Source organism: Pseudorasbora parva, chromosome 19 (assembly GCF_024679245.1).
Source record: "Pseudorasbora parva isolate DD20220531a chromosome 19, ASM2467924v1, whole genome shotgun sequence".
Classification (NCBI taxonomy): domain Eukaryota; kingdom Metazoa; phylum Chordata; class Actinopteri; order Cypriniformes; family Gobionidae; genus Pseudorasbora; species Pseudorasbora parva.
The window spans coordinates 38,213,939-38,286,027 of record NC_090190.1 but is presented as its reverse complement, the minus strand read 5'-3'; the positions used below and the strand labels follow the sequence as shown (position 1 = coordinate 38,286,027).

The window sequence follows — 72,089 nt, the reverse complement described above, 5'->3', positions numbered from 1 at the left end:
AGTTAATGGGAACCAAAACTCAACATTCTTTAAATATCTTAAGCAGAATAAGGAAATGCAAACAGGTTTGGATTGAAATGAGGATGGGTAAATTATGACAGAATTTGTATTTATGGTTGGGCTTACTTAATATATAGCCTAGGCCTAATAGTTATCACACAATACCAGTAAACAGAAGCAAGTCTCCTCTCAGCTACTGGAGCCGCTGCCGCTTCCACGCTAAAAGAAAAAGGAGATTTGAGCTATTAATAACTTGGAGGGAGTTCAGAGCAGGACGACATGTGCCTGTCTCACTGTTAGAAACAATGAGCCGCTTGTACAGAGACCTGATATCCTCTTCCTCAAATCACATGGATGCACTTGTGCTATCTATCTATCTATCTATCTATCTATCTATCTATCTATCTATCTATCTATCTATCTATCTATCTATCTATCTATCTATCTATCTATCTATCTATCTATCTATCTATCTATCTATCTATCTATCTATCTATCTATCTATCTATCTATCTATATATCTATCTATCTATCTATCTATCTATCTGTCTGTCTGTCTGTCTGTCTGTCTGTCTGTCTGTCTATCTATCTATCTATCCATCTATCGCACATTCACTACTTTTTAACTTTATTTTCATGTTCTTATTTTTGCCCCATTTCCCCTTATTTCACTTTCTTCTGCATTTATATCTTTTGATTTGTTCGTACTTTCTTTCAATTTTTCCTTTGTAAACTTTTGTCAGTTTTTTTTATTCATTCTTACACATTTTCTTTCAATCTATCACTCACTTTTTTATTTCACTTCTGCTTTCTCACATTCTTTACTTCTTAAATTAGCAAAAAAATCTATTTAGAAAGTAGCAAGAAATAGCTGCCAATGATCCTCAAGCGAAAGACTGTCAGAAAAAAAAGTGCTTTATCCCTTTCAGATCAGCATCATTCATTTCTCAATTTGACTATCGACATCATTTATCATTCTGGTATCGGCACTGAAACCATGTCAGTTTTCATATGCAAACTCTGTTACTCTTTAAATGGTCAGTCAGCCCTGATAACTCAATCTGCAGTCCAGTGTTTAACTGTCCGATGGGCCCTGCAGAGTGGCCTTATGTAATGTGGATATGATGTTATGTGCTGTAATGGTTTTAAGTGGTGGAAGGCGGGGGAAGCCCATTCTCTCATCACTGCACTGACTTCTTTGTTTACACACCACCATATGATGTTACATAACTGAGGATGTTGCCACGGCAACTGCCTGACTCCCACGCCCAGCCCCTCCTTCTCGCCTGCAAACGTCCCTCCACCCCACACCACGTTCAAACAAAAGGCCTGAGACTCAGCTGGCCCGAGAATTTTGAGTAAATTTTGAGTAAAACTCTGGATATAGATTGGTCGTCCATAGTTCTTGAATGTGTTTTTCCCAAACCTCACAGTTACTGGATCAGATTTACTGTAGTATGCTCATGCACACCATAGTACTGCAAGATTACCACATGCTACCATGGCATACCAGAGACCCTGGTTCGAATCCCGCTCAGAGTGGACAGAGTAGGACCGGTTACATTTGGTGCCGTGACCTGGATAGGAGTTGTGTGTGTAAACCTTACTCCCCTGGCTTCAAGAAGCACGTTAGCGACTGACGTGAGCTGCTGCAGTCTTTAGGGTCCTTATTTGTGCGTGCACGCCTCTGAGTCCCGCTCTGAGTGGATTGAGTAGGACCGGTTACAATTGGTGCCGTGACCCGGATGGGATTTAGGTTTGGGGGGTGAGTGAACTGTAGGCCAGTAAGAGTTGTGCATGTAAACCTCACTCCCCTGGCTTCAAGAGACGCGCTAGCGACTGACACAAAAGGCTGCGGTCTTTTGCTACTCTTTAGTGCCGGAGACCCCAGTTCGAGTCACGCTCAAAGTACAGTAGGACCGGTTACATATGGTGCCGTGACCCAGATGGGAGTGACATTTAGGGGGTGGATGTAATGTAGGCCAGTAAGAGCTGTGTGTGTAAACCACTTCCCTGGTTTCAAGAGACACGCCAGCGATTGCCGCAAATAACTGCGCTATTTAGTGGCCTTGTTAGAGTAGGACCAGTAACATCTGACAAATAAATCTTTGATTTCAGAATTATTATTGTATTATGTACTGTTAAAACACATGGTAATACCACACTGTAAAAAAATGTGCGTAAAAGAAGGGCACAATGTACTGTAAAAATATGAAGGAATTGTCCATATTGTTTTTTTACAGGTGTTTTACCTGTATTTTGATTTTCAAATTCCTTCATCCTTCCTTCGGGAAAAAAATCCTTCATATTTATACAGTACATTGTGCCCTATTTTTACAAACTTTTTTACAGTGTAGTTTGTGTTTTGAGGGTCAACGGTAATTTCCGTAAAATTACTGTATAATGTACTAGCATAAAATTACCAGTACTTTTTCCATTTTTTAAGTGTAAAAAAAACAATACTGTAGTATACTTTATTAGTAAGCAATATAAATAAGTACTGTTGTCTTTGCTGTTTCTCATGTTATAGAAAAGAAAGGCCTCAAATATTGGCAACCAAGACCATAATATTGCCATTATATTCCTACTGTTAAAATCTGCTTACATTTCAGTAGCGTGAAATTTATTCATGGTAAAACATGCCTGTGGGATCAACAAACGACACTGTATTTGGGAAAACCTTGGAATATCCCAAACAGTCCTAATGAGAAAAGTATGGCCGCTCTCTGTATACACAAGCGTGATATCAATAGCAACATTGTGAATCTTTTTACGAGCTCGTGGCTGTGTGATCCTCGTTTTATTACTGCACCAAGGTCATTTACTCTCCGGTTCTCTTTACTTTTCTGTCTTGTCCTCTCTGGGGTCCTTCCTCATCTGTCTTCACTCTGTGATCTGACCTAAAGCAACAGTGCTAAGTGCTTTTTCAGACAGCCGTATTTCCTCCGTACTTCATTCATCTGGCATTTGACCTCTGTTTCCAGCCATCTGCTAGACGTTGCATTACGTGTGATTTCACTCCGGACGGCAGTGCAGGTGTTCATAATGCCTGCTTCTTTCCATATGGACTCAATCAATTAAGTTCCATTTAATCTGCCTCTCTTGATTTATTTCTTTACTTTTTTTTTTTTAGAACGGTCTTGATTCCTCTTCACCTTTACGGAAATCGTTCCCAAGGTTCTGATGTCTTTTGAGCAGACTTGTTTTATAGAGTGTTTGCAGACGTAGCCCACAGGTGGCTCTGCCGATATGATTCAGGCATTGACGCATGGCCTGTTGGCGAGAGATGTTTGCGGTTCATAAGCATTCAGATTGGATATGGTGCGTATATAGGCTATATATCTGTCTGTGATGAGAGAGTCTTCTGACAAATATTTTTTTAAATGATTTAAAAACTGGCCCTATCCCATGAAAATACAATGTCCGGCAAAAAAAAAGAAAAAAAGAAAAAAGGTGCTGTTTTGTTTTAAATAGGCAAATGCTTAAGAGTCTATGATTGTATCATTATTGCAGTTATTGTATGTGTCTAGCATGGTATAATTTTGGCAACCGTTCTTCTAACCCTAATTGATGGACTGTGTAACTTTTCATTTCTTAAACAACCACGTAGGAAGACACATAATGGCCATATTCCAAGACGACAGTGTTTAGGTTCAGAGGCTCAAATAGTAAAATAAAAGTTGTGAAGGAGCATGAAGAATCATTTTCACATATGAAATGGCAGTGAAAGTCCAGACCTTAAAGTCATTGAAAGTCTTTGGGATGTGCTAAAGGATATGTTGCAGTGTGCTGGACTCTTGCATTGGCAATATAAGATCTGGACCAAAAAGTTGTGTTATGATGGTATTTCCATCAAGAGGTACATCAATTTGTGCTCAAGATTTGGTCTTCCTACGTGGATGTGCAAGAAAATTAAATTCTACACACTCCATCGATTAGGGTTAGAAGAACTGTTGCCAAACATATATAGCATGAAACATAATCCCAGCAATAATGATGATTTGCCTGCTTAAATCGAAACAGTGCATTTATTTTATTTTTATTTTTGACCAGGGAGTATACAGTATGTGGATGTGACATCATTTGTGCAAAATTAAAGTTTTTCTCAATTAATTTGGCACAAAATTTTGAAACCGTAAGTGCAATTGTCAGTTTTATATTTAACACTACTGCATGCCTGTAAAATGTAGTAAAAATAATGAAATAAAAAGTATCTTTTGTTCTATTTTTTTTTGTTCACATCAGCTATGTTTCTATCCAAAGTTGCGAATTTAACTTATACATAAAATTGGAATATTCCATAAAACATTTGCAAATAAAGCAGCGTTTCCACCCCATCCCACCGTTGCTCAAGAGAACAAAACCGTCACGTTCTGGGAAATTGGTGCAAAATATCTGTAATAAAAATAGAAGTTGCTGCGATTGGGGAAGAAACTGTCGCTTTTTTTTCTTCCTATATCATAAATTACTTCTCAGACGTCTCGGAGAGTGCAGATGAAATGCAAAAAAGCGGATGACAGACTTGGGCTCAGGCATTTCAAAATGATCAAACCAACATATGAGATGCTGTGAGATGTGATTGGTCTGCTAGTTAGTCCAGTTATCCAATCACATCCTATGTCGAGGCAAAGTCACTTTCTAATATTCATAATACAAAGTCTGTTTCTGTTGCACATTGAGGGATGTGTATGCGTCTCAATTGGGCATTTGATTTTTATGTAAATTGTTGACATTTCCATCCAGCATTTTTTTATCAGTATCTCAAAATATGCATAAAAATGAGCAAATCGAAACAGCTATCAGCAGAAATCTTTTTTCAAGTCATTTTGTTCAATTAAGCATTATATAATTCAAATGCCACATGTTCAGTTTCCCAACACATCTAGTACTTAGGCAAACGTTGATCATCACTTTTGGAATAAAAAATGAATTATAAACTAAAGCAGCCGAGGCCACACTTTAAGAAATGGTTCATTAATAGCTCAGCTGGGTCTTCAGGCTATGCAGTGTGTTAGTTCACCTCACCTCCAAATCCGAGTCCTTCTTTCTTTTGTCAATTTAATCATGTTTGTTCGCTGGAAAGATTAGTAACGTTACACCTCTCCTTTCTTCAAGTTTGAGTTGTTAGTTCCATCATCAGTGTCTGATCTGGGCCGTGACAGCCCAATAAGCAATGCATGCAGTCCCGTAAACAGAAATGATTAGTTCAGCTCTCGAGTTTTCTGGTTCGGGTCATTCGATCTCACAGCCCCATAGACTGAGTGCAGAAGAGCCTTTACAGAACCAACGGCGTGTAGCGCATGCACGTCAACACAAAATCAACAAATCGCTCTCTCTCGTTGTTCCCAAATAATATTTAAGATTAGTTCAACTCATCAATATTTAAGATTAGTACGACTCATACATGAACGACACGCTGAAAGAAGTAGAAGCAAATGAGTATACTAACACAATCATTATTTTTGAGAGAAACAGTAAAGGTGAATGCATATATGAACAAGCTCTCCGTTAAGGATTAGAACAAATTCAACACAAGCGCTCTTTGGTGACGTGCATGATTATGTTAGGTATCTGTGCATCATCGTATAAAGCGATTTGATTGGTCCGAACAGTTTCTGTTCGGGTATAATTACGCCACAATGGATCAAGTCCAGACCAAATTTTTCCGACCTCAAATGTTGTGGTTTTGGCTGAGTTCGGCTGAGATCCAGGCTAGGTCTGGGAAGACTGAGGCGTGATAAACGAGCATTATTCTAATATATGCAATTGGATAGTCCTTCAACCAATCAGACCACAAGAGGCTTGATCAACAGGCCCATCGTTTCTCTATTCGTCATCGTGTTAAACCCACCAACAGCACACCAGGTCAATAAGCCAGTCTGCGATTGGTTCCCACAAAAGTGTAATAGAAGCAGTAGAAACAAAACATTTAATTCATGCTTCAAAACCTAGTTATTGTGTCAGTAAATTAACCAATGATATCAAAATAAAAAGTGTTTCTGTCATTGTGTATGGTAAAAAAGTTTCACCATGAAAGTATGTTATATACAAATTTCATGTCTTTCTACTTTTTTGTTGAAGCTTTTCTGATACAGATTTTATCAGTAGGTAAAACTTTACTGGGAATACTTTAGTACACAAAAGAAAAATGTTCACTTATGCAGAAATGTACATGTAAACTAAAAATTCACAATTGTGTGTTCATTTTTACACACATTATTAAGTCTTCCTGTACCACCACAGACCACACATAACTTCCTATTGCTCTTGAATTTTCAGTTTACATGTAACAAAACTCTATACCAAACCGATAGTGTGAGCAAAAGCAAATGCGAGATAAAAAAAAGTTGCTGATGCAACCACGCCATTTTAACTTGTTTCTACAACGAGTTGAGCTCGTCTCTCAAGTGTCGTGTTTCACACTCAGTTCTCCGCATCGCAAGTACCAAACTGAGCTACTGAGCAAGTTTATTGTATCAGACAATCCATAAATATAGAGCTGGTTATGTGATGAAAAATGTAAATGCATACAATACAACGGTCACATTGTTTTGAGGTTAAGGGACACAGCGACAAGTCTTTATTAATTGCTAATCTGCCCCTGTAATCATAGTTTATGTGAAGAGGGATAATAGTTGTTCAAGAGTTTAAGTGGTTTAAACACAAAAATCAAAATAGACTAAATGCATCACTGTAAAAATACTTAGCATCTGCATTCCTCTATGGCTACCAATGGAAATGTCCCATTCAGCATGGCAGACTGAAAAACCTTTAGCCTAAATGTCCTGGAAAAAAAACAGGATTTGTTTAAGCGGAAAAACTCATTAAAGCGTTCTGAGGAGAATAAAAATCCTTCTTTTCCATCTGTAAGTGACTGGAATGTCATTAGAAGAAAACTTAAAACAGGAAAGCATTGAAATGGGTTTTATTTTTAGCCAATGCGGAATTAAAGTGCTTCTTTATGGCTTCAAATCACTGCCATGACTTTTTTTAATATTTCCATTTTTATGACAAGTCAGACGCAACATTTAAACAACAGTGAGGCAACATTAAGGGGTCAAAATTTCCAGAAGAACCAGCAGGCAGATTGTCGAAGTGACGTCTCAACAGAAGATGCCAAATAAAGACCTTTACAGATAACTCTGTGGAGAGTGAGGAAAATATCAGCCTGAGGTTTTCCATTCACTCCCAAATGAATATAAATCAAATCACTCCACCTTTCAGTTTGATTCCGGTTTGTGGTTTGCAAAATTCCAGCCACAGTCAAATGAATTGTTCCAAAACCAGTAGAACTAGACAGCATCTGAGGCCTGCTACCGAGTCGTCCCGCAGCTTGAAAACAGTTGTTTACAGTAATGCACTTTTAAAAAGTTATGGACTCCTGCATGCTGAAGATTTTAATTCAACTCATATGTAACTCGACCCAACTCGACCCGCTCCGAGTGGGTTTGAACCGGCGTTTTCGGCATGGGAGGCGGGCGTGCTAATAACAAAGAAGCTCAATAAAATCTGTCTGCTAAGCCACAGAGCCACAGTTTCACCTGCACAAAAATTTTTTAGTTATGATTTCTTTTGACTAAATCATAGTAAATCATGCTAGAATGTGGTAAATCATGGCAAACTATGGTAAATCAACGTGATCTCATGAAAATACGTACTACACGTACATTTACTAACGTTTTCACACACAATAAAACGTACAATACTGACTTATTAACAGCACTAAAACGTACAATACTGACTTATTAACAGCACTAAAACGTACAATACTGACTTATTAACAGCACTAAAACGTACAATACTGACTTATTAACAGCACTAAAACGTACAATACTGACTTATTAACAGCACTAAAATGTACAATATTGACGTATTGACAGCACTAAAATGTAAATTATCTACGTATCCAAGTGTGTACGTGTAAGTTACCAGGCTCCCATAAATCGTGGCATTAATATTGTTTATTTTATATCCAATAGTCACATCAATACATGTTTTCAGTCACATTTATTAAATGCATTTTACTAAGTTAATCAACCTAATATAACATAACAGAAATATAAAATAACATTTTGCTCTCGTGACATCACTACAAACTCATTTCGGGTGACTAGATAATGTTAAAAGAAGACTGAATTTTAAAACCGTCAGATGAATAACATTCTTGCCAACCATTTTGTAGTATTCAGCTTGTTGTTTGCTGTGAGACATAAAAAGGCATTTTTTTCCTATTCAGCAACTGGCGATCACAAAATACATCAATTTACAAAACACAACACTTTATTCGTTCGCTGTAATCCAAATCGTTAGAATCCATATGTTTGCGAGAAAAAAATCCAAATTGAGCCCGGTGATCTTCATCTCCTCTCAGTAGCGCGACGGTAAACATCAAATCTCGCGCTCGTTAAGAATTCAAATTTAAAAAACGCGCCCTCATGAAGCGTTACGACATGATTTACGGCAGTGGCATCGAACGCTCATTGGCTCTCGCCTGCTTCGTCACAGATTTTGACATGTCGTGTTTCAGGAAATTTGTATTTGAAATGGGAAACGCTCAACTTCACGGAGAGAAGCCGGATTAATATTTTCATTGATTAATAGCTAACATTCTGCTCTGTACCTCATACAAAACTATTAACGTCATATACCACCAGAGAGGACTGCGACTGCAATACATCTTCATTTGAACTACTTTTGGTACCGCTTTTGACATTTTTGCAATAAATAAATTATTGTGATTACACTGGTCTGTCTGTTATGCTTTGATTTATAACAGTACGTTGTTTTAATAAATGCTAATGGGTAGGTTTAGGGCTGAGTGTAGGATTAGCCGTTCAAAATATTTTTTTTAATGCTATATTGTTATCAAAATCGTCATTTTCCAACGTTTTACCTTTTATTTTCTTTATATTCTGTATTAAATTGGTAGGTTTAGGTTTGGGGTAGTGTTAAGGGATCGTACATTAATCAATAAAATGGTCAAAGGGAAATTATATGATATCTTTATGAAATAACAAAAAAAAAATGTTTTTACCAGTATAAAGTTTTGTATTCGTAACAAAAAAAGATTTCATGATGGATTCGTAAATATTTTACGTTTTTTAGCAGTAAAAATGTAATAATACTACGTTTAAATGTTGCAAATACGTCTATATTTTACATTTTAGCACTTCTCCAAACGTACTAAGACGTTTAGTCTCTTTGAAAGTAACGTATTAATACCTACGTATTAACGATGAGACCAGGCTGGGTAAATCATGCTATTACATGGTCGTGAATGTGGTAAATAATGGAAAACTATGGTAAATCATGGTAATCTATGGTAATTCATGCTAGAATCATAAATCATACTAGAACGTGTTAATCATGGTAAATCATGCTAGAATGTGGTAAATCATGAATGTGGTAAATCATGGTAAACTACACTATGGTAAATCATGCTAGAATCATGGTAAATCGTTGTAAACAATGGTAAATCCTTGTAAGGTATGGTAAATCATGAAATTGTTCCCTTCCAGTTTCGTAACATGCATCTTGACGACATAAAACTCCCAAAATGTGCATGTGCGGGCAAAACGGCTGTGGGGTAAAACTAGCCTAGAAATCTAGACACACCCAAACGGCAGCAAATCTAATTTGCCGCGAGTGTAGTCTAACTCTCAATAGACTTCTGAGCTGGAAAAACCAAACTCTGGTCAGGCCAATCACATCATGAGTCGGTGGGTGGGCTTAACGTAATGACAGCAGAGTCGCGTGCTACTTGTAAACAAAGAAGCTGGTGAACTGCGTCTTTCGAATTGGCTTTGGCCGCGACTCTGGAAAGACTTGGACTCCTTTCTTTGAGAAAAGAACAGAACGGCACTTAGGTCATTGTTAACTTAAGAAGGGTAGATATATTCTAGGTTTTGCCAATCAGATACGGTGAAAATTTAATCTATCAACTAGCTTGGCTTCACGTTGCTCTGGTTGGTTGTAGCGCTATCCAGTTGCTAGAGGGAGTTTGAAAGACAACCGTTTATCCCGCCCTTTGGATTGAGCTGTCAGTGGTGAGTTCCCAGACCAAACATCTTGATGTGGGTCTGGCTTGTCAGGCTAAGGTAAAACTGTAGTTGGAGTAAAACTGTGGCTCTGAAATCAGACACTTCTCAAGAAGCTAAAGACCAGAGCCTCTAACATCAGTTGCTAGCACACCTCTCAAGGCCAGGAGAGGAAGGTTTACACGCACGTCTCTTAACCCCAAAGTATACTTTGGCCTTCCGCGTCCGCGCACCATCAGTGCTGTACGCAGTCATCGAAAAAGAGAGCGGAAAGAGTGATTCAAAAACAACACGCTTGAAACAGTAGGAGGAAAACGTTTGTGCAATGTTTGTGCGTTGTTGTTTCTTCTAAACCAATGGTTGATCCACAACTTTGGCCTATGTTCGTTACACATATATTTACCAAAATTATGTAAAATTCTAATGTTTATTCCAGGGAAATGAAGATTTCCACTGTAACTGTAAATTGTCATTGTTGTTTGTTTTTACAAACTGAAGGAGGAGTTGAAATGAATGTCTCAGGCAACACGCCAGACCCACTGTCTTTAAACTTAATCCAAGTCTCTCAAGCAAAACTTCCTGAATATTGCTTCAGTTCAAGGAACACGCGACGCACTCGGTTTAGATATTACTAATTAATAAAATTAGTAATAGCTAAACCGATTGCTTCATGGGTTCCTTGAACTGAAGCAAAATTAAGGAAGTTTTGCTTGCTCTTAAATCATCAGAACGGATCTGGAACGGTGCCGAATCCCTGCCAGCAAGAAGAAAAGAACATTATTACCCATCCTGGATTTAGAGGGTGAATCCCGTTGCTCCGGGGAGACTTCTGCTGGATCATACATCAGCTGATTTATGGTCCACACACCACATCTAATAATCCTCCTCTAGCTCCACAGCTCAAGGGACCAGAGCGCCGCCACATACCTGCAGAAAGGGCATCATCTCTGGGTAACTGTCTGTGAAACGCCCCCGCTGGAAGCTCAGTGCCAATCGATGAAGGTGCTTTACCGCTGAGCAAGAAAGTCCTGGAGACTTGAGCGCCTATGGGAGAGAAAGGAAAGGAAATTTCAAAAGTACATGTGACACAATATATTCATGCCTCTACGATTTGTCCTTTACATGCCCTCATCCAGAAATCTTCACTCTAAAAATAAATACCAATATGGTGGAGACTTCAGGGTTTATTCTAAAAAAACGTAACATGGACAGGCCAAGTTAGGAACTGTTTTGCTACAAGAAATATTATACAAATAAATGGTGTGGGAAATAAAGGGATCGTTATAGTAAGGAAAGATATTTGGACATTTTTAGATTTAAACCACTGGCTCCCTTATTAGTAGTTCCAAGTCTTCAAAAGACATTCCTAAATAATACTGTAAATACTTTATAAAGTCAATATTGTGTAAAATATATTTACACTGATTCTTGACATAAGGGACAAAACATGTTTTAGATGTTAAAAAATATACTTTTATAGACAAAGGTCTCAGATAATGAACCATGTAAGGGAATATTTTCAAAATATTTTTTTCTATAAATGTATATTTATGAGGTGGCTCGGGCATCTATTTCGGATGCCCCCTGGACGCCTTCCCAGGGAGGTGTTCCGGGCACATCCCACCGGGAGGAGGCCCCGGGGAAGACCCAGGACACGCTGGAGGGATTATGTCTCCAGGCTGGCCTGGGAACGCCTCGGGGTGCCCCCGGAGGAGCTGGAGGAAGTGGCCAGAGAGAAGGAAGTCTGGGCGTCTCTGCTTAGACTGTTGCCCCCGCGACCCGGCCCCGGATAAGCGGAAGATGATGGATGGATGGATGGATGGATGTATATTTATTCACTTTATAACTTAATTTGTGTTAACTCTGTCAGACACATTAAAAAGTATGCCAATTTAATTTAAACTATCCAAAAACAATATAAAGTCTTCAGTTATTTAATATTGGTGTTCAGTAAAGGAGACATAAGTCATAAAAAACATTTTAACTCAGTTTCTAATTTCTTAAATTATCCTCCCTCCTTTAAATATAATACATATAACACCAATGTTCATAAGTAAACCATTAATTAAGTTGACAAATACTGACGGAGTTGACAAAGGTTGAGCTGAGGTAAAATATACAGTATATGTAAATAGAGTCATGAAACAGCATTATGCAGAATTCCCCATATGCAAAAAAACACATATTAAATCACATTATACAAACTTTTTGAGAGCTATCAGTCATAAAACCTGACAGAGTTGACGTCTGATGGAATTGAAAAAATATTTTTTTCCAGCTTACCCACGTAGTGTACAGTGGAGCAATTTGTTTTTTTCCTCAGTTGTAGCTGCCTTAATAAACATATCCAAATGGCAAGATTTATCCCACAACTATTTACAGAAACTATTACACTACGATGACAGGGTTGACATGTTAAGGCAGTGACCACAGAGACTTCAATATTGCTTGTTTAAAATATATACAACTTCCAGGACTTTGTGTCCAACTGTGAGACCCACAATAAGCAGGAAATAGTAAGCGCTCCTCAGAGTTAAAGCTGCCAATGACACTGCCTGAGTTATTCAGAATTATAAAAAATCCGGACGGAGTTGACGCAAAATGAGGACACAACTTTTATAGCTAATTTTTAATTTATTGCCATTTTAGATTACATGCGTTTCCAAGTATAGCGTGTGCTTTTAAAATAATAATAAAGAAATTATTTAAAAGTGTAAGCAATGAATGTGTATTCAAATTACTTAGACGTAACTTTTGAAGTATTTTTATTGTGTTGATATTCTTACTTTTTAACATAAATAGGGATTTTGTGTTTAATTGGGACATGTTTTGTCCCTTATCTCAAGAATCAGTGTTATATATTTGTGATTTGTGATCTTTTTATAATTCTGTGAAAGAACATTAGGCTACATCTTGATGACACTTTCACCTTATTGTGATAAGAAATAGAAACCGATGTCACCAGACAGTCATACAATTGAAACTATAAAAACAGAAACCACCTCAGACTGTCGTAAACTTGAAACTGATTAGGTGGTTACGTTTTTAACTTGTATGCAGGGCAGGACTTAGGGTGGTGGGGGCCCCTGGATTTGAGTCACTTTCGGGCCCTATCTAAACATTACTTTAAATAGGACAAAATGATATACAAGCTATGTATTAGAGCAACACAATCCTGGATAAACTGAGAATAAAAATAGAGATCACGATTCTGAACAAACAACTAAACAAAATAACACAATTTATGTTAATTGCTGATGTCTATAAAATGTTTAAATAATCTGAATTATTTATTTAAAAAATCTTAGGTTTGAATGAATGATTCAATTCCTCAATCAAATACAATTGTTTCATAGATGAATCAGCATCTTTGAACGAATCTCCTGAATGAACGATTCAATGACAAATGTTTTTAAAAAATAATGTGTCGCCATCTGGTGGCAAAAAACAATATAATCGATCCAATCGTTATTTGAAGTGCAAAGCTAATTTCAAAAGGTGACTGGTACAGTATACAGTGTTACATGTAAAAAATAAAATAAAACACGTGATAATTTATTTATATGACCACTGATTGAAGCGTGTTGATTATTTTGAAGTCAAGATCACTAAAGACAAAATTGATAATAAGTGTATGTGGATTAGTTTCGCACTCGGGTCTTTCCTCGAGGCTTAATACTGCATGTTCTTTGCACTGGCCACTAGACGAGGCGAGTGTCTCTTGAAATGATGGGAGTTTACCTGCACAGTTCTCGTTAGCTCGCCTCCGTTACACTGACAGATATGTTTCAGAACCAGCCGCTATTAAAACAATCTGTCAATCTTTCATTCTTTAATTTCTTTTAAGCGAGCCACTCTGTTTGTCCGCCATTACATCACTGTCTAATGCAGACAGGTTTTTTCAACGGGAGTAAACAAGGCACTACGTACCTCAAGATGACTGATATTTAATTTAGCTAATTAAATTAAAATTTTAATTGCAGGGTAGGGCCAGGTAACAATACCAGACCAATCAACAAACTTTAAATTAAAAATTAAATGACTGACATATTATTGGAAAAAAAATCAAATGTAAAAGGGTGGGGCACCCTTCTGGGCGGGGCCCATGGGCTTGAGCCCAGTCAAGCCCAATGGTAAGTCTGGCCTTGCTTGTATGTTATGTAAACTTGTATGTTATTTTTCTGTGGAACACAAAACAAAAGAATCTCCATTAATCTCTTCTTCATACATCAACAGTTCATATAGTTACATCATGACTCACCAACAATAACAAATAACATCCCAGAGAACAATGATGTTTGCAACATTACAAGTTTTCAAGATGCACTTATGCTATTTTTGTGTGAGAAACAGACTCATAAGTCGTTGTTCCCTCTTTTCTCTGAGATATAATTCACATTTGAACTATTGTTGTTCAGAAAAGCTGTGTGAATACTGCCTGTGTTTAGAATTGAAACAACATGGGGTAAGATGATTTTTTTTTAGGTCAACTAACGTTACTTGTTCAGTACTTGCTTGTCCACTTACGTTTCGCTCGTCTCCAGTCTGTGCTCTGGCGCCTCCTGTGGGCTGTAGGCAGAAAACGCTTGTGTTTATTCCACGAACCTGAAGGGTCTTCTTGTATAACGAGTCACATGAGATTACAGCCCTGATTTAGATGGTTGCATCATTTACATTATTGGTTTCTAAGGTCTGTATTTAAAGCAAACAGCACAATATCTGGTTAATAACTTGAGCTATTCTTCCCTTTCATCCAAAGGAGACCTATTTGCTCATTCTCTTACACAATCCAATATTTATGCAAGCAGGCTTTGTATGTTGTTTTATACTTCCATTCTATATTACATTTTAAAAATGTTATGCAACTGTTTTTAATATTAAAGGGTCTATATGTAGAATTCTGAAGTCCTTGTTTTTAGCGACATCGGTGGGCGTTAAGTGAACTGCAGCCAACAACTTGCTGCTCATGCTTGCACGAGTGCACACATAACATAACTAGAGAGAGACTATGGCCATGTCCAATGTAATACACTATATTTTTCTCTCCGTTTCGGCCTCTGGTCCACACTGAGACAGCACTTTAAGTCAACAAAACAGTTTTTTGAAAACACTCTCCAAAGCGATTACATTTAAAAAATGCTGCATATTGTATCAATAGACATTAATGTTTATACTGCTATTGTGCCTGTTATGTGCTATGTATAAAATATGTACATAGTCATATCACAGTCCTGCAAAAATGGCACAAAATGTACTCGAAGTTGCTGTTCTGTGGCAAAACACGACAGCAGTTTCAGTGTGGACAGGAAACTTTTGGAAAACGCTTGATGACACTAGTATGGACGAAGAGCGTTTCGAAATGGCATTTTCAAATGTATTCGGATTAATGTAAATAGCCTAAGGCCCCTAATCCACTAACTAAAAGTAAGTAGCAAATGTATTATTATTAATTTTATCATGAGATTTTGCCTCACCTCTGACCGTTGCTGTATCCTTTCTAGCAACAACTCTTCTTCTAAATTTTTTGTGTAGGCTATTTCTGTGGCAGAATTAGTGCCACATACTGGCTTGTATACTACATAATTTAGAGTCACTTCCAGTGGTTTCGTGTGTATGCAGATATTTCTTGAGACGAGGGGTAAAAAAATTGCATAGGGAAAGCTCCGGCTTTGTGTGGATGTGGCCTAAATGCCAGCGTTGAGAAAGCAGCAGTTAAAGGTGCAGTGTGTGAATTTTAGCGACAACTAGTGGGGAGGTTGTGAATTGCAACCGCCCAATGATCACACGTGGTGATAGAAAAAGTAATAAAAACATAATAGTTTATTATATAAGGTCGTTATACACCACTGAAAACATAGTTATGTATATTATATTGCATTTCTGTTAATAGATCCTTCTAAATATACTACACATTGAACCTTTAAGAAAGCATCCGATCATAGATGGGGAAATGTTTGCCCCAGCTCTGCAATCACTGACATTGACAGATGAGGAAATTACAATTGTTATGGTGGATTATATAAAGTATATTTGATACTAGAGTATATAGATCTGGCTGTGAGTTTCAATTAATCCATTTTCTTGGCATAACACATTGACATTAACATACAGAATGGCTCTTTCGTTGTTATCTTGAACATTATTAATTTAATGTGTCATAGAAATGAAGAGAGGCTCTCAGGAGCGTAACTGGGACATCCTTTGGATTTTCCAGTGCAAAAACGTCCAGAGTCCTTCACAAGAAAAATCAGTGTACAGGCTTTCTAGACAAACTACGGAGTAAGGGGGCGTCTCTTTTTTTATGTTAGTTACCAATTGTTCACACATTGACAATAAAAATGAATACATGATAATTCTTACAGGCCATTTAAACTTATTTTACAGTGCAGTGGTTCTCAGCTGGTAGCCCCCACTCCAAAATGGGGTCTGTTCCAAAAAATACAATGCAAAATGCAAATAATGAAATGCAAGAAGGTTACATGGCAATGGAAGAGATTTTCCTGAAGAGAATTCTTTGTCATGTCAGACCATGCATCCAATCCAACAAAACAAAGTTTTTAACTTGATTTACTTCAGCGTTGATGAATTAAACATGGCGATGGCTGCCGCCCACTCTTGGCGTTAGGTAATACCAGTGGCGCGTGGAGACCGTATGCTCTTGAGAGCATGTGTGTATGTGTGTGTATTTTTACCCAGACTATGGAGTTTATGCGATGACTCACACTCTTTTACTTTGCTTTTACCCCACTCGATACCGCCTGGAAGAAATGTTGGTTTAGGCATCTAGTGAATCGGAATGATTCCTTTTTTATGTTGTCATTGCGTTTCTTTTATTCTAACTTGCTTATGATGTTATTTAAAACACTTCTTTGCCCCTATTCTTGTTCTTCTTCTTCTTTCGGCTGTTCCCTTCAGGGGTCGCCACAGCGAATCATCTGCCTTCATCTAGTCCTATCCTCTGTATCCTCTTCTCTCAGACCGACTACCTTCATGTCCTCCTTCACTGCATCCATCTTTGCCCCTCGACTGCTACAAACGCAAAATTTTTAGAGTTGAAAAAGTTTTATATTCAAGGGTGATTTTTTTAAAATTGTTGTAGGATTTACTTTGAAACGATTTTCACTCAGAAATCGTTAATCGTTTGAGTCCTGATCCTTAAAGTTCAGATTCAAACAGTCTCAAAAACATATGGACTGTGAATGTAAATGCTTATTCCTATACATAAGCAGTTTTCTATTGCACAGAAGGTTCTTTGTAGAGCAAAAAGGTTCTTTAGAGTTTGAAATGGTTAGAAAAAATGGTTCTTTAAAGAACTTTTCACAAATTGGTTCTTCTATGGCATCACTGTGAAACCCTGTTTTTGCTTCTTCCTTGCTGGCACCTTTATTTTTTAGGGTGTATGGAAGCCTGTTTCCGCCATGGAATAAAACAATTTAAAAGATAATAATCTTGCCTACCTCTACTTAGAGGTACACAAATGTAGGCCTACCGTAAAGGGTAAAAAGGTACGAATTTATACTCTTTTTTTTAAAGTGTGTATAAAACAGTGAAATCACTCCAGAACTGTGTCCTGTCTTGCCTGCACTGAGTCTTCACTCCTATTGGTTGTTGCTTGCGAAATTCGATGCTCATTTGCATAAAGGTTCCATTTCTGAACTTTTGTTGCGTCGCGCTTGACACCCCTACATACTGTCGCCAACAGTCAGTGTTGGCAGAAGACGAAGTCGGTGTTGTGAGATCACAAGTCACGAATACTGTTTTTTTACTTTTATTCTGTGGCCGAACCAAGCTTCCATATCTGAGTGAATTTCACAGAGTGCAACGCAAAATGAATTGCATTCTCAACACTGCCTCAAGGGGGCGCTATGTTGAGTGTAAATCCCCAAAAAATGTCTTCTATGTTCCATTTTTCTCTTACAGATCACCTGCTGTCAGTTTAAGAAAATATCGAGCAAGTTAGCTCAAGCTTAGTTGATCCATCCATCTTATGTAATCGTGGTTATCCGGACCATTCTTCCTTAAGGAAAAAAAAATTCTAATCAGGGCTTTCCAAGGGCTCATGATGGAAAGGTCAGTGGAACTGCCTGGAATGTGTTGGATATAAACAGCACCTCCGTTGCAGAGCGAATGGTGGCAGGGAGACGGCAAACCTGCGGAGAAACATTGCTGACGGCTCATTAGAACAGCCTGAATGCCCCATCAAAATGTCAGGGCCGGGTCAGACCGGAAGGAGAGATCCATGAGCTGATGTCTGGGGAGGTCTGATAGAGCTGCAGCCATTGTGAAGGTTTGGGGACCTGCACCTCACACACCGCTTCTGAGGATTCACACACGCTTGGCATTTCACACGCTCACAGAGAACCAAAAAGGTTACATAACTGATGGAGAGAATCTGGGAAAAGTCAGAGCTGGTGCTGTTTTAAGAATTGATGAGGACGTGGAGATCATGTGCTCACAAAGACTCTTTTAAGAGAAGATTTATTTATTTTTCTCAAAGAGGATCTTGTAGGAAATCTCCTGCCAAATGGCAATAATAATATTATATTATCTAACAACTCTTATTTTTATGGAAGCCAATTTCCGCTTAGAAAAAAAATCATGCTCTGGTAAATTGTTATGGCAAAAAAAGTAAAAATTATGACAAACTAAGTCATATTTATGGGATGAAAAAACGAAATGACATGCAACAGTTATCTCAAAATGAGATGACAAAAGTCAATTCTGATTTAAAAATTATAACAAACTATAGTCATAAGTCACAAATATGACATACTAAGTCAAAATTGTAAGGTTAAAGTTGAAATGATAACATTAAGTCATAATTAAGATATGAGATACATATAAGATACATAATTATGAGATAAAAAGACAAAACTGACAAATTCCTAAATATGACACACTAAGTCAGAATTATGACATAGGCCTACATAATTATGAGATGGTCAAAATGATGACAACAGTCAAAATTCAGATTTAAAAGTCATAATTATAAAGCCTTAAAGAATGACCATAACATACTAAATCATAACAGGTCATAATTGTGACAAATTAAGTCATAATAATAAATATGACAAACTACATCATAATTGTGAGGTTAAAAAGTTAAAATTATGGAAAAAATGCAGAAAGTTAAAATGCTAAAATATTGTCATAATTATGAGATAAAAAGATGAAATAATGAAAAATTAAGTCAGAATTGTGTCTCTAAGTCAATTATGAGATTAAAAAAATGTGATAAAATGTCCAAATTATTAATTGCTTGTCATAATTGTGACCTTTTTAAGTCATTTCAACTTTTTCAACTTTTTATATATTTACATTGCTTATTAAATGTTCTTATTAAAACATCAAATAATCAGATCAAACTGACTCTATTTAACCTAAGCTGCAAAGCATGCTGAGTAACCAATATCACACTCTAATATTTTATTAAAGCTCAAATACATTATTAATTTCTTTTTGACAGTCTGAATAAAAATATTTAGCCTACATTTATGCATCTGACAAATTTACTTATGTACTTAACGGATAATGCAATCCCAGAAGTCAGTGACCATCAGTCACTTTTGATTCTCAGATTCTGGAGAAGAGCGACAGTGATGCCAAAGAAAATTTGGCTTACCCTGCACACATCCTCTTAATATTTCTCCAACATTTTCCTTTTTATTAAACAATACCGTCTCAGTAACTGCGAGGGATCCAAACTAAATGACTCTGGTAGTGATGTCTTCCTTCCACATATAACAACTTGACCCGAGTGCCTTAGATCAGCGTATTCTTGGCAGAAAACAAGCGGACGCTTCCCTGTGGCTTAAGAGCGAGAGCCGCGGCCACAGTCGCCCCCTTGTGGTAATTTCTGGACGATACGGAATGTTTGTATTTTACACACACACACACACACACACGTTGGTCTATGTGGTTTACAGGGACTCTCCATAGGCGTAATGGTTTTTATACTGTACAAACCGTATTTTCTATCCCCTTACACTGCCCCTGCCCCTAAACCTACCCATCACAGGAAACATTCTGCATTTTTACTTTCTCAAAAAAACATCATTTAGTATGTTTTTAAGGCCATTTGAATTATGAGGACATTTGATATGTCCTCATAAACCACATTTATAGTGTAATACCAGTGTAATACCCATGTAGTTATACAAATTTGTGTCCTCATAAACCACATAAACAGGCTCACACACACACACACACACACACACACACACACACACACACACACACATACACACACACACACACACACAAACACATTTGAACAAGCCACAGGGTTATTATCGTTAATTAGAACTAAAACTAAACAGAAAAAATTAGAACATTTGAGTTACTTAAAAAACAAAATATTAAAAATACTGTAAAAATACATTTAGTAGGCTAGTTTAACTTCATGCAATAAAACATTTGAAAATTACATATACATACATACATACATATATATATATATATATATATATATATATATATATATATATATATATATATATATATATATATATATATATATATATATATATATATATACACACACACACACACACACTTAGTCTCATATAAAATGATAAAATTGCAAAAAGTTTGATTACAAATTTGAAATTAAGACATTTAGTCATCGATAAAAAAATAAGATGAAGCTATAATTATAACATTAACATATGCGGTAAAAAGATAAAATTATAACTCTTAATTTTTCATACTTTCTTTTTTGATTTTAATGACTTTTTAAAATGATTAATTGACAAAAAAATGGATTCAAGTTTAAATGATTGACATTATTGACATGATGACATACTAAGTCAAATAAAAATTATGAGTTTAAATTATAACAGCTAATAATTCATTCAAATATTAAATTATGTCAAATTAATTATGTAAATTATGAGATTAAAAAGTTGAAACTGGGATAAAATGTAAAAATTATGAATTTTTAGTCAATTTCAACTTCTTATCTCATAAATATGAAAATAAAACTACTTAAAGTCTAAAATATAAAAGCTAATTCTAAATATGAATAAAAAGTATAATAGTATCTTAATTTTACTAACATAACGTAAATATTTTTTAATGTAAAAATATTTCACAGAAGAAAAAAAAATTGTTAGGTTAGAAATGAAAAAATATTTGGATATTCGTTTAGAATTTTTTAAGTCTAATAAATCCTTAATGTCGAGGACCGGCCTTGAATCTCCCAGAACAAAGGACATATGCAGGTAAAATTAAAAGGGGGTGATTTTTATTTTAGCATTGTCTCAGTGCCACGTGTCTCGGAGGTCTGTGACTGGCGCCGGGACAGCAGGTGACAGCTGACCTGTCATCGCACGCGACCGCCCGCTGTTGTCCCGACGAGCGCTCACTCCCCTGAGGAGCTGAACAAAGGAGAGGCACCTTGTTCGGCGCCTGCCGAGGGGCGAGGATGCTCCATTGTTTGCGTTTGGCTGCAGAGGCCGGCGAGAGCGCGCTATGAAACAATGGAGCAGAAGACCGAGTCCATTTTTGAGGCCCTGCTAAAAATAGTGTGATACACTGATCATCGTAAATCCCCAGTTCATTGTGAGCTTTGGTGGGGCAGAATCACACACTTCTGAGGACCTGGAGCCTCAGCGTCACGTGGCTCAAAGCTTCCAGGCAGGAGTTTATCATTGAAGATGGTTTATTATAGGTTGAGGGGTCATGTCTGCTTGCAGACGTTGTTTCCTCATTTTTTCCATTCCAAGTTGAAGAATGCAGGAAGTTCTGTAGTCTGAATGCCTTCTAGACACGAGAGCACGTCTTACCCATGATACAGGCCCATTTGAGTGCTCATAAATCAGATTCACAGGATAAAACTACTTTATTTGGAAATCCACCGCATAATTTACAGTCAAACACATTTTAGGCTCTTCAGATATGAAACCTTCTAAAGCACATAAAGTTAAAAGTAGCAGTCAAACTATTACAGTGGGGCAAAAAAAGTATTTAGTCAGCCACCAACTGTTTTCTGTATGTTTTCTGTAAGTCGCCACAAGGTTTTTACACACTGTTGCCGGTAATTTGGCCCATTCCTCCATGCAAATCTCGTCTAGAGCAGTGATGTTTTGGGGCTGCCGCTGGGCAACACAGATTTTCAACTCCCTCCAAAGATTTTGTATGGGGTAGATCTGGAGACTCCAGGACCTTGAAATGCTTCTTACGAAGCCACTCCTTTGTTTTCCAGGCGGTGTGTTTGGGATCATTGTCATGCTGAAAGACCCAGCCATGTTTCATCTTCAATGCCCTTGCTGATGGAAGGAGGTTTTTACACAAAATCTCATGATACATGCCCCCATTCATTCTTTCCTTTACACGGATCTGGTGTCCTGGTCCCTTTGCAGAAAAACAGCCCCAAAGCATGTTTCCACCCCTATGCTTCACAGTAGGTATGGTGCAACTCTGCAATCTTTCCTCCAAACATGACAAGTTGAGTTGTTACCAAAAAGTTATATTTTCGTTTCATTTGACCATATGGCATTCTCCCAATCCTCTTCTGGATCATCCAAATGCTCTCTAGCAAACTTCAGACAGGCCCGGACATGTACTGGCTTAAGCAGGGGGAAACATCTGGCACTGCAGGATTTGAGTCCCTGGTGGCGTAGTGTGTTACTGATGGTAGCCTTTGTTACTTTGGTCCCAGCTCTGCAGGTCATTCACTAGGTCCACCTGTGTGGTTCTGGGATTTTTGCTCACTGATCTTGTGATCATTTTGACCCCACGAGGTGAGTTCTTGCATGGAGCCCCAGATCGAGGGAGATTATCAGTGGTTTTATACCTCTTCCATTTTCTAATAATTGCTCCCACAGTTGATATCTTCACACCAAACTGCTTACCTATTGCAGATTCAGTCTTCCCAGCTTAGTGCAGGTCTACAATTTTTGTTGCTGGTGTCCTTTGACAGCTCTTTGGTCTTGGCCATAGTGGAGTTTGGAGTCTGACTGTTTGAGGTTGTGGACAGGTGTCTTTTATACTGAGTTATACTAAGTTCAAACAGGTGCCATTAATACAGGTAATGAGTGGAGGACAGAGGAGCCTATTAAAGAAGAAGTTACAGGTCTGCTTTTTTGTATACTTATTTTCCAAATCTTTAAAAATCAGACAATGTGATTTTCTGGATTTTGTTTTCTTTTTTCATTCTGTCTCTCATAAAGTGTACCTCTGATGAAAATTACAGGCCTCTCTCATCTTTTTAATTGGGAGAACTTGAACAATTGGTGGATGACTAAATACTTTTTGCCCCACTGTAAATACACAAATATATTATATATATATATATATTGGTCTTTTATTAAAATTACTTAAATGTAGAATGAAATATGTAAAAATTATGACATTCATTTTATGACAAAAATATAAATTATGAAATTATATATACACTGATCAGGCATATCATTGCATTGGTCCCCCTTTAGCTGCCAAAACACCCCTAACCCGTCGAGACACGGACTCCGCTAGACCCCTGGTGTGCAGTGGTATCTGGCACCAAGATGTAATCAGCAGATCGTTTAAGTCCTGTAAGTTGCAAGGTGAGGCCTCCATGGATCGGACTTTTTAGTTCAGCACATCCCACAGATGCTCGATTGGATTGAGATCTGGGGAATTTGGAGGCCAAGTCAACAACTCAAACTCGTTGTGCTCCTCAAAATATTCCTGAAGCATTTTTGCTTTGTGGCAGGAGCATTATCCTGCTGAAAGAGGCCACAGCCACCAGGGAATACCATTTCCATGAAAGGGTGAACATGGTCTGAAACAATGCTTAGGTAGGTGGTACATGTCAAAGTAACATCCACATGAATGCCAGAACCCAAGGTTTCCCAGCAGAACAGCTGGCTTGTCTTTTTCCCATAGTGCATCCTGGTGCCATGTGTCCTCCAGGTAAGTGACACACACACACCCGGCCATCCATGTAGTGTAAAAGAACTGGACCATGGAGCAATTGAAAAAGGTGAACTGGTCAGATGAATCAAGTCAGACCAGTCCACCTTCCGTGGTCCAGTTCTGATGCTCATGGCACTGTTGACGCTTTCGGTGGTTGACAGGGGTCAGCATGGGGCACCCTGACTGGTCTGCGGCTATGCAGCCACATACAAAACTAACTGCGATGCACTGTGTATTCTGACACCTTTCTATCAGAACCAGTCTTAAATTCTTGAGCAAGTTGAGCTCCAGTAGCTTGTCTGTTTGATCGGACCACACGGGCCAGCCTCCGCTCCCCACGTGCATCAATGGGCTTTGGCCGCCCATGACCCTGTCACCGGCTCACCACTGTTCCTTCCTTGGAGCACTTTTGATAGATCTGACCACTGCAGACCGGGAACAGCCCACAAGAGCTGCAGTTTTAGAGATGCTTAGACGCAATTTGGCCCTTGTCAAATTCGCTCAAATCCTTACGCTTGCCCAATTTTCCTGCTTCTAACACATCAACTTTGAGGATAAAATATTCACTTGCTTCTTAATATATCCCACCCACTAACAGGTGCCGTGATGAAGAGATAATCAGTGTTATTCACTTCACCTGTCATTGGTTATAATCTTATACCTGATCGGTGTATATATGTACATTGTGCATCGCAAATATCATGGGCTGTCTTGAAGAAATCGATTGTTTATTATCTAGTTCCATATCTCGAATATGTAGCTGTTGTCTTTTAAAAAGTTAAATGCTATTAACACTCACAGTTGAAAAACTGGTTGATCTGGTTGAAACTGGAAGAAGTGAAATGTCCTCAGTGCCCTTTAAACCATCACTCTGTGTGTGCCGAACCAGAACTGACTGGTTCAGCACGGAGAAGCGCTTCAGAGAAAGTCACTTCTTGTTTTTGTTTTGATATGAAATCATTCACTGTACTGTTGCTCCTCGATAATGAATCTGTTTTTCTGACCCACTGTTCAATTCTTTAAATTCCAGTAGGGTTGAAGGAAACTTATTTTCTTGAGTGGATCACGTTACAGCAGTTTCCTGCTGTGTTCCCAACATTTCCAGGTCAAACACATTCACAATAAAGTCACCACTGTTTCGGCCGAGGAGACGGGAATCTGACCACAAACTACAGGAACAAAACAAGATATCGATGACAAACTGCTTTCCATCGCCACTGAATATTATGTGACAAATGAACTTACAGTCCACTCCATTTGACCTCAAAAACACATAAACGCACATAAACACATTCATAGGAAGAAACATTACAAAAGAGGTCTCGGTTGTTTCCCTTAGACAACAATGCCGATCAAATAGATCTGATACGGTATTATTTTAGGATTTATACACGTGTATAATATTTATTACTTTTAATTAGCTTTGTACATTTGTTTACATTTCTATTGAGCTTTAATTTATATTTAGGTTTTAGCAATGTTATACTTCAACTTATTTCTGTTCGTTTTTCATATGATATGTATTTTATTTCAATTAATAGTTTTATTTGTAGTTAACAATAACACTTTTTTGAGAACAATAAATATGGAATATGGCATTTTTATCAGATTTTCAAAGCTAAATAATAAGAGATATGAACATGCACATTAATATTACAGCTATATGCTCTATATGTATGAGTTTCTTTCCTCTCTTGAACACAAAAGAAGATATTTTGAAGAATGTTGGTAATCAAAAACTTGTCGAAACCCATTGACTTCCATAGTTTTTATTTTTATCTTTTATTTTACTACTTTACTTTTCTACATTTTAGTCAATGGCTATCATCAACTTTCAATACCCACATTCTTCAAAATATCTTCTTTAATGTTAAGCAGAAGAAAGAAAGTTTGGAACCACGTGAGTGATAGCATTTTTATTTGATATGCAGATGAACCAATTCAATTAAAGGTCACCATGAAATAAAAATCGATAGTTCTTTTTTATTATTATTATTAAATATTTCACTATTTATTATTAGTATCATTATCAAAATAAATTCCCCTACCTCTTGCAGTGACAGGTCTTCTCTGTTGTTGACGTGTTTACTGGTGCAAGGGCGGGGCAACCTGTCACTCACAAGAGATCAACCAATAGCAAACCACAACCATTCAATCATCCAATCAAATCCCCAAGAACAATCTCAAGTCCCACCCTACATTTGTTCTTGTTTGAGAAGCTTCACTCGGATATGTCACAATTAAAAAACAAAACAAGAGAGACTATTGCAACATCCGTTTCATGCATTTAAAGAAAGACGTCTGAACAATGAAATATCCCTCTGGGCATAAAAGATGATTCCAGGCCACATGCACAGCTCTTATGAAACACTTCCTGTGTCAGTACCTAGGCATGTTGCATACAGTAGAAACATTACCGTACACTCGACTCCCTCCATTCTTCATTTGAAGTGTTGAAAGACTCTTTAAACAGGGGCCGACTGGAGCACAGCAGAGCTGGACAGCACAATGCACACAATATCCTGGAATAAAATAACAAAATAACACAATAACAAAGCGATAATCAGCAGGAGACTTTGACTCCCAGACTAGCTGATTAAATTCCTCTGCTGTGACTCTATTGTACCATCTTGTTGAACTTCCGCAGCTGTGCTGTTAAAGTAATGAGCATTGTGCTCACTTTAAAAGGTCCACGGTGGTCTAAGCATCCAAATGGGGTAGAGGCTTCAACACAGGATGCTTTGCCAGGGGACGGATACTCCAGTGGATACTCGTTTTTTGGGGCTTTGATGTGGTTGCCCAGCCAAAATAGGGAGTGGTGTGGCTGACAGATGACACAATGGTTGGCTATTAAACTAATCCATGTTTGAGTTTTGGAAAATGTCTGGGAATAGTTAAGCCTTATTGATCAGTGGCTCTGTTCCAGAACATGTGAGCCATATTTTATGGCATCACAAAGCTATTTGAAAATGTTTGCAGCACAATTATGCTATGTTTTGTTTACTGCTAACTTTAACAGAACATTGTGAAACTAACATGTGTTAAAATATAAGAAAAAAGGAAAATAGTTAATAGCTTAGACAACTTAAGAAAAATAGGTTAGTTGGCTATAAATCCAATTTTTAATAACACATAACCATTACAACAGAGAGACAATAATCAAAAGCAAGAAAGAGAAAATTAATTTAATTTTATATATATTTTATATATATTTTATATAATATATAATGACCCATAATGTAATGATAAAAATTAAACTTTCATATATTTTAGATTCATTGCACACCAACTGAAATATGTCAGGTCTTTTATTGTTTTAATACTGATGATTTTGGCATACAGCTCATGAAAACCTACAGTCTCAAAAAATTAGCATATCACGAAAAGGTTCTCTAAACGAGCTATTAACCTAATCATCTGAATCAACTAATTAACTCTAAACACCTGCAAAAGATTCCTGAGGCTTTTAAAAACTCCCAGCCTGGTTCCTCAAATTACTCAAAACCGCAATCATGGGTAAGACTGCCGACCTGACTGCTGTCCAGAAGGCCATCATTGACACCCTCAAGCGAGAGGGTAAGACACAGAAAGAAATTTCTGAATGAATAGGCTGTTCCCAGAGTGCTGTATCAAGGCACCTCAGTGGGAAGTCTGTGGGAAGGAAAAAGTGTGGCAAAAAACGCTGTACAACGAGAAGAGGTGACCGGACCCTGAGGAAGATTGTGGAGAAGGACCGATTCCAGACCTTGGGGGACCTGCGGAAGCAGTGGACTGAGTCTGGAGTAGAAACATCCAGAGCCACCGTGCACAGGCGTGTGCAGGAAATGGGCTACAGGTGCCGCATTCCCCAGGTCAAGCCACTTAGAGCTACAGAGAAGCAGCACTGGACTGTTGCTCAGTGGTCCAAAGTACTTTTTTCGGATGAAAGCAAATTTTGCATGTCATTCGGAAATCAAGGTGCCAGAGTCTGGAGGAAGACTGGGGAGAAGGAAATGCCAAAATGCCTGAAGTCCAGTGTCAAGTACCCACAGTCAGTGATGGTCTGGGGTGCCATGTCAGCTGCTGGTGTTGGTCCACTGTGTTTTATCAAGGGCAGGGTCAATGCAGCTAGCTATCAGGAGATTTTGGAGACTTCATGCTTCCATCTGCTGAAAAGTTTTATGGAGATGAAGATTTGGTTTTTCAGCACGACCTGGCACCTGCTCACAGTGCCAAAACCACTGGTAAATGGTTTACTGACCATGGTATTACTGTGCTCAATTGACCTGCCAACTCTCCTGACCTGAACCCCATAGAGAATCTGTGGGATATTACGAAGAGAAAGTTGAGAGACGCAAGACCCAACACTCTGATGAGCTTAAGGCCGCTATCGAAGCATCCTGGGCCTCCATAACACCTCAGCAGTGCCACAGGCTGATCGCCTCCATGCCACGCCGCATTGAAGCAGTCATTTCTGCAAAAGGATTCCCGACTAAGTATTGAGTGCATAACTGAACATAATTATTTGAAGGTTGACTTTTTTTGTATTAAAAACAATTTTCTTTTATTGGTCGGATGAAATATGCAAATATTTTGAGATATGAATTTTGGGTTTTAATGAGCTGTATGCCAAAATCATCAGTATTAAAACAATAAAAGACCTGAAATATTTCAGTTGGTGTGTAATGAATCTAAAATATATGAAAGTTTAATTTGTATCATTACATTATGGAAAATAATGAACTTTATCACAATATGCTAATTTTTTGAGAAGGACCTGTATATAAAAACACACTCTCCGGCCACTTCATACACTTCTGTTCAACTGCTCCTTAATGCAAAAACTAATCAGCCAATCACATGATGGCAGCAACTGACATGGTCAAGATTAAATTCAAATTGAGCATCAGAATGGGGAAGAAAGTGACCTTGAACATGGCATGGTCGTTGGTGCCAGACCAGCTGGTCTGAGTATTTCAGAAACTGCTGATCTCCTGAGATGGTTCGCACACAACCATCTCTAGGGTTTACAGAGATCTGGGCAGAAAAAGAGAAAATATCCGGTGAGTGGCAGTTCTCTGGGTGAAAAAAACCTTGTTGATGCCAGAGGTCAGAGGAGAACGGCCAGAGTGATTCAGCTGATAGAAAGGCAACAGCAACTCAAATAAGAACATGCTCCAACCGAGGTCTGCAGAAGAGCATCTCTGAACGCACTACACATCCAACCTTGAAGCAGACTGACTAGCAGAAGACACACTGGTGCCACTTCTGTCAGCTGAGAACAGCTAACTGATGCTACAATTCACACGGGATCACCAAAACTGGACAAACGAAGTTTGGAAAAATGTTACCTGGTCTGATGATTCTGGATTTCTGCTGTGATTTAATGTCAGAATTTGACGTGAACAGCATGAAAGCATGGACCCAGTCCAGCTGGTGTAATAAGACATTTTCTTGCCACACTTTGGTAGCCTGACAAGCCAGACCCACATCAAGATGTTTGGTCTGGAAACTCACCATTGACAGCTCAATCTGAGGGGCGGGATAAACGGTTGTCTTTCAAACTCCCTCTGCACACGATAGGATAGCGCTACAACCAACCAGAGCAACGAAGGTGAAACAGAGCTCGCTGACTGATTAAACATTCGCCGTATCCGGTCGGCTAAACTCTGAACACATCTTCCCTTTTTAAGAATGACTTCAGTGCCGTTCTTTGTTCTTTTCACAGAGAAAAGCTTAACTCAAGTTTTCCAGAATCGCAGTCAGAGCTGATTCGAAAGACCGCCGCCGTTCGCCAGTTTCTGTGTTTACCAGAAGCACGCAAACGCAACTCGGCCGTCGTCATTATGGCCCCGCCCACCAACTCTATACACGATGTGATTGGCCCGTCCAGATTGAGAGGAATACAGCTCAGAAGGGTATTGAGAGTGCCTAGACGACACTTGCGGGCAGATTAAATTTGCTGCCGCTAGGGTGCGTCTAGATTTCTAGGCTAACACTTTGGGCCTTTTCGTACAAATTGATCATCGTTTAAACGCCACAGCCAACCTGCATATTGTATGTCCACCCCTTTAGTGTACCCATCTTCTAACGGCTACTTCCAGCAGGATAGCATGTCACAAAGCTCAAATCATCTCAAGCTGGTTTCCTGAACATGACAGTGAGTTCACTAAACTCAAATGTCTCCACAGTCACCAGTTCTCTGTCCAAAAGAGCAGCTTTGGGATGTGGAGGAATGGGAAATTCACATCATGGATGTGGAGAAAAATCTCAGGCAACGGTGTGATGTTATCATGGAGCAAGATTTCTGAGGAATGTTTCCAGCACCTTGTTGAATCTGTGCCACAAAGAATTAAGGCAGTTCTGAAGACAACCTAGTACTATCGACCCTGTTGAAAAAAAACATCATATGCTGATTAGGTAGGTTGTTTTGAAGCATTGTCTAGCTACTGACCAGTTTAAACCGTGTTTAAAGTGTATGTATATATATTATATATATTAAAGGAACACTCCACTTTTTTTAGAAATAGGGCTATCTTCTTTCCTACATTTAGATATGTGGGCAAATGCATTTTTGACTTTTGACTCAAAAAGTGCATGCATTGTTTTAGTTTGGCAGGGTCGCCTCTAGCTTAGCTTAGCTTAGCATAATGAATGGAATCATGTTGCCAGCTAGCATGCCCCGAGTAAAAGTGATAAAAAAATATATATTAAAAAAAACACCACCTAATTACTTCTTGCCTGCTTATTCACAACAAGTAAAAATAGCGATGCAGATTAAGACTATTGATTTGGGACTATATTATGGGGAAGCACAGGCGAAGCACTGTATACTGGCACAGAGATTATATTGACTGAAGTTTGGGGATTTCATGTGTTGCGTGATATCTCTGCACTCAAGTAGCAGTGCTAGTCCCAAGTCAATATCTGCCTAGGAAATCACCTAGTCTTAATCTGCATCGCTATTTGTATTCGTTGTGAATACACAGGCCACAAGAAATAATTAGGTGCGGTTTTGTTTTTTTAATCACTTTTACACACACACACACACACACACACACACACACACACACACACACACATATAAAATATGTAAAGCAACTCTGCATGTATCCTTATAGCAAACAAGACAAATATCAAAACGCTTTGCAAGCACAGGGAAAACATCCATAGAATGGAAACTTGTCAGAAGTGTTAATAAATATGCCAATATTCATTTTATTTTACTTTAGCTTAATATTGCAACATTACCTTATTAAATCCAAAGGTTGCACTTCACTTTGTATAAAGTCACTTTGAATAAAAGCCTCTTGCAAATACAAATGTAAATGTAAATGTAAATGGAGCGGCCTTAAAAGCTAGTTTGCTAGTTTTGGAACATAGCCAGAGTCAGGCCGTGTGGCACAACCTCACGTCCTATATCCTCTGGCGGCCGTCATACATCCGTCTCCATGCCCGTTTTAAAGGATTTCTACCAAATTTAGTGCTCGGATTTAAACAGTAGCTCTGAAAATAGTATCGTGGCGCCCTCCAGGAGGGCGGCTCCTCGTCCGCTGGTGGTAAGGGTGTGCTGGGTCTGCACGTCCACGCCAGGGTGCCTCGTGGTGGGCGCGCTGTAGCAGGACGGCTGAGGGAGATGAAAGGCCTCTACACTAAATGACACATGCAGCAATGAACGCATTATATTTATGCAACCAATGACTTATAAAAAGTAAACGAGGCAGTCTGACCTCTATTGTGATTTCTGAGTTGTTATACAATTGACATTGTACTATTCACCATGAATTCAGCAAAAAGGAGCCAAAAAGATAAAACAGCCAAGACTATATTAAAACCAGACTAAGTCCAAACACTGAGTCAGGATTTGATGACAATCAGTCAAATGATTTATTTATTTATTTATGCCCAGTTTTTTCTTCTTTCCAATTTTAATTATTTAATTTTAAACAAACATTTCTACATTTTATATATAATTTTAAATATTTTTCAATTCAGAAAGGCTATATTAAATCGCACAAAAAATCATATACGTAAATGCTATTTGAATTCATTTTTATTCATCAGAATCCTACACTGTAAAAAAAAAAATATTGTCATGATTTGTCATCACAATTTTTTAACATTTGTCAAATCAACTTAGATAATTAATGTGGTTCAGATAACATAATATTTTGAGTTTATATTTATTAAACCAGTCTTCTTTGTTGTATTAACTCAAATGTTTAATTTCAATGAACTCAATATTTAAACGCAACCAGGTTACTTACTTAAGCTAAAACAATATTATTTAACAGTGTAAAATAAAAGTATCTCAAGTTCCACAAACATTGATAGTAATCATAAATGTTTCTTGAGCATCAAATCATCATGATGAATGATTTCTGAAGGATAATGTGACACTGAAGACTGGAGGAATGATGCAAAAAAATTCAGCTTTGATCACAGGAATAAATTACATTGATTAACCTTACTTTCTGCATACACCATTTATTACTGACAAAGTTTTTATTTCAGTAAATGATGGCCACAAGATGACTTTTACTGTAAAACAGTTTTATTTCAACTGACCTCAGAGTGATTTACAGAGGAGCATTTGTACATAAATAGAGGTGCTGGAAAGCACAGCTGTTTGCTCATACAAAATTAAAAAAAGAACATATCATACACTATCTACACACGCCACTTCCTGCGACGCGGCGCTTAAGAAGGATTGTCAGAAATCCATTCGCACACGTTGAAGTCTGAGAGGAGTTGCATTTTTGCATGCAGTCACTGAGGTACAGACACGTGACAGTGTTGAATGTCTGTCACGGATGTGCCGGCATCATGTTCCTCTCTGTATTACAACATTCTCCATCTCAAGGCCTGAAATCTTACCGTCCGTTCATGGCACATGCACATCTTCAAATCAAACTTTTTTTCACACACATATGACTTATGAATAGCAACTGACCAATCAGCAGCTCTGAATTTGATTGGGTCATGAGGACACTCACCCCAGCCCAGCTGTTAAACTGGTATTATGACCCTCAAAAATGTGCAAAACAACAAAAAGCAAAGCTTTTGATTTTCTATCTAAAAAAAAAGATGAGATACATGCAGATTTATTGTTCACAATCTTAAAGGCAGTTATAAAGGTATTTCAGCACAATCCTGCTCAGTCAAACTTGATCAAAACATCAGAATCAACCAGACCTTCTCGCAAAGGGAAAATACTCCATCACAAATCGGATTCAATACACTCTAACACACCTACATACAAGCAGACAGCAACACGGACAGCACGTCTACACAACTACAGCTTCACTCAAACACAGACACCTAAAGCTTGTGTTTCACAAACATCATGTTCAAATACGCCATGACTTTAGTTTCAGTTTAATGTTTTGTCCTTCTCTACATTTGTGTTTGCAGATGAGCAGATGAGAACTGAATAAATACTACAGATTTTAAGGGGGGGAAAATATTAATATTTGAAATATATTTTGCTTTAACAATGTAAGAAGTTTACAGAATGGAATAATAGCATACTGTATACTATGTAGTACACAGTTCCTTTTTTAAAGTAGCATGTGAAATTGTATACTGTAAGCTAATTTTCAAATGTCATATGACCTTGTTACGTTTAATTCAGCCCCGTCCATAAATATATAGTTATTTAGCTCCTTTTTAATGCAATTTTGTGGTTATCATAGGGTATTTCATGCATATAGAACATTTTCATTTTATGCACACTATACATTCTGCAAAACCGATTTTCTCAGTATTTCGTCCTGTTTTCCAGTAAAATCTAAATTTATCAACAACACAAAAACATTCACGACACATTAACTGAAGCAAAACGACAAGAAATTAAAGTCCCCCTGTAGTCAATAATTGTATCCCTTAAAACTAATCTTTGCTCCCCAAAATACATTTAAAATTCTTTATGATTTAAATATGAACGTAACTCTACAACAGGGTTGGCAGGTTTGCCAGGGGGTGGGGTGAGGGGTAAAAATTGTGTTTGGATGGTAAAATATGTTTTTTGGCAGGGTTCCCTGCTAAAATTCGCATTCCTGGGGCTAAATATCACATAATTGGGATCGCTTGAACACACAGACATGATAAACAACCCGCAGCAACAGTGTTAAAGTACGCCCAATTTGTTGGGAAAACCGCAAACTTGGCAACACTGCTCTACACCCTGCACGTTGGTTGGTCACAAAATAATTTGTGACGTCAGAAACACCAGCGATTTCAAACGCCGTTTTTGGTTTACTGCAGTTTTAAGGAGAAAATAGGCTACTCCACAATGGTGTTGACTCATGCAGTTGCACATGGTTTGTCTGAAAGCACATTAAAAACACCACATAGACATATAAACATCAATAAAAACTTGATTTTCACCTCAGGGGGGATTCCTTTTTTGTGTTTGTTTTTTAAGCATAAAGTTTATGCTTAGAACAAATATCTGCCAATGGGGTACGATTTCCTTTTGAATTAAGTTTACTTTTCTTACCCCACTGGCAGATATTTTTTTCTCTTTTAAAGCTTAAACTCACATCATTTTGATATTTAATAGTTGTCATTTTGCTTGTATCTTGATTAAAGATGTGTAGCCTAGATATCTGCACTGGAAAACAAGTCAAAAGCACTAAATATTGTTTTGCATGCAGTGCACTGCAAAAATAGTAGCATGGCAGTAGCCTAGCCTATATGCCATTCCAAACAGCTACAGTAGCGAAGAGTGGTACTGAATTTACTAATCAATCAAATCCAAAGCAAATACATAAATATAAATAAACAGAAAGTGACTCTTTTCACACTCGCAGAATCCCTCATGAATTATGAATGAACACATTTGACAGAGCTGCAGTCGCTGTTCCCTCGACAGTCAGCGGCCGAGTTTCACTCTCACTCACAGTACACTGTCGCCCTCTGCAGGGCTGCTCTGGGACTGCAAGCCAACGATTAGTTGCATAAGATTGGAAATAAATAAATAGCCATTACATCAAACGCCCTCATCAATACTCAAACTCATTAATAACATCCTAACACCTTTCACAGTAACAACAAAAGGGAAATCAGCTTTTTTTTCAGGAGTAGTTCAGACTTAAAACAGCTTCATGAATTAGTGCCGAGAAATCTGACAAGCAAAAACACAATATATAAAAATTCATAAACACTTGTTTAAAAAAACATATTCAATTTAAAAAGTACTAAAGCTGAAGAGATAAGGAATACTTTGGCTTAAATAAACATTGAAGGATAGAGCAAAAGGAATAATTTCCCATGATCCATTGTGTTTCAGTGACTTCGACGTCACTTGTTCCATACAATACATAGGGCGCGTCTCAATCATCTCACTAGTCCACTAGTCAGGGCACTGATCAGGGAGTCAGCCCATTGACTTATGTCCTAATCAGTGCCCTGACTAGTGGACTAGTAAGATGATTGAAACTGAATGCCCATAGTTTTAGACGTCATTCGCTTTGACACAACTGCCACACATGGAATGCACTGTTAATAAACAAAAAAACATTATTTGTTCAGTAATGCTTAAATACAGAAATAGGCAGAGAAAAGAGCAGTTTGATATCCATCTTTGAAGAGATTGACAGGCTATGCTATGAAAAATGTAAATAATACTTCATAATAATTAAATGATTTGTAAACTGAATGCAGTTGAGTTTGTTCTTGCTTGAAAAAAATGTATAACATCATCTATAAAGCCTGTATAGGACTTTTAAAGGTATGTTAATGCATTAGAAAAATTTCATATAATACATTAAATTTAGTTTTTAATGCATTTCTTAATTTGTATTATACTCGTACTTTGTTGTGAGCGGCTATTTGGTGGTTATAAAATTTAAATAAAATAGCTTGCTTTATTATGAAGCTTTGTAATAATAATTCAGTGTTATTAATTTTTTTTATCCATACACCAGGTAAAAAGCATTCTAATTCAAACCCGATTTAATGCAGGTTTGTTCAGATCCCTAGCCAGAAACATTAAGAGAAATAAATAATAGTGATTCTTGCCTTGGTAACTGATCATTCTGTATAGGGCTTTATGAATACCGTGATGCATTACATATAAAGCTTCATATAGTGCTAACAAATAAATATTTTTAAAAAACGTAATTATTTGCAAACATTTACATTCAAAACAAATCGAATAGTCTTCAACAATAAGGTTAATTATCAAAACATCAAAAATGACTGGTGTTCATAAAAAGGAGACAATGTTTTATCAATAATAAAGCCAGTGGCAGCAGTGAGGTGTCGTAAAACACACCGCTGTCGTCACATTCCACACCGGCGAAGCGCTCTCCTTTTAACATTTTAACACCAGGACGCTCTCTCCTGTTCCTCACAGAACGCTAGTTTATACGGTTTTGGTGACCATCAGGAAACTTATGGAAGGCAAATTATTAACAGTGCAATTTCACACGTCTGTTGGCAAAGCCCCACGAGCAACCGCTTTCATTACGGCATCAGTGTGCACGTCCACGCTTTTAAGTACAATACATTTGTCCAAGTATCCTAAAAAAATCACAAGATTAAGATTCAATTTGTGATGCCACTGCAAAGGAGAAAATACCCTCCTGATTTACTCACTTAGTCGTACGCCAGGACGAAGGTGTCTGTCTTGTCTTAAGGCCTGAGGGTTAAGTCCCCATACTCGAGCAGGGAGAGTATTGCCACAGTAATGCTGGATAAAATGAATTATACATAAAGACTTTGATTACTATGAAATGACATTTGTACAAGGACAAGCTCAGATCTGAAAGTGTACAGGGCAGGGAATCCGCGATATAATCACAGCTGAGGGATCACATCATAACACAGAACAAAAAGTTGTAGACCATTTAGAATAGTTGTCATCTTTGCTTCAAAATTAACATTTGATTAAATACCAAATAGAGCTGCACGATTCTGGGTAAATTGAGAATCCAGATTTCAAACAGAAACAGACAACTAAACAAAATTGCATGTAATTTACTAGACTACAGGGTCAAATTATTGATTCAATGACTTCACTTGCTTGTTTACTGGATGAATCAATATTTATGCACAAATCTCTTGACTGAATGAATCAATGACATACATTTTTTTTAACAGTCACTTGTCGACAACTGGTGGCGTAATGATGTAATCGCTACAATTGTAATTTAAAGTGCCAAGTTACTATCAAAATGTGATTTGCACTATTTTGATCACTTCTGTAGACATTAGTGTTTATATCCGGACTATAATCTTTTTATCTCAGTACTTCTGTGATAATATGAATATTTGTAACACAGAAATGTGTGGTTGAAAAGATTATTTGTGAAGTGGTTTTATACCTGTATGTAACGTTAAAAACTGGCGCACTAACAAAGATGCTAAAGACCGCAGCCGCTAACGTGCCTCTTGAGGCCAGGGGAGTGAGCTTTACACGCATAGCTGCTACTTACCTACGTCCGTTACATTTACCACCTTAAACCTCACTCCCATCCGGGTCACGGCACCAAACTTGACCCACTCTGAGCGGGGACTGAACCAAGGTCTCTGGCGTGAGAGGCGGGTACGCTAACAAGGACGCTAAAGACCACAGCCGCTAGTGTCAGTCTCTAAATGCCTCTCAAGGTCAGGGGAGTGAGGTTTACATGCACAGCTCTTACTGGCTGTTACACTCACCCCCCTAAACTTTACTCCCATCCGGGTCACGGCACCAAATGTAACTGGTCCTATTCGACCCACTCCGAGCGGGTCTTGAACTGATGTCTCTGGCGTGGGAGGCGGACGTGCTAACAAACAAGGATGCTAAAGACTGCAGCCGCTAACATTAGCCACTAGCACGTCTTTTGAGGCCAGGGGAGTGAGGTTTACACACATAGTTCTACGGCCTACGTCCATTACATATACATGATAACTGGTCTCTCTTGGTCAGTGTAAACACATATTTTGTGCCGCTGTGATTTTGTGAAAGATTTAATAGACACAAGCAAATCTCTGTCATTTAGGAATGAAATTGAGTGTGTGTTTGAATCGAGATCAAGATTTTTCAGCAATGAGTCGTGCAGCTCTATTGTAGGCCAAAGTGAATTTTTTGAATAATTTTCACGACTGACATTTGAGTAAATATCAGAGTTAAAATTCACACTGATGATCCATTGTGTGATTCCATATTATAAATAAGGCATTTTCCATTATAGATAAATTTATACAGGTTACAAGAGACCAGATTACACTTAAACCTCCTTGAATTAAGGTCCATATTGCATAACCTTCTACAGATCTTTTTTAGACAGTTTTCAAAATGCAGAAAGTGCGAAGTGGAAGTCATTATGGAGAAGAAAACTGGATGTGGTAATACTGCTGGACCAGTGTGAAGATCCATAATCACACAAACAGGAACGCTTCAGGCCGTTCAGTTGAGAAGAAGTATAACATGTTTAGTGGTATTTTCCCACACTTATTGAGGATGTAAAGACATACAGACAGAGAGGATGCTTTTGATGCATCCATCTTGGCTTTACGGCCCAGCTAGGGCTCTAACATCATTCAGTTACATAAAGCTGAAGTGATCCATGTGCAAAAACAAAACAAATGTTCAACAAAGATGAACAGACATCCCAAGATTCATCATAATCCTCCATTGAGGCAGTTGGCACGTTGATTTTCAGTCTGAGACTGAGTTTCAGTCATTGGCCTATAATGCTGTTTTTGCTTCTTGAAATGGTGAATTCTCCAAGAGATATTGTTCCATAGCGTTTCATAAAGTGGTCCACTGGCCATTAGCGACTCCTAAAGATCATTTCTTTGCACCACAGGCCAAATCTCCGTAGGTTTAACCCCACTCACCTGGAGCCCGGCTCTTCTGCCGGCTGAATGGCGGATAAGGTGTGTGAGTCAATGATGCTTGCCGTTCGTTCAAAGAGTGGCCAAGATCCGTGAGAATGAAATGATGACGGTAAAAGTGGTCTGGCCCACCCCGAACACCAGAGCTTCAAGAGGAGCCATGTCCTTCCCTGCCACACGGTACACACCTGCCACTGCCGCACCTGCCACAGGAAAAATTATAAATTAATATGTAGATATGTAGACAAACTTTGATGTTGGCTTAAAGGAAGTGTATGAAAGATTGTGGCCAAAACTGGTACTTCAGGTGTATTGGTCGATAGGTGGAGGGTGGAGCTTCAGGCCAAAACATGTCAACATCAACATCAGTTGAGGGCTGCAACAACAACTTTTAAATGACAATATCCTGGCCGGACTACTGTTGTCAGTGATTGAAGTATTTGAAATGAACATGATTTCTTAATGTCTAGTGACATATCAGGGCCATTTTATGATTAATTGAAAAACATTTCTTACTTACATTTCTTAAAGTTCCTTTAAGAAACACTAGTCTGAAGGTTTGTGGTCAGAAATATAATGTTTTTGTAGAATGCAATTCTAATGACACTTTAACGGTCCCCCAACGTTATTTTAACATTGCTCTTACACTATTTTAATGGTCCCTTTACATTCCCGGAACGTTCCCCTAACCTCTTTACTCCGATATCATTACCCCAGTTGCAAAATAATAACTTAATACACATTAAGGAACATTCTGTATAAGTTGTTTTTTATTATTTAAAAATAACCTACCTGAGCTAATTCGTACATTTAACGTAAAAATATCATGTAATCTCACATTTTTAACAGTGGAAACTTCAAATAGTGGAAACTTTAACTAGCTAATTCAATAAATGCCACTGTGTTAATTGGTTACACAGCGCTTTGGTAGCATTAGCATATCACTTGCTGAGGAAAGCAATATAATACATTTAACATATATCTGTTCTCAAACTAAGCTCATGCTCCACTTGTCACCAGGATGGCAACGGTTTTTACCAGTACAGGTAAATGTGTGTTGCAGTTGTTCTAAATGGTTGTTATATATATTCTGTATAAAATTATACAGTATAAAATTTAAATGTAAACTCTGTGTGGAATTATATTTCAATTATTTATAGTAAGTGTTTAGGGAAATATTTATTCAGAAGAAACATGAAAGGCAAAGCCCAAGAGACCTCCAAGTCTATCTGAATGAGAAAATCTTCCTCTGGCTAAAATATAAATAAAGATGTTTTTATGACTGTGAATGTGTTCGTATGCAATATTTCAAGTAAGGGATAATGTACACCCAGCCGGTTGTTATCAGAGTGATGCGGAGGGGTCTTGCATCACTCTGAAGGGGTTTGTTCTGCGATAACAACCGGCTGGGTGTACATTATCCCGCTTATTACACGGCTACTAGTCTCAAATAAATAATTATTAGACACAAAACATTATCTTGAGATTAAATATTTGATTAGCGCTTACGCAAAGCTTCCGCGAAGAAAAACAGTACCACTGCTTTAAGCCTTTATCTATTGTTGCTAAATGTTTAAAATTAATGCTGAAAGGGTTCGTTCACCCAAAAATGAAACCAAGCCTGTGATTTACTCACCCTCAAGTTATCATAGGTGTATGATATTCTTCTTTCAGACAAATAGAATCGGAGTTATATTTAAAAAGTCCAGGCTAACGTTAATCCAAGGAGCAGTTGTAGTCGTGTTTGAAGTCCATAAAAAATGCAGCTGTCCGTCAAATAACGTGCTCCACACGACTCCGATGGGTTAATAGAGCCTTCTGATTCGAATCGATGCGTTTGTGTAAGATAAATATCTATATTAAAAACGTTATAAAGGAAACCTGCCTTGAAGTCTTCCATTGTGTCCCACGGCTGTTTAGCCACAAGATGGCGCCAGAGTTAAGCATAGAAGTAGTACCGGTCAAGATAACTCGTAGTACCCGTATGAGCAGAAATAACATACCGCTGGAATACGCGATTGACCAATCAGAATCAAGTATTTCACAGAGCCGTGTAATAAGCCATAATAACACATCTTTAAGGGGCTGCATTATACACTTTTTTTACATTTAAAATCTAACTTTAATGTTAGTCAAGGTTTCATGCCCTAATGGATTGTCATAATCTAGTTTAACTATATGATTATTATTATTTTTTTTACCTTCTCTGACCCTTACAATTAAACTGGCTGTATTTACTACTGTTTTCTTCTACATGTAAATTCTCTGTCTTATGACTTGAAAACCATTTTCGGATAAGAAACGAGGCACACAACATGCCCATGAAGCTGCTGAAAACTGGAAACATGAGTTTATACATTATATAAATGTGGACCATCATATGTTAATGAATACAAGATTTCCAGCAGAATCACTAGATTGGATATCACTTTAGCCTTTCGCAGTAATTTATGTTTCTCTAGGCAAACATCTGACTTATTAAATGGTGCAGTGACAGGATTCAGTGTGTTTGTTTAAAATCCTGTGTGAAGTTTAAAGAGCTAGTTCACTCAAAAATGAAAATCCTGTCATATAATCCTGTTAATTACTTGTCCTCATGTCGTTTCAACCTGCAAGACTTTGTTCACTTTTGAAACACGAATGAAGATCTTTTTGATTAAATCTGAGAGCTTTCTGTCTCTCCATTGACAGCTAGATTGTAAAACGAATGAGTTTAGCAGTTTAGTCCAAAATTTCTGAAGACTCAAACGCTTTAAATGATGAACAGAATGAACTTTTACTCACTTATAGACATTGAGCAACTCACATATCTGTTATGTTAAGCTCAAGCATGTTCACGTGATGTGTGAGAACAAATGAGGTTCATTCTTGTTTTACGCATCACGTTTGAGCTTCAGCGAGAACCAATGAGGTTCATTCTCGTGTTACGCAGGTTCGGTTGGGCGTTAGCAAGAACCAATGAGGTTCATTCTCGTGTTACGCAGGTTTGGTTGGGCGTTAGCAAGAACCAATGAGGTTCATTCTCGTGTTACGCATCACGTTTGAGCTTCAGTAAGAACCAATGAGGTTCATTCTCCTGTTACGCATCACGTTTGAGCTTCAGCAAGAACCAATGAGGTTCATTCTCCTGTTACGCATCACGTTTGAGCTTCAGCAAGAACCAATGAGGTTCATTCTCCTGTTACGCATCACGTTTGAGCTTCAGCAAGAACCAATGAGGTTCATTCTCCTGTTACGCAGGTTCGGTTGGGCTTTAGCAAGCCAAGAACCAATGAGGTTTTTTTCTTCACAAGCAGGTTCCATTTATCTGCTGTTTATGTTCACTGATCATCTATATATTTGAATAAATGCATAAATTAAATCTGTTCATCTTAAAAAGTGATGAGTCTCTTCAGAATATTGACTAAACTGCTCAATTCATATGGATTAGAACTTTTTGAAACATCAATGTGGTAGTTTTGTAGCTCTCAATGGAGAGACAGGAAGCTCTCAGATTTCATCAAAAAAGATTTTCATTTGTGTTCTGAAGATGAACAAAAGTCTTACAGGTTATACAGGTTATGTATACAGTGTGTATATGAATATTAATGTATACAGCTGTATGTGACAGAGCCTCTCTCTCTCTCTCTCTCTCTCTCTCTCTCTCTCTCTCACACACACACACACAAACTGACTAAATGTTTCTCTCTCTCTCTCTCTCTCTCTCTCTCTCTCTCTCTCTCTCTCTCTCTCTCTCTCTCTCTCTCTCTCTCTCTCTCTCTCTCTCTCTCTCTCTCTCTCTCTCTCTCTCTCTCTCTCTCTCTCTCTCTCTCTCTCTCTCTCTCTCTCTCTCTCTCTCTCTCTCTCTCTCTCTCTCTCTCTCTCTCTCTCTCTCTCTCTCTCTCTCTCATCCATATTAATTAAAGACCTCTGGGAACGGGCACTCAGCATAGGGTTATTTTTGAATCAAACTCTGTTTGTGCCAACTGGAGAACAGCTAGTTCATTGACACTCTGCCCAACTAAACAATGTCCTTAAAGCATATTCCATTCTAATGCATTTTATCAGTCACAGATACACTCTAAAAACCACACAGAACACTTTAGCAACTGCATCGCAACACCACAGCAACCTCCCAGAACCCACTAGCATCATGGCAGTGAATTTGGCTTCAGAAAATGTAGTTGGATTATAAAAATGTTCCAGTTTCACAGTAATTTGATAACAACAGCAAAATTGAATAACGCACAAAAGGCCATTCATGTTGTAATCGAGAAAACGCACACTTAATGTACTAATATTGGCCATGAAGGCTGATAAGAAAAGCAGAAGTGAGTGAGTACTGACTGGTGATGACCCCTCCTGTGAGAGAGGCCAGGAAGCCCACGCTGATGAGCACCAGTGTGATGAGCCGTCCTCTCTTATGACGCTGCAGCGTCACACACATCAGCAGACCCACAGCGCTGTGAACGAACAAAGATGAGAATAGACACCATAGGAACACCCAGTACCACATTTCTGCAGAGAGAGAGAGAGAGAGAGAGAGAGAGAGAGAGAGAGAGAGAGAGAGAGAGAGAGAGAGAGAGAGAGAGAGAGGGAGAGGGAGAGGGAGAGGGAGAGGGAGAGGGAGAGGGAGAGGGAGAGAGGTTAGAAAGTTATCTGGTTTCAAAAATACAGCATTTCATTCAGGAAGTACGTACATGAATATGTCGGTTGCATGGCATTCCTAATTTGTGTAAAAATGTTTAACTTTTTCAATCCAAGAATGAGTCAAGAAAAAGATAAAACCAGTCCTGATCCATACTGTGTACATAAAGCATATCAGAAAAAAGAAGTATAGTGGAATATTATAAATCATTCATCATTACTAATAACAAAATAATTTGTTCAATGTTCTTTTTTTCTTCTAAAAAAGTTCTGCTTTCTGCTTCTTGAATGAAGAGGAACTTCAAAGTGAGGAACCTCTGTGAAAGGAACACTAACAAAGAGTCATGCAACACACTTGCAACTTTTGTTATGAGATCTGAAGCAGAAATATGAAGCTGTTTTCAACATTAATAGTAATGTTTCATGAGCAGCAAAGCAGCATATTAATGATTTCTGAAGGATCATGTGACACTGAAGAATGCAAAAAAAATGCAACTTTGATCAAAGAAATAAATTACATTTGACAATATATTCACATAGAAAACAACTGTTATATTTCACAATATTACGGTTTTTCTGTATTTTTGATCAAATAAATACATCCTGTGTGAACACTGTGTGTTTAGGAATGCTGGAAATGAAATTTGCCATAGCGAGACAAATAAATAAGTCCAAACAGTTTAAAATGCGATTTCTACCACATATTTAACAAAATCAGGAACGAAAACAAGAGACAAAAATGACAGAATTCATACAATGATTTATGGATATGCACAACTGAGTACATTAAATAAACCAAAAATGTATAAATGTCCAAACATGACCAAATATGCCCATAGTTGAAGAAATGCTTGTGAGAGTCTGCAGTCAGAACACATTGTAACAGAGCAGAACACTCTGTATTTATAACAGTGAACCTCTCCCACTATCACCAACCTCGCTTTCTCATAAACGGTCTGGTCCGCTTACATATACTTTCTCTCTTAAACACTCCATATACGTCTCTCAGTCCGCCACAGGCTTGGAGACAGTTATTATTTAAGTGCTTTGTCCACAGAGATCGGAGGAGAGTAAATGGACAGTTTGGCTCCACTGAGAGAAAATCAGACGGCTCTGGGTCGTTCCAGAAGATTCCAGGACATGAGCATCTTTGCTCAACAACAGACTGCTGTTGTCATGAACTCTTGGAAATACAGCTCCACATAAATGAAAAAAAGAAATGCTTGAGAAACCACACGCCCAGGCATAAATACTGCTGACAGCCTTAATCTAACATGTCAAAGCGAAAGTGTCAAATAACGAACTGCATAGTTGCACATGCAACGCTGTATAGTGCTGATTAGCGAGTTTGTATCCTGAAGCATGAAGAGACGTTATGCCATCAGCACCCTGTGTTCACTGAACATGGAAATGAATTTACACCATCATTCCTCCAGTCTTCAGTGTCACATGACCCTTCAGAAATCATTCTAATATGAGGATTTGATGATCAAGAAACATTTATGATTATTATAAATGTGTAAAATATATTTTTTTGCTGCTAAATATTTTTGTGGAAACTGGGATACACTACTGTTCAGTAGTTTAGATGTAAATTATGTTTTTAGAATTAAATTAATATACTTTTATTCAGCAAAGACACATTCAATTGATCAAAAGTGACAGCAAAGCTAAAAAAAAAAAAACTTTTTATAATGTTACAAAAGATTTGTATACAAAGATAAATGCTGCTCTTTTGAACTGCCTTTTGTACTCAAATATTCATCAAAGAATCCTGAAAAAACATTTTCTTGAGAACCTCAAGCATACTCTCAGCTTATTAGAATGATTTTTGAATTCTTATTCACTATTTTTCTGGGGACTCTCCATAGACGTAGTGGTTTTTATATACTGTACTTGTATACTTTACCCTTCAAAAACACAGACACACACACACACACACCCACACACACACACACACTCACACACACTCACACACACACACACACACACACACACACACACACACACACACACACACACACACACACACACACACACACACACACACACACACACACACGGTCTATCTAAAGATTGTGGTTGGTTGGAAGGTGTGCATTAAAACTAGCCTAGAAATCTAGACGCATCCTTGCGGGAGCAAATCTAATCTGCCCACGAGTGTCGTCTAGCAACTCTCAATACCCTTCTGAGCTGTAATTGCCAAACTCTTGACGGGCCAATCACATCATGTATAGAGTCGGTGGGTTGGGCTTAACATAATGACGCCAGAGTTGCGCTTGCATGCTTCTAGTAAACACAGAAACTAGCGAACGGCGGTCTTTCGAATCAGCTTTGACCGCGACTCTGAAAGACTTGGAGTTAAAGCTCCACTGTGTGATATTTTCCCCCATCTAGCGGTGTAAAGGTATATGACCATCCAGTGAATAATAGTTTCTGTTCCTCTCAATTCTGATTTCGTTTTAACTCCTACGGTGGCCGATTAGTCCAAAATTAACATGGCAATCCCCCTCTTCACATTCGACCATCGGTGCCATCGAGTGTTAAAACGCGAAAGGCGAAGCTTGGATTTATGGGTATGTCCCTCTTTGGCTAATGTACTTTCAAGATGGAGGGGCAACATGGCGACCGGCATTCAAACTCCTCACCCGTATGTATTTTCAATGGCAAATTATAAACCTACGAGAATACTTTATTACTTGAAATAAGTAAATATATATTAATGAGCACATATATTTTTGAAAGAACTAAGTGATTTTAGCTAAGAATAAACTAAAAAAAGCTTTTCTATGAGAAAAGAACGGCACTGAAGTCATTCTTAAGAAGGGAAGATGTGTTCGGAGTTTTGCCGACCGGATACGGTGAATGTTTAATCAGTCAGCGAGCTCTGCTTCACCTTTGTTGCTCTGGTTGGTGTAGCGCTATCCTATCGCGTGCAGAGGGAGTTTGTAAGACAACCGTTTATCCGCCCCTTGGATTGAGTCAATGGTGAGTTTCCAGACCAAACATCTTGATGTGGGTCTGGCTTGTCAGGCTACATTAAAACCGTATAAAGCACAGATAGTTCCAAGTCCATTAGTTCCATTTTATTGTTGTTATCCGGTACATGACAATATCATACAAAACAAATATACAGTATACAAATGCAACATATAAGGTCAAAATACAGACAGTGGTTGTAATTATCAATATTAAACTGGGTAAAAAATAAAGGAAAGGGGACGAGGAGAGAGAAAAAGTAATACAAAATAATGAGAAGTCAAAGTTATTGTCATAAGGACAGACAATGTCACAGACCAAAAATCTTCCAGACAGGGATACACATAGAAACACATGCTCTGTTCTTAATGCAGTTTGTAAAGCAAACGTTCATATGAGCCTATTTTTAATATTAAAAAAATGTTTGTGCTACTGAGCATGTAATAAGCAGAGTGTATATGGGTTGTGCAGCGGCCTATAGGTGCATATTACTAACGCACCCTTTAATTAACACAAAAAATATTGACTTTAGACCAGGTTTTTTTTGGGTCAATGGCACTGTCGTTTTCAGTTCCTCAAAATAGCAACATGTCAACAATGTGCCTGAATACATCTCATTTTCAGACACCCATGGGTGCACACATGGTCACAGCATTTGCTATTTAAACAACGTGGCACAGGATGTGAAAATAATAACTGCATTAGGCTGAAACTAGAAAAAAAACACTGGCGTCACATTGCTTCAATTACTAAATGAACTTGACTACTGAATTCAATCACTACATTATATTACTCAGCATGGATGTTGTCATTAAGCTGTTTTTGAATCTTCATTGTTAGTAGAGAGATGCCACACACACATCACTCTCTCTCTATTTAATAGACATTTAAATGAATCAGCCAATCATGAGAAATAGAATGATTCATTCAAATTCATTAAATATAATTTAATCAAATAAATGCAACCTTACCACACTGTTATCTCTGTCTGTTTTAAAGGTATGTAATTTTTTCCATGCATTCAATGAGCATTGAGTCCGAGAAGGAGGGTGTGGAAGAAACAATCCTCTCAAAGACTTTTAATTTAGACTGCAGTACCACTTTCAACCAATAGCTGTCAATATTACATACTGCACCTTTAAAGCAGACAGACAGAATGCTAGATCTAACGAGTGGTTTAAAAAAAATTATAATAAATAATTGTGCATGGGGTCATGAGATCATGAGTGATATGTGAAGGCTAAGTATGGTAACCCATATTCAGAATTTGTCCTCTGCATTTAACCAATCCAGGTTACTGCACACACATTAGGAGTAGGGTTGTGAACATACACACTCTGCAAACCGTTGACACACACACCTGGAACAGTGGGCAGCCATTTTTGCTGTGGCGCCCGGGGAGCGATTGGGGGTTAGATGCCTTGCTCAAGGGCACCTCATGCATTTACTGCCGGTATTTTGAGAATCGAACCCACAACCTTCAGGTTACCAGTCTAACTCACTAGCCATTTGGCCATGATGTGCAATGACACCTATGCCTCTGTGTAATACAGACTAAAGACTGACACACAAACACAATGTATTGATTAAGCTATAAGCTGCCGCTCACATGCTAAGTGAGACGTAACGTCCAGAGAAGGCCTTTGTGCTGGAGGTCTGTAAACACTATGCACGCACAAACACACACACACCTCACTATATGGATACAAACAACAGCATCACAGAGACGTCCATCTATCTCTGTTGTCAGTAAACTAAGCCAGACCGGGCAGAAAAGCCTCAAAGCCATGCTGTGTCAGGAACACTGCTGCAGTTCTGAGGTCAGGTGGCACTGCAAAAACCACAGATAACGCATAAATACTGTGAAAGTTTAGCAATGAGACACAAGGAAACAGACACTTTAGCACAAATCTACTTAAAGTGATAGAGTGAGTGAGTAAAACTGAATGACACTGATGGAAATTATTCCTTCAATGAATGTACTACTGACCCACATTGCCAGTTACTACAGAGAGACACTAGTTTTTACCACAAATGCATATAAAACTATTTAACCAGAAGCACACCAAACAGAAACACGTCATAGATTATGGTAGGTTTCTCGAATTTATATAACAACATAGATAATCAGGATTTATTTTGAAGGTTGCAAAGAAAAAGGTGGAGGGGTCAATGTAAAGTGCTTGGCTTGTGAAAGCCCTCTTTAAACACGTGGACTCTCATCGTGTCAACAAAGCAGTTTCCGAGATGACAAAAAGCCTCTTTTGTCAGGCTGTCAAAAGTCACAGACTCTAACAATGTTCTTCAACATCAGCACAGGACTAACAGCCCAAATTCTTATTCTCACATACAATAAACTCGCACTATCTAACTCGGTGGCATACCACAATAAACATAGCCAAATGCTAAACGAGATAAAGTTCACCAAAAGAGAAGTAGCAAAGTTGTCACACATCTCTACAGCTAACAGGGTTAGCAGCCTTTCACACAGGAAACTCAATAGCTGCATACTGAGATAACTACAACTTCATTAGGGATATAATGGATGTTTCTGTGTTGGTTTTGATTTCACAGTGGGATACTATTATAAGCAGAGTCTGGCAGATGATCAAATGGAGACAGACTTACATGGAAAAGGGATTAGCAACAACCTTAGCGATCACCCACAGCCCCCATTATATTGTGACCAAGTTTTTCACAGGAAAAAAGTTCTTTTGAAATATATGTATATTCTTGGAATATGCACTAACATGTTTTTTTTTTTTATGAATAATTCATATTTTAAATAGGGCATGAATTGAGAAATCGACTTTTCATTCAGCCTTTGATATATAAAATGCCAACTATACATTTGTTTGGTTTCTTCTTTACATAAAAAAAGTAGCCTAGAAATCTAATCAAATTTAATTTGCCCGCAAGTGTCGTCTAGGCACTCTCAATACCCTTCTGAGCTGTATTCCTCAGAATCTGGACGGCCCAATCACATCGTGTCTAGAGTCGGCGGGCGGGGCCAAAATGACGACGGCCGAGTTGCGCTTGCGTGCTTCTAGTAAACACAGAAACTGGCGAACGACGGCGGTCTTTCAAATCAGCTCTGACCGCGACTCTGGAAGACTTGGAGTTAAGCTTTCCTCTGAGAAAAGAACAAAGAGTGGCACTGAAGTCATTCTTAAAAAGGAAAGATGTGTTCGGAGTTTAGCCGACCGGATACGGCGAATGTTTAATCTGTCAGCGAGCTCCCCTTCACCTTCGTTGCTCTGGTTGGTGTAGCGCTATCCTATCGCGTGCAGAGGGAGTTTGAAAGACAACCGTTTATCCGCCCCTCGGATTGAGCTGTCAATGGTGAGTTTCCAGACCAAACATCTTGATGTGGGTCTGGCTTGTCAGGCTATAAAAAAAGATGAATATGCATGGTATTATAATGTTATACTAAAACTAAAATTAAAACCATGGGTTTTTTAAAACCAAAATAAAAACCTCTGGAAAGAAGAAGAAAAAAGCTAATCTTAAAGCTGTAGTCCGTAACCTTTTGCGCTCTAGCAGTTAAAGCTACACTGTGTAACTTTTTTAGTTTATTCTTAGCTAAAAACACTTAGTTCTTTCAAAAATATATGTGCTCATTAATGTATATTTACTTCTTTCAAGTAATAAAGTATTCTCGTAAGTTTATAATATGCCATTGAAAATACATACGGGTGAGGGGTTTGAATGCTGGTCGCCATGTTGCCCCTCCATCTTGAAAGTACATTAGCCAAAGAGGGACATACCCGTAAATTCAAGCTTCACCTTTCGCGTTTTAACACTCGATGGCACCATGTCGAATGTGAAGAGGGGGATTGCCATGTTAATCTTGGACTAAATCGGCCACCGTAGGAGTTAAAACGAAATCAAAATTGAGAGGAACAGAAACTATTCTTCATTGAATGGTCATATACCTTTACACCGCTAGATGGAGGAAAATATCACACAGTGTATAGCTTTAATAAACAGAACTGCATGCGTCTTGTTTCTCACTTCAAACGTTCTTTCTTCTGATCCGTTATGCACAGCGCGCGCGGCTCCCGCTCTGCTTCTGCCCTGATGCGACTTAATAGTCCAGTGCGACTTATGTTATTTTCCTCTTCATGACGCATGTTTTGACTGAAGTGACTTATACTCCGGAGTGACTTATAGCCTGAAAAATGCGGTAAGAACTGCATTGCAATACTTGCATTTTGCCCCGTCACTCTCAATTTTAAAGTGCTCCTACCCTTTCTTTGCCCGCTTCATTGCCCGCTTAGAAAGCTAGCTGCTCATGACTTCTTCTTGTGGATATTACAAATGTCTGGGAGCGCTCTGGCGGTCTCTAGGGGTGCAAAAATATATTACAACTAAATTCAAAGCACGTCATTGACGCCACTTAACCGAGCAAAATGTTTCACTCGCTTACGCAATTTTTAACGGTTAATGGGTTAACCATGGACACCCCTACTTTGGAAAATGGATTCATGTTGTGCATTCTCATTTTATTGATTTTTTGTAAATCTTGAACACAAAAAAAGTTTTTTTTGTGACACAGCAGCTTTAAGCACAAAGACAGCAGCTTTAAGCACACAGAATAATAGAAGTAGATTTTTTTTTCTTTTTTTGCAATTGCACCTTTGAAAGATTACATAATTGTGCCTTTCGTAATTTTAATCATTAATAGAATTACGATAATTTGTGCAGCCCTATTTATAATGTACTAAAGATTTATATTTTTAAATAAATGCTGTAATTTTGAACTTTTTTTATTCACCCAAGAATCCTGACAAAATGGTGTTCACAAAAATATTTGTTTTAAACTCTGACAATAAGAAATGTTTCTTGAGCAGGAAATTAGCATATTATAGAATGATTTCTGAAAGATTGCATGACTCTGAACACCAACGTTTCTGAGAGCAGGCACTGTTTACCCAAAGGCACAAACAACAGCTAAGTAGGCAGAAGTCTGTCTCCTTCATAAACAGCAGAAGGAAATGAAATGACAAAATAGGCTTGTTTCACTGACCAAAACAGGAAACACCATTAACTTTCCTCCAGAGTCAAAATCTCCCAGCATTCTCTCTCAGTCTCTGTGCTGTTACACCTGTGCTGTTCCTTCACATCATCACAAAGACAGATGTCTCTGAGTAACACATCTGAACACAGCTGTCTCTGTCAGCGGCAGGGGCTTTTGAGGTGCACGTTCTGACCACAGTTGAGGCGCCACCTCATCCCACAGTGTTCTAAGGCCAAAAATGTATATTTTATCAGTATTTACTTTACATTATTTAAAAATACACTATATTGCCAAAAGTTTTGGGACACCTGCCTTTACATGCACATGAACTTTAATGACATCCCATTCTTAATCCGTAGGGTTTAATATATAGAGTTTTCCCCCCCCCCCCTTTCAGCTCTAACAGCTTCAACTCTTCGGGGAAGGCATTCCAAAAGTTTTAGGAGTGTGTTTATGGGAATTTTTGACCATTCCTCTAGAAGTAAATTTGTGAGGTCAGGCACTGATGTTGGACGAGAAGGCCTGGCTCACAGTCTCCGCTCTAATTCATCCCAAAGTTGTACTGTCGGGTTGAGGTCAGGACTGTCAAGTTCCTCCACACCAAAATAGCAGTCATGTTGGAACAGAAAGGATTCATCACCAAACTTTTCCCACAAAGTTTGGAGCATGAAATTGTCCAAAATCTCTTGGTATGCTGAAACATTAAAAATTCCTATCACTGAAACTAAGGGGCCTAGCCCAACCCCTGAAAAACAACCCAGGCCATAATCCCCCCTACACCAAACCTTACACTTGGCACAATGCAGTCAGGCAAGTACCGTTATCTTGTCAACTGCCAAACCCAGACTAGATTTTTTTCCTAAATTCCTATTTGAGTGCCATGATTTGGAATGCGGTGCTACCAATTTAGCAACTTTGTCATTCGATTAGTGACTTTTTTCAAAAAAAGAAACTAGCAAATTTAGTGACTTTGGACTTGTTGGTCGCTGTATAATACTCTTTCTGCTGTCTAACAGAAAATATGTACATGCAAACAGCTCTATTGGACATTCAGCTATATTGTATTAAAATACAGTATGTGAGATTGAGAGAAATCCTTTATAAAGTGCTGACAGTTCCTGCATACATCATCTAGCCACATTTAGCTACTTTTTGAGCAAGCTTTGGCTTCTTTCCATTGAAACTATGGATAGTGAATAATGGCAACACTGTTGGCATGACATGAGGGTGAGTATCTAATATTTTTTTATTTTACTCATGAGTCAATGACTTACTACTCACATGCTACCAGTCCTGCAGTTCTCTCTCAAGCTGCATCATGCCTTGCATCACGCCAGATGTCCACACGATTGCAGAAATTATAATCTGGGCAAATCTCGGAAGTGAAAGGACGGGTGTGTCATGTGCCTCATGCACCATAAAACCAGCCTACACTTGCTCCCTAGCTATGACTTATGCTGTCTTCCAGAAACATTCACTTACCTGCTGTGGTCAGGCTGTTATATTACATCACTGTTGAGGCTATCCTGTAAGCCTCGGCATGGATGGCATGGTGTTCTCAACTCATAGCAACAGGAATCCAAGCTCAAACGTTAGCTTTCTTTTCTCATTTATTATAAAGGGAAAAAGGGATATTTTCCATCGAATGGCTCTTCACCCAGTGTGGCTATAAACAAGTGTTGTTGTTGTTCTGTTGGTGGAAAGGGTGTTCACGGCTATGGTAAGAACCGTGCGTTCCCTGCCATCCACACCTTGTTTAACTAATTACCACACCTGTACATATACTCAACTCTCGGTGAAGTGCCACGCCTAGTGCAATGCTCCCTCTAGTGGCTAAAATAGGAAATAACAAAATTAACCTGTCTAAAAGTGAGTATAAATGGCTCCTACACACCGGCCCCATAATTGTGAATATTTACTTTAACCACAATTACCCACATTAATAAATTTAAACTAAAGGAGTCATTTGTGCTGAGCTAATCTAAGTGAAATCTTTTTTTTTTTTCATTTGTGGTCGGGTCATCCAGTCCGAGACTCATCTAAGACACTTTAGCTTCCATCAAAAGACAGATCTTTGTTACTGGCCGGTCCAGATGACCCGTCTTTGTCTTCAGCTGAACTGAGCGGACAAAGCCTTTCTTGTCAGGGTATGTCTGTGTAATTTTTCCCATCAGCCAAGACCCACGTGGAGCGACAGGATCCATTATAACCACAATGTCTCCAATGGAAAAGCTTCTTTTTGGTCTTGTCCACTTCTGTCTTTCCTGGAGCAGCGGTAAGTATTCCCTCACCCAGCGCTTCCAAAAGAGGTCAGATAGAAACTGCACTTGCCTCCATCTTCTCTTCATGTACAGGTCATCCTTACTAAAGAGCCCAGGAGGAAGGTGTGGCTTTGACTTTAAGAGCAGAATGTGATTAGGTGTAAGTGCTTCGAGGTCATTTGCATCATCAGAGGCCTTTGTTATAGGACGACTATTGAGAATGGCTTCAACTTCGCAAAGAGTAGTATGGAAACCTTCATCGTCCAGTGTTTGAAGTCGGAGCGTGGAAGAGAGGACCCTTTTTACAAGACGAATAAGACGCTCCCAAACCCCCCCATGGTGAGACCCGGCTGGAGGGTTAAAGGACCATGTTAGACCATTCTGCAGTAAGGCCTGCTGAATCTTCTGATGGTCAAACTCATTAATGGCTTCCCTCAACTCCCGCTCAGCTCCTATGAAGTTGGTGCCATTGTCTGATGTCAGGTGCGTCACCTGACCTCTGCGACACATGAAACGACGAATGGCATTTATGCATGAGTCAGTGTCTAAGGTATACGCGACTTCGAGATGAACTGCCCTACTCGTCATACAGGTAAAGAGAACACCGTAGCGCTTCGCTCTGCCCCTGCCTTTCTTCACCTCCACTGGCCCAAAATAGTCAACGCCCACATTTGTGAAAGCGGGTAAGTCTGGTACAATTCTCTCTACTGGTAGGTCAGCCATTTTCTGTTCCCCCATCTTTCCTTGGAGGCGCCGACAAACTACACACTCAGAGATGACCTTCCTGCAGGCAGAATTTGCATGAGTAATCCAGTATTGCCTTCTAAGAAATGAGAGCATATGATTTCTGCCTGCGTGACCCAGCTGTTGATGGATATGCTTCAAGAGGAGTTTGGACACATGTTGGTTTTTAGAAAGAATAACAGGATGTTTTTCGACTTCAGGCATGGCAGCCCTACTAAGCCTTCCTCCCACCCGCAGCAATCCATCCTCTAACACCGGGTCCAACTTATAGAGGTCGCTATTTCGTTTGACAGATCCACCATCTTTCAAAATGGCAATCTCATCAGAAAACCTCTCTTGCTGGGAAAAACAGATGATGGCACATTCTGCCCTCTCAAGGTCACCTGTTGTCAGTGATTGTCCACAAAGTGCCAATTTTTCCCTTGGCATCTCCGCATAGAGAGAGTCATTTCTTCTGCCTCTATTATCATAGCCAATGCTTTCAGAGGCTTTAAAACCCTTTCTCCTTTGGGACAAGGTTAAAAGCACATCTCGGAACCTAAGCATCCATGCCACAGACGTTCGCAGCTTCTTAAAATCTGAAAAGTAGCTTAAAAACACTTTTGTTGCACTCAATGGACTGTGGGAGACAAAAGCATTCACCAGTGGATCTTTCTTCACCTCAGTGTCATCCACAGGTATCAAAGGTTGTTCCATGATGGTCTTAGGCCATTCCGCTTCCCCCCTAAGGAGAAATGTTGGTCCCTTCAGCCACCGCTCACTTGCAAGAAATTCTTCAGCACTTAGGCCCCTGGATGCCTCATCTGCTGGGTTCAGTCGTGTGCCAATATGTCTCCACTGTGCAACATCGGTTTCATTTCTAATTACAGCCACCCTATTGGCCACAAACGTATGAAACCTCCTAGTCTCATTTCCAATATACCTTAAAACAGTTGTACTGTCTGTCCAGAATACAGATGGGTGTAAGTCCAGCTGCAACTCCCTCTTCAGCATCTTGTCCACTCGCACAGCCAGGACAGCAGCGGTCAACTCAAGACGAGGAATTGTTGTTTGCTTTAAAGGAGCAACCCTGGCCTTGCCCAAAATAAAAGCAATACTGACATGATTGATCTCACCCTCAATCCTAAGATATGATACAGTTCCGTAGCCATATTCACTGGCATCGGAAAAGTGATGCAACTGCAGGTGAGTAGGTGTTCCAAAGTCTTTTGGCTTGACACACCGATCCACTGTGAACTTGGTAATATGATGGAGATCAGCCAGCCATTTGGACCACTTCTCGGAGAAGACACGAGGTATGCTAACATCCCAACCGATGTTCAACCTACACATTTCCTGCAGCATCCTTTTAACAGGCAAAGTAAATGGAGCAAGGAAACCCAAAGGGTCATAGATAGACGATACCACAGACAATATGCCTCGCCGTGTATGTGGGCGTTCTTCTATGGCTATCCTAAAGGTCAAAACGTCTGAATCTATGCACCAATGAAGACCAAGAGCTGTTTCAACATGACTTGCCCTTTGATCCAGGTTAAGCCCCCTGATGGTCTTGGAGCGCTGTAGCTCAGGAATACTGGCCAAGACTTCACTGCTGTTGCTTGTCCACTTCAACAGGCGGAATCCTCCCTTCGCACAAGCTTCAGTTAATTCATGCACCATTTTTATGGCTTCAGCCTCTGACGACACAGACTTTAGACAATCGTCCATGTAGAAATTTTGGAGTATTGTGGTCAGGACACTAGGTTCAAAGTCGTCTCTGTAATCTTGCACAATCCTCTGCAGTGCATAATTCGCACAACTGGGCGAAGACACGGCCCCAAAGAGGTGAACTCTCATCCTGTATTGCAAAGGAGCTTGTCGTGTATCACCATCAGGGTACCACAAAAAGCGTAGAAAGTCTGTGTGCTCCGGAGACACCCTCACCTGATGGAACATGGCTTGGATGTCTGCCATCAGCGCTACACGTTCCTGTCTAAACCTGGTAAGTACGCCGAGTAAGGTGCTTGTGAGGTAAGGACCCTGCAACAGCTGTGAATTCAATGAAATTCCTTTAAACACAGCAGCACAGTCAAAAACAACTCTAAGGGTTTTCTTTTTCGGATGGTATACCCCATGATGGGGAATATACCACAACTTGCCGTCAGCTCGCTTCAGCTGCTGATGTGGTACAAGCTCAGCATAACCCTTTTCAATAACTTCAGAGAGGAAAGCGGTGTACTCTTGATGATAATCTTTGTTCCTCTTGAACTTCCTCTGAAGACTTAAAAGACGCTGCTTTGCGATGCTGTAGTTATTTGGCAAGATGACATTTTTGGCCTTAAAAGGCAAGTCAAAGCAGTAGTGTCCTTCATCAAACTGCATTGAAGACTCCATTATTTGTATGAACTGCTGATCTTCTCTAGAAAGGCATACATCGTCCGATTTTTCATTAAAATCCTGATTGTATTGAGCAACTAATAAGTCTTGCAGCTTGACGACTGAGATCCTATTGGCTGTGACAGGAGGGCAACCCATCTTGTCTTTGTACGGCTCAGCACCTCTCAGAGGACCATTTACGACCCACCCCAGCAAAGTCCTGACGGCATATGGTCCTTTGCCTTGGCTATTTATTATTTCCCATGGTTCCATGAGCTTTGGCGCATTGGTGCCAATCAGCAATCCCACCTCTGCCTCAAGACTGGGAACTCTAATGCCTTCAAGATATTTCCATCCCTCTATATCCTGTTGAGTGAGGATGTTATTTCTGCTCACGGGCAAAGTCCTCTGAGTATAGATTTCAGGTAAATCCAGGAAGTTTCCCTCATTCAGGCCAGAGACCTCAAGACCACCAAGTAAGACCGTGTCTACAGGCCTCTCTTGGCCAAGAGTACGAAGAAGAATGCTAGTCTTTACTCCTGAAAGATTCAATTGTCTCATGAGATGATGGGTACAGAAAGAAGCCGAACTCCCAGGGTCTAGAAAGGCGTAGGTGTTCACAATCGTGCTTCCAGACTTTGCCTTCACCTGTACCGGCACAATAGAGAGAACACATGTATCGCTTCCGGCCCCAGTATGGCCACACGTCTCCAATGACACAAGTGCATTATTGACTGATACTTCCTGTACTTTAGATTCTATGTGTAGGACAGTTGGATGTTTACATTTACATATTTCACATGTCAAAGGCCTGTCACATTCCCTGCTTATATGACCTCTCCTCAGACAGCTGAAACACACTCTGCCTACTTTCAAAGCCTCCAGTTTTTCCCTGTGTGTCATCTCATCAAGCTGTGAACACTTCTCCACTGAATGCTGGCTCTTACACACACAGCATGACTCCTCATCATATCTCTGTGGAGTCGGTCCTCTGTGCTGTTGGTACCAAGCTGCTGATGTGGTTGGTCCAAAGGCTGTATTGATGGCAGCAACAGTAGCTTGGCCTCTTCCAGTATATCTACTCTTGGGTTTAGAGGAGGAGTCTGATGGAATACCCTGTAGGTCACCAAAGAGAGGATCAGACAAAATCTTTACCTGACGCTCAATGAAGGCCACAAGATCTGGGAGCATAGCTCTGTAACCACGGCGCTCCTGCAGCTCCCAGGCGACAGACCTCCATTTTTCCCTCAGTTTATATGGCAACTTCATCATTATCAGGCGAAGATTGGATGGCACGTTCATCTCCTCCATATGCTGCAAATCTTCCATAACATTGCAACAATCCCTTAAAAAAATTGAAAAGGACTGCAGAGCATTAATGTCATCAACCCTCATCATTGGCCACTTCATAGCCTTCTCCATATAAGCCACAGCAATTTTTAGTTCATTTCCAAAGTGTTCTTTCAATAAATTTTTTGCTCTCTCATAACCCTGCCCAGGAGCCATATTATAGCAACTCCGAACAAGTTCTCTTGGCTGCCCTCTGGTATGTTGTTCGAGATAATAGAGACAATCTTGTTTATCTGAAATTCTCTTCTCAATTGCTTGCTCAAAAGCTCTAATAAAGGCAGCATATTTAAGTGGATCACCATCAAACTCTGGAATAGCTCGTGGAAGAAGATAGGCTAATACTTGGTTCTGAACCAACTGAGCAGTGATGTTAGTTTGCTGTTGCATAAGGTCATATAGAGTAGGATGTTGAACATTATCGAGAGAATGTTGTGACTGTGATTGCATACGTGTACTCCTTTGTGAGGTCAGTGGCTGAGATCCTGCAGTTAAAGGTTGAGTGGTGAATCTGGATCCATTTTCCTGCACTTCAATCTCAGGCATTTGGGTAGGCTGACTCGCTTGTAAGGTCAACGGCTGAAGTCCTGATAGTGCAGCGCTGGGGAGTCTGGTTCCATGAACGTTCTCTCGTACCTCAGACCTGTGAGAAGATGGTGTATATGACATTGAAGACAAAGAGTTGCCAGACCTTACCAAAGACTGGACTTGTGGAATATACAGCCTTTCTTTAGGCTGTACGGCCGATGGCAGAGAAAGGTCCTGTTGGAAAGAGACAGTTTTAGAAGATTGCAAAACAGAAGCGGTGTTCGAATAATTTGATGTTTGTGATTTCAAATGAGCATGAAGATAGGCATTCATGGCATCTCCGTTATCCTCTTCATACTCATCCACATTTTCACCACCACACACATTTTCAAACACAGACAATCTAGCTGTAGCAGCAGCCAACTTAGCCTCAACCTCTAGCCGTTCCTTTTTCCTTTTCAACTTGGTCTTTTCCATTTGAAGGGCTTCCTCTTCAACGTCAATGTCATGCATTTTTCTCAAAGCAGCCGCGGACTGTAAAAGTGCAGCCCTTTCAGCCTTTACCTCTAAACGTACAGACATAACACTGGAAGCCTTTGAATGGACAGAAGAATGGTCTTTATGGTTTGACCCTTTACTTGAAACATTGGATATGCTATCTTCAGGCCTTATGTCAATATTTGTTATAGACAACACATCAAGATTCTCAACATCTTTTGTTTCAGCAGCATCAGCCAACCATTTCCTCACATCATTCTCAAATTTGTTAATTTTCTCTGTTTTCTGTGCTAGCCAATGTTGTTGCTTATTGTATTCAGGGTCTGGCATAGGCATTTCCAGCAGAGTAATTTGAATTTCCAAAGCATCATTACACAACGTGATATATTTACTTAGACATTTTTTCACGTCAAACACAGTTTGAGATGTCCTTTTCCCAGAGAGAGCCTCATTGATCCTTTGCTTAATTTTACTAGCTTGCATAAGGTGGGATTTACGATTTTTTTGCAGATTTTCAAACAGCATTTTAAATCCCTTGGCTGTTAATTTTCTTATGCGTTTCCCTGAATTATCACCAAGAGAACTAGACTTATCAGGAATATCATTCTCGTCTGTAGCCACAGAAGCGGTCTTGGTCTTATCGGGCAAATTTTCTTCCTCCGCACTCATCTTTGTGCATTAAGCGTATCAAATTCAAAGCGCTCAATTAAACAGCACAGTTAACTTTACTTATGCGGAGGCAACCAACAGCACACACAACACGGCCTTAAGTAACAGCCTTTTCAAAGCACCAACACTGAAACAGTCTTTCATTTCAATTTCAAGAGTCCACCCTTTTCCAATGCCATTGCCAGAAATAAAGGGGTTTACCCACCAGCTTTCTGTGGTTGTGGTCTACGTGAGGACTTACAGGTGTTTCAATTCAAACTTCCAGGCTCCGTGATAGACAAGCAATCCAATGCAACGGACATTCCTTTCAATATCCAAACGATTATGATGCTCCTGCCCAATTCAGAAGTGTATCCAAACAAAAGGAACAGGGTTCTTACTGTTGTTGAGGCTATCCTGTAAGCCTCGGCATGGATGGCATGGTGTTCTCAACTCATAGCAACAGGAATCCAAGCTCAAACGTTAGCTTTCTTTTCTCATTTATTATAAAGGGAAAAAGGGATATTTTCCATCGAATGGCTCTTCACCCAGTGTGGCTATAAACAAGTGTTGTTGTTGTTCTGTTGGTGGAAAGGGTGTTCACGGCTATGGTAAGAACCGTGCGTTCCCTGCCATCCACACCTTGTTTAACTAATTACCACACCTGTACATATACTCAACTCTCGGTGAAGTGCCACGCCTAGTGCAATGCTCCCTCTAGTGGCTAAAATAGGAAATAACAAAATTAACCTGTCTAAAAGTGAGTATAAATGGCTCCTACAATCACATTGTTCATTGCAGTGATTTTATTTTCGGTATTTCAGTGATTTTGCTTCAGGACCCACAAAGGTAAAGTAGATATTTCAAAATGGACTGCACGAAGAAGAGCAACAACACTCACCTAAAAGATTATTAGGAACGCCTGTTCAATTTCTCATTAATGAAATTATTTAATCAACCAATCACATGGCAGTTGCTTCAATGCTTTTAGGGGTGTGGTCCTGGTCAAGACAATCTCCTGAACTCCAAACTGAATGTCAGAATGGGAAAGAAAGGTGATTTAAGCAATTTTGAGCGTGGCACGGTTGTTGGTGCCAGACGGGCCGGTCTGAGTATTTCACAATCTGCTCAGTTACTGGGATTTTCAAAATCCCTTGTTGATGCTAGAGGTCAACTAGAGAGCAACTTTGACTAAAATAACCACTCGTTATAACCAAGGTATGCAGCAAAGCATTTGTGAAGCCATAACACACACAACCCTGAGGCAGATGGGCTACAACAGCAGAAGACCCCACCGGTTACCACTCATCTCCACTACAAATAGGAAAAAGAGGCTACAATTTGCACAAGCTCACCAAAATTGGACAGTTGAAGACTGGAAAAATGTTGCCTGGTATGATGAGTCTCGATTTCTGTTGAGACATTCAGATGGTAGAGTCAGAATTTGACGTAAACATAATGAGAACATAGATCCATCATCCCTTGTTACCACTGTGCAGGCTGCTGGTGGTGGTGGTTTAATGGTGTGGGGGATTAGCCTGACAAGCCAGACCAACATCAAGATGTTTGGTCTGGAAACTCACCATTGACAGGGCTCAATCCGAGGGGCAGGATAAACGGTTGTCTTTCAAACTCCCTCTGCACGCTATAAGATAGCGCTACAACCAACCAGAGCAACGTGAAGTGGAACTAGTTGACAGATGAAACTTTTGCCGTATCCGGTCGGCAAAACTCCGAACACATCTTTCCTTTTTAAGAATGACTTCAGTGCCGTTCTTTGTTCTTTTCTCAGAGAAAAGCTTAACTCCAAGTCTTCCAGAGTCGCGGTCAAAGCTGAATCGAAAGACCGCAGTTCTCCAGCCTCTGTGTTTACTAGTAGCAAGCAAGCGCAACCTGGCCGTCATTATGTTAAGCCCCGCCCACCGACTATATACATGATGTGACTGGCCTGACCAGAGTTTGGTTTTTACAGCTCAGAAGGGTATTGAGAGTTGCTAGACGATACTGGGTACCATGGGTACGATGCAGATTAGATTTGCTGCCGCTAGGGTGCGTCTAGATTTCTAGGCTAGCGGGGAATGTTTTCTTGGCACACTTTAGGCCCCTTAGTGCCAATTGGGCATCGTTTAATGGCACAGCCTACCTGAGCATAGTTTCTGACCATGTCCATCCTTTTTTGACCACCATGAACCTATCCTCTGATGGCTACTTCACTGAAAAAAATGACTTTGTGGTATGGTAAAATCTATTACATTAATTCATGTAATTATTACATTGTAAAATCAAGTTTAAGTTGGAACTATATATCTTAAGTAAAATGTACACAGTCTATTCATGTAATAACTTAACTGAGAAAAAAGAGTAAATTTTATCATATATTTACAAATAATATTTAATGTTTTATAGTCACAGCACATTCACCTAAAATATTAAGTAAATTTTAATCTGAAAAGCAAAGTGCATTTGAAAATGCGCACAGATTTTTCGCAAAGATCCAACTTGTTCAGTGGTGGCAGAGACGGTTATTTTGGGATGTTGCTTTTATGTGGCTGACTTATTCTCAATAAGTTTTAACTTTTCACTGAACGTGAGTTTTTTTATGTCACCATTATGGCGATTAGTGTTTTCTTTAGTTGGGCTGTTTGGCGACTTTTTAATGTTAGTGTTAACTCTCACTGCTGTGACTGAGTTTGCTATGGCAAGAAAAGCAGAGAAAACATGATCAGATGCTTTTGGCCGCTTGATGAGCAGAATATGACCATTGTGTAGTGGCTTAATTCACCATCTTATACGTGAATATGAGCAATATACTATTAACCTTGTTTTATTCTAGAAAAGATCCAGCACAGTTTTAACCAGAAAAGTTGAATACATTTTATAACAGACTGTACACTAAGCACTTTGAACACCTGCAACCTTTTCTCACACACAGATATCAAGATTCAGCCTAAGAATCTCAACAATGGTGACATTCTTCATGCCACAATGCATTCTGGGTGCATCATGCAAAACTAAGAAATATCAGCAATATTCACTTGGGTTTGTAATTGGATGCAATGGTAATCTGAGTGAAAGTTACAATCTATAGATGAGTATTGCCAGTGCAATTTACTTGTGTATTTTACATAAAAAATAAGTGGTTCTAGTAAGTAAATATTACTTAGAATAGCCCAAGTAAAGATTACAAGCACTTTCTGTGTGGAAAAAGTTTCCTAGCTTTTTTTAAGTAAATGTCACTCCAAATTTTTTTCAGTGTTCCAGCAGGATAATGCACCATGTCAAAAAGCTTGAATCATTTCAAATCGGTTTTTTGAACATGACAATAAGTTCACTGTACTAAAATGTCCCCCACAGTCACCAGATCTCAACCCAAGATCTTTGGAGATTCGTGCCCTGAATGTGCATCCCACAAATCTCCATCAACTGTAAGATGCTATCCTATCAATATGGGTTCACAATTTTCTAAAGAATGCTTTCAGCACCTTGTTGAATCATTGCCACATAGAATTAAGGCAGTTCTGAAGGCGAAAGGGGGTCAAACACAGTATTAGTATGGTGTTCCTAATAATCCTTTAGGTGAGTATATATATATATATATATATATATATATATATATATATATATATATATATATATATATATATATATATATATATATATACAGGTCCTTCTAAAAAATTAGTATATGTGATAAAAGTTCATTATTTTCCATAATGTAATGATAAAAATTAAACTTTCATATATTTTAGATTCATTGCACACCAACTGAAATATGTCAGGTCTTTTATTGTTTTAATACTTATGATTTTGCTCATTAAAACCCAAAATTCCTATCTCAAATAATTAGCATATCATGAAAAGGTCCTCTTAACGAGCTATTAACCTAATCATCTGAATCAACTAATTAACTCTAAACACCTGCAAAAGATTCCTGAGGCTTTTAAAAACTCCCAGCCTGGTTCGACCTGACTGCTGTCCAGAAGGCCATCATTGACACCCTCAAGCGAGAGGGTAAAACACAGAAAGAAATTTCTGAACGAATAGGCTGTTCCCAGAGTGCTGTATCAAGGCACCTCAGTGGGATGTCTGTGGGAAGGAAAAAGTGTGGCAAAAAATGCTGCACAAGGAGAAGAGGTGACCGGACCCTGAGGAAGATTGTGGAGAAGGACCGATTCCAGACCTTGGGGGACCTGCGGAAGCAGTGGACTGAGTCTGGAGTAGAAACATCCAGAGCCACCGTGCACAGGTGTGTGCAGGAAATGGGCTACAGGTGCCGCATTCCCCAGGTGAAGACACTTAGGGCTACAGAGAAGCAGCACTGGACTGTTGCTCAGTGGTCCAAAGTACTTTTTTCGGATGAAAGCAAATTTTGCATGTCATTCGGAAATCAAGGTGCCAGAGTCTGGAGGAAGACTGGGGAGAAGGAAATGCCAAAATGCCTGAAGTCCAGTGTCAAGTACCCACAGTCAGTGATGGTCTGGGGTGCCATGTCAGCTGCTGGTGTTGGTCCACTGTGTTTTATCAAGGGCAGGGTCAATGCAGCTAGCGATCAGGAGATTTTGGAGCACTGCATGCTTCCATCTGCTGAAAAGCTTTATGGAGATGAAGATTTGGTTTTTCAGCACGACCTGGCCACTGCTCACAGTGCCAAAACCACTGGTAAATGGTTTACTGACCATGGTATTACTGTGCTCAACTGGCCTGCCGACTCTCCTGACCTGAACCCCATAGAGAATCTGTGGGATATTGTGAAGAGAAAGTTGAGAGACGCAAGACCCAACACTCTGGATGAGCTTAAGGCCGCTATCGAAGCATCCTGGGCCTCCAGAACACCTCAGCAGTGCCACAGGCTGATCGCCTCCATGCCACGCCGCAGTGAAGCAGTCATTTCTGCAAAAAGATTCTCGACCAAGTATTGAGTGCATAACTGAACATAATTATTTGAAGGTTGACTTTTTTTGTATTAAAAACACTTTTCTTTTATTGGTCGGAAGAAATATGCTAATTTTTTTAGATAGGAATTTTGGGTTTTCATGAGCTGTAAGCCAAAATCATCAGTATTAAAACAATAAAAGACCGGAAATATTTCAGTTGGTGTGCAATGAATCTAAAATATATGAAAGTTTAATTTTTATCATAAATAATGAACTTTTATCACAATATGCTAATTTTTTGAGAAGGACCTATATATATGTGTGTGTGTGTGTGTGTGTGTGTGTGTGTGTGTGTGTGTGTGTGTGTGTGTGTGTGTGTGTGTGTGTGTGTGTGTGTGTGTGTGTGTGTGTGTGTGTGTAATAATTACAGTATGTACAGTATGTGTATATTCATGGTTTTGCTTTTTTGGTCATATCTCGCCAATTAAGAACCACTGCAATCTGTCAAAAACAATCAAATCAATCAAACCATTTAATATAGGCTACACACACGAATCGGATTGCAACACATTCAAGTAAAAGGAAATTATTATTGCTGTAGTTGTTCATACAACTACAGTATGGGTGTAGCTACCTTATCTGGTCCCTTACAAAGGAAATGAACTATTCTTTGGGGTTTTCTGTGGCAGGTTACACCCTTGACACTGAATTGAAGTTTTTACACAGTAGGCTACGTTGACTAACACAGCCTGGTCTCACTCAAATGTGACTGTATGACACTAGCACACAATCTACAAGGCAAAAGACTATAATGCCGCACAAAAGAAGCCCGTGAGCACTGCATCATGTGGAGACCAATATGGTGACGGTAATCACTAATGATTACTCCACTACACAAGCACAGAGCCGCCAGGAACCATGCAATGACTCAAGAGTAACTAAAGATTAATGAGTGGCACAATGCTTTTTAGACTGGCTGTCTATGATGGGCAAATACAGACATCTCACAGTCAGAGGCATGGGGAACTATTGTTTCTGTATAAAAACAAATACTATAGTTACACTGAATACTATAGTTATTAACATGGTAAAACTAATTAAAACACAACTATGACAGAGTAATATGAAATATCACAGTATAGGAAAATGATACATAGCATATCATTTGCCAAAGAAAAAAATGCCAGCCTAATGAAAAATACTTTGGCAGCACCATTAATATGACATGGGCTATATACCAAAGCAGACATCTGTATAGTATCGTTCACTGGCAATACACACTTCCTATATTAAGTACTGTATGCAATACTATACATGATGCATTGTTAATTGAGCATGTAAGTACAGAGTATACAGTGTGATGTGAAGTGTGACCTTGTTCAGATGGGATGCGCACAGCTGCTCGTGTCTGCCGGTACAATAGACTGGCCGGTGTGGAGAGGCGTGTGCGCGCGGCTGGATGACACACATGAACCCGTTTCACCCGATCTTTCTCCTCGTGCGAACGTACCTGTGAAGTGCTGTAGGGTCGGTACCGTGCCCTGGACCCACAGGCTGAGCACTTGCTGCACCGATAGATTAATGGAATAATCCTTGTTCATGTTCGCGCTGGGCGGCTGGAGCGCGGCCCTCTTGCTCAGATTTCTGACCGAGGATGGGGGACACATGGAGCCTTTTCACCGGTGCCGCTGCTCGCTGGAGGAGGATGGCGGAGCGGCGGTCCGTCTGATCAGCTGCTGCTCAGGGGCCATGATGGGTACGGCTGACACACACATATCCACGCGCGCGCACACACACTCACACACACACACTCACTCACCATACTCATTCGCATCCACGCGCACACACACACACCGGCTCTTAAAGGCGCAGAACTCTTAAAGGGAAGTGAACGTCACATTTTACACTACGATCAAATACAGCAGTTTATGAATGAATAATAATATTAATAAATATTATTCATTCATAAACTCCTGTATTTGATCATAGTGTAAAATGTGACGTTCACCTCCCTTTACCCCCTCTACAGTATATATATATACTTTAATGTTAGTCATGTTTCATGTATACACTATTAAATACTGTAACAACACAATTGTTAAAAATTATGAATTATTATCAATAATAATTTGATTATGCATAGATGATTAAGTTAAACCAAATGCTTTACAGTTTGTATTTTTAAATGTCAATTTAATGTCAACATATTTATTCAATAAATATTGCAATTTCTGCAATATAAAAAAACAATCATTCTTGTAGCTCTTATTAAAATTATGATATAATTGGATAATAATATTGCTTTTACCACACATAGTCTAAGTTAAACCAGATTATATATTAAATAATATTAATTTGTATTTTGAAATATCAATTGAATATGTAATATAAAACAATGATTATTTAACGTAACTGTAATTTTAATAATTACAGTTTTAAAATATGTTTTATTTAACTGATAATAATAATAATAATAATAATAATAATTAGCCTATTATTATTATTATTATTTGAATACATAATTTATTGAGAAAAGGTGTTACTGTTCTGAAAAAAAATCTGCCAAATAAAACCAAACAATTTTTTCGAAAACATCTGACAGAGTATAAATGTAAATGTTAATGTTGTCTAGGAAGTGTAGCAATTAAGAATTAATATTAATGTCTGAGCATTTCCTAAATAAATTGAAGAAGCTTTCTTAAGCTCCTGGCAGTTTGTGAAAGAGATTATATAACTACACATGCATAATACTTTTGCAAATACAGATTGCAATTATGTCAAAGCACTGAAAAAGTGCCGCCAATCCAACATATAAAGATCCATTGATTCATTAAGCATTAAAGAAAAAAGAGACGACCTTTGATTTTTTGGGGGGAGGGACAGTAAAGCAAATTCCCAGAACAGGTTCATGCACTCGGATTAAAACCTAAAACATGAGATTTTCAATGGGACAGTGACATAAGCGGAGCAGCTTTTGTTCCTCATACACACACCCTGATCTTTTTTCCACTATTTATCGGCCTGACATTTGAGCCTACGCTTGTTGTATTACCTTACAAACCCAAACCTCTCCGCTTCTGCTTTCTCATTGTAAAAACACTCCATTGTAGGAACATTATGAAATGATGTCTGAATCACAGGTCACGTGAGGAGCCCAGAGATCACCACACCAAAGGACTGGATGGATTAGTCTGAAGGCAAACACCTGACACATGAGCACAGCTGGGACGGGAATGACTTCTGGACCTTTTGTGAAGAAATCCCAGCTCATGTAAATGGCCGAAGGGTGTTTCCAAAGAAATCATTCAACTCCGCAAGCATTGTGGGAGTTAAAAGCATCACTAGCTGCTTGTACACAAACCTAACAGCCACTAAAATGAATCCAAGTATTAAAGTATCATTATTAATCATTAAGTTTTGTGCAAATGAAAAACTTTAAAAAGCTAGGGTGAATTCAGGGTGATTGGGACACTTTATGCCATTGAGATGACTTGGAAAAAAGTGTCCCAATCAAACTGAATCACCCTAAATAAAATCCAGGTTATAAAGTAGTACTGCTCATTGCCTGTATAATATATTCATCATTCTACTTTAATGGCACAGAGATTAATTTGCTGGTTCAAGCAGTGGTGCAAATAACCATAACAAACAACCTTGTTATTTGCATATCACAAACACACTGTCCCGTGTGGTTCATCAGCCTTGAATTTAATGAGGTTTGCTGCAAGACGAAATAAATAAACATCATAGTTCACTGTGATATTCAAATGTGTCTTCAACAACACAATGCAATTGGTTATGGAAAATTCCATGTATTATAATAACTTGTTTCACATTATCCAGCAGATGGCGCTGTGAACTAATGTTGTACTGATTAAGCCAGTAGTTTTCCAGTGTCCAAAAGCTCAGTGATATCTATCTATCTATCTATCTATCTATCTATCTATCTATCTATCTATCTATCTATCTATCTATCTATCTATCTATCTATCTATCTATCTATCTATCTATCTATCTATCTATCTATCTAATTGCGTCTGTCTGTCTGTCTGTTAGTGTGTCTTTATATTAGAAATGTGTAGTTGTGTTTAATATATTAGTGTGTTTTCCTTCTCTTGAGCAATATGAGAATTGTCTTTGTGTGCAATGCGAGAGCTCCGAGTCTGACTGTAGAAGCTCTTAGCCTGTCATCAGAATGGCCTCAGGTGTGTGAATGTGCGTGTGTGAAGCTCCAGTTTTCCGTTTTCTCGCAGCCGCTGCATCTAAATCCGAAGGCTACATGTGCATGTGCTGTTGTTAGTGTGTAACTGAATCTAAGGGAGTGACATGGCTGGAAGCGTGTTATATCAATCTATTCATACTTCTTATTTACTGGATTCTCTCATTGTTTGTTTCTTCTCCCTCTTCAGGTGAGTCATGTCTTGGGCAGCTCGTTTTGAATACATCACACTGACTGTGAGAGTGTGGCCCGATTCACTGGAATGATCATGTTCGAGCCTGAGTCACAACCACAGACCCCACTGAACACGCAACACCACACCGGGGCCTATTCATCACCATCACCAGTTCCTCTTTCACTTTACATATTTTAGAACCTTTTTATATTAATAAAAGTTATAATATAATATACATTTAAATTATAACTATTAACATTAAAATATTTGGTAACACTTAAGGTGATGTAGGTGGGTACACCTTACACGTACTTAGTAATAGCAAATAATGCATAATAACAACAACTAACTCTAACCAAGTAGCACTTTATTTTACTGTCCCGTTCCTGATGTACTTTTAATAACTAGGTCCTAAACCTGAACCTAATCTTAACCCATGTAGTTACCATATATTACCAGTACTTTCTTAGTACTGTAAGCACAAGACTGTAAAATAAAGTGTAACCACCAAACTAAGTTTTTCTCAATTGCTTTGGCACATTTTTCGAAACAGTCTTAACATTCTCTAAACTGTGAGTGCAAATGTCAAAACTGTTTGCAGGAACTTCAAAACTTTATAGCATGTCTGCAAAATGTAGTTACTCACCCAAAACATTTAATTCATGCTTCAAAACCTAGTTATTGTGTCAATAATTTGGCCAAGGCCACCAAAATCTAAAGTATTTTTGTCATTGTGTGACCCACACTGGTCAAAATGTTTAGTTATTTTTTCACTACAACAGTCAACCATGAAATATAAGGGTTTAAACAAAAAATCTCATAATTGTTGAGAAAAGTCAATAGCATGTAGAAAAAAAACGTCTATGAACATTTGTATTTTTCCAGTGTTTATTTTTGTACTTCATGTCACAATACAAGTGTATTTACAGTACATGTAAAGTAACTGACTCTGACTCTTCTATTTCCACCTCTTCCTTGATTATTTCTTCCTCTACCACCACCACGTATTCTTACACGTCTTCCAATTGCTCTTCCACTAGCATGTTGCTGCAGTTCAGGATTGTGAACATCCTCCATTCTCAAAAACTTCTACAGCAGTGATTGTGCTGTGGGCAATCTACATATTTATATACACATACTGCCAAAGTTGATTGGTTACGTAAATGGTTAAATGGTTCATTCATATTAGAGGTAATTTGCAATTAGATTGGGAATGCAATTAGAGGTCATGTGCCAATTTAGCAGACATTACAAATAATGTCAATGTCAGATATTTGATAATATACATTCATGTATACTAATTATGATAATTGAATAGATCGTTTTGAATGCGATGGCTTACACAATAAAAAATGTCTGAGAAGTTCTGAAGTGTTTGACAGTGTAAGTGAGAATTGAGTCATCAGTTTTGATCAACAAGCCATATGCAATTATTTGTTGTCCAAACTGCAGACAGTTGTATGTACTCTTTGAACACATGTGCCAAAGCATTTGCAATTTGCTCAAATCAATAAGAAATTCCAATCTGATGTGAAAAAGAAGCGAATTGTTCAGAGATCTGAACTTAATGTTTTGGGAAATAAAAAAATCATTTGAGAACTGAGCCAAAGCAATTGAGAAAAACTGTAATATTACTCAGGTCGCTCTAAAAAAAATGCTGGGTTGTTTTAACCCAGTTTTTGGTCAAATACAGACAAACCTAAACTTTGGATTAAAAGTTTACTAAAAAAATATTTTTTTTATTTAACCCAATGTTTGTCCATATTTGTATATGCTTACTATCTTAAGTACAATGTAACTACATCACCTTAAAATTAAATGTAACTAAATATTTTTTTACTAATCGAAATGCTAAAAATATCATATATATTCTAGGGACCTTTGACATAACTGAAATAATTTGGTGAAATTTATTTATCAGACTTATTTGATTTGATAATTGCACTAAGCTATCATGACTATTGTGCACAGACATCGGTTTGGGAACTTAGTTTGAGTCAAAAAGGTTGATGACTTACTTCTGGAGGACATAAAATGAGAATTTTTAAAGAATATCCTGGTGGCCAAGCTCCAAAATGAAAACAAAAAACTTTAGATTTAAAGCATTTTTTGGCATAAACAGCCTAAAATGTAAGTCAAAAAATCTTCGCTGTAGCTGTCAACTCAAACCTGATGCAAAGAGCCTAATGGTACCATGTTAGATTTGTGAAATGGCTCCAGATGTTGCCTGGAATATACAAACTTTCATGGTGCTTTCGTATCATTTCTGTGTTTGACAGCCCCATTGCACCCAGTATTCTTCAAAAACTCACCTTTCGGGATCGATGCACATGAGACTTCAAAGCGAGTTCTCTGGCAAAGAGAGAAGATTCAAAAGTTCATTCAGACCAGTTCAAAAAGAAAACGGCCTGCTTTGTTGCTGCGCTTCACATGTGAAACTCTCCTGAGGTTGTTTAACAAATAACAGGCTACTGATGTGGGACTTTAAAGCTTTAACCATCTTTGACCTGGTCGCTAATCAGTTGTAAGATCATTCCAGATGAAATTGGTTGTAGTACAGACACCTGTGGGAGACCTGCCCATACCTGCCTGAGACTAAAACGTATCCCTAAGGCTACAGAAACCAAATCCTGGGACGTTCAGTCGGATTTTTCACGGATTACTCGTTTACACTTAAACCTGCTCTGATCCTAATGAAGGGGCTTTCTCTTCTGACACAATGAGACATATCAAGTCACGTTCTAATGAAAAGCATCATTTATATCCCATTTTTCTGAGAAACTTGACATATGTTTACTTTTGGTTTTAAAAGGAACAAGTAAGGTTTTTACTGCTTGTGGTTTGTAGTTATTCCTTCAGACATTGCATGTAAACTATGATTCAGGAACAGATCATAATGTAAACTATGAAGTCTAAGATTTTTTTATTTTTAAAGAACTTTCTTCTGCTCATCAAGGCAGCATTTGTTTAACCAAAAATACAGTAAAAACTGTAATATTGTGAAACATTAATGCAATTCAACAAGTTTTCTATTTAAATATATTCTAAAATGTATTCCTGTGATGCAAAGC

At 38.7% G+C, this 72,089-nt stretch overlaps 1 protein-coding gene across 1 annotated transcript; it reads right to left on the bottom strand.

Moving 5' to 3' along the window:
* Positions 1 to 32,457: 32,457 nt before the first annotated feature.
* Positions 32,458 to 66,464, bottom strand: tmem170b (transmembrane protein 170B). The gene is made up of 3 exons (XM_067425681.1): positions 66,135 to 66,464; positions 43,071 to 43,241; positions 32,458 to 38,947 (listed from the first exon to the last, which is right to left on the bottom strand). Exons 1-3 carry the CDS (start codon positions 66,289 to 66,291, stop codon positions 38,817 to 38,819), a joined length of 459 nt encoding a protein of 152 aa, XP_067281782.1. The 5' UTR covers positions 66,292 to 66,464; the 3' UTR covers positions 32,458 to 38,816.
* Between the last annotated feature and the right edge of the window lie 5,625 nt (positions 66,465 to 72,089).

Bases quoted from the DNA above. Each gene is read 5' to 3' on its own strand.
- tmem170b (XM_067425681.1), bottom strand. From the start codon at position 66,291: ATGTGTCCCCCATCCTCGGTCAGAAATCTGAGCAAGAGGGCCGCGCTC. The intron at 43,242-66,134 runs GTACGTTCGCAC...CTCTCTCTGCAG, and splicing joins GACCCTACAGCACTTCACAG to AAATGTGGTACTGGGTGTTC. The intron at 38,948-43,070 runs GTCAGTACTCAC...TTCCTGTGGCAG, and splicing joins CACAGGAGGGGTCATCACCA to GTGCGGCAGTGGCAGGTGTG.